The sequence below is a fragment of the Argopecten irradians genome, chromosome 15, assembly GCF_041381155.1.
Source record: "Argopecten irradians isolate NY chromosome 15, Ai_NY, whole genome shotgun sequence".
Classification (NCBI taxonomy): Eukaryota; Metazoa; Mollusca; class Bivalvia; order Pectinida; family Pectinidae; genus Argopecten; species Argopecten irradians.
This window is the reverse complement of record NC_091148.1, coordinates 2,520,926-2,593,014: the sequence shown is the minus strand read 5'-3', so window position 1 is coordinate 2,593,014 and position 72,089 is coordinate 2,520,926. Positions and strand designations below refer to the sequence as shown.

At 34.0% G+C, this 72,089-nt stretch overlaps 2 protein-coding genes across 11 annotated transcripts; one reads left to right on the top strand and one right to left on the bottom strand.

Moving 5' to 3' along the window:
- Positions 1-13,234: 13,234 nt before the first annotated feature.
- Positions 13,235-60,067, bottom strand: LOC138308885 (regulating synaptic membrane exocytosis protein 2-like). 10 transcript variants are annotated; one of them, XM_069249921.1, is made up of 25 exons: positions 59,857-60,067; positions 52,740-52,772; positions 48,886-49,556; positions 47,747-48,525; positions 40,125-40,198; positions 33,921-34,032; positions 30,659-30,766; positions 29,967-30,090; positions 29,222-29,367; positions 28,320-28,453; positions 27,423-27,553; positions 26,616-26,666; positions 23,959-24,124; positions 23,520-23,627; positions 23,033-23,153; positions 21,514-22,035; positions 19,542-19,761; positions 19,035-19,105; positions 18,384-18,632; positions 17,540-17,669; positions 16,794-17,023; positions 16,399-16,543; positions 15,365-15,600; positions 14,014-14,153; positions 13,235-13,553 (listed from the first exon to the last, which is right to left on the bottom strand). In XM_069249921.1, the coding sequence occupies exons 1-25, from the start codon at positions 60,064-60,066 to the stop codon at positions 13,323-13,325; spliced, it is 5,142 nt and encodes a 1,713-aa protein (XP_069106022.1). In that variant the 5' UTR covers position 60,067; the 3' UTR covers positions 13,235-13,322. The 10 variants fall into 10 exon arrangements, with proteins under 10 accessions (XP_069106022.1, XP_069106023.1, XP_069106025.1 ...); XM_069249922.1 differs by having other exon boundaries at positions 15,365-15,588; XM_069249924.1 differs by having other exon boundaries at positions 33,954-34,032.
- LOC138309551 (uncharacterized) lies at positions 56,219-57,598 on the top strand. The gene is made up of 2 exons (XM_069250787.1): positions 56,219-56,467; positions 56,693-57,598. Exons 1-2 carry the CDS (start codon positions 56,219-56,221, stop codon positions 57,596-57,598), a joined length of 1,155 nt encoding a protein of 384 aa, XP_069106888.1.
- Positions 60,068-72,089: the final 12,022 nt, after the last annotated feature.

Below are 72,089 nucleotides of genomic sequence, written 5' to 3'. Positions count from 1 at the left end.
TTAAAGAATTTACACGTGTAAAATCAACCTCAAATCAATTCAAATATAAAAACCAAAGAAACAAGGTTAATAACATGAAAAAGCATGCGAGGGAATTATTTTATTATAATGTTGGTGATGTAATTGATAAACTTGATACTAGTAATCCTAAATCGCATTGGAAACTCGTTCGTAAATTATTTAAACAATCTAGTTCACAGGAAGTTATTCCACCATTGATAAACCCTGAGAAATGATGAACTTGATGATATTGAAAAATCTAATATATTGAATAAATATTTTAGCTCTGTTTTAACTGTAGACGATAGGGATATTCCATTACCCACATTTAACTAAAGAACAAATTCTTACCTTGATTCTCTTGTTGTTCGATTTGATGAGATTTGTGATATCTTAAAAATTCTCAAATTAGGAAAAGCGTCTGGCCACGATATTATAAGCCACCACATGTTGAAATATACTGCAAATTCCATACGTAAGCCATTGGCAATTCTTTTTAATATGCCATTTAGCTAAAATGTTTTTCCTTCTATTTGGAAGAAATGAATTGTTCTACCCTTGTTTAAGAAAGGGGACAGACATGTGGTGTCCAATTATCGCCCTATTACTTTGTTATCATGTATCGGTAAAGTTTTTGAAAGAGTAGTGTTCAAGTATATCTATAATTACTTTCTTGATATAACTCCTTATTTTATGAAAAACAATCTGGTTTTATGTCTAGTCATTCTACAGTACAACAATTAATAGAAATGTACCATAATATATGTTGTTCTCTTGAAGAAGAAAACACCACACCTGTCTTATTTTTTGAGATACATCAAATGCATTTGACCGTGTATGGCACAAGGGTTTATTAATTAAATTAGAACCATATGGTATTAGAGGTAATCTATTACGTTGGTTGAAAAATTATATACCAGGAAAGCAACAGCAAGGTTTAGTAAAAAAAATGTGTATTCTGATCAAGGCTTCACAAATGCAGGTGTTCCGCAGGGCAGTGTTTGGGGCCACTTTTATTTTTAATTTACACAAATGATATTGTTGATGATTTGAATAGCGTTTCACGTTTATTTTCCGATGATACTTCAGTAATGTTTTCTTCATCATGTTATGTAGATATTCAACGATCTCTAAAAAGTGACCTACAGAAGCTTCATCAATGGTCAAAAGAGTGCCTCTCTAAATTCAACCCTCAAAAAACTGATATATTGTTCATAACAAATTCTAAAAATGTGCCACTTTTGCAACTTACTTCTGGTACTGAAATTTTGAATTGTGTTGAAAACCATAGACATTTAGGTGTAACTTTTAGTTCAGATGCAAAGTGGTTGACTGAAAAAAATATCGGTATTAAGAAAATTTAAATACATATTGAATAGAAAGACACTATTGCAGATATACAAAGTATATGTGTTGCCAGTATTAGGATATGCATGTGAATTATTGGATGGTTGTTGTCTGACAGATGTAAATAGGCTCGAGCTAGTCCAACTTTAAGCAGCAAGAGTTATCACAGGCCTGCCTTCTTTTTCTAGTAAACAGTCTCTATATAAAGAATTCCAACTTCAACAATTATCAGAAAAAAGGAAACTAAAAAACCTTTCACTTATGTATAAACTTCATAATAATCTAACTCTTTCTTATTTAAGATATCCACTTCCTCCAAGAGTAGGGGAGCGTAATACGTATGTCAGAAATAATCAAAATTACACCGTCCAAAATTATAGATTATCCATTTCTTATGAATCTTTTTTTCCGTCTACTGTTAGGTTATTGAATAATTTACCAATCGATGTCAGAGAGCAGCCATCTATCAATTGGTTTAAATCTAAAATTCAACATAACCTTGACGCATTACCTTTATTTTATATAGCAGGAAACAGAAAGTTAAATGTTTTACATACAAGTTGCGACATGCTTGTAGCGTTTTAAAATATGATTTTTTCGAGTTAATATAATCATCATGTGAATGCGGAAATGAATATTAAAATGTTGTGCATTTTTTGTTAGAATGTATATTATATAGAAGACAACTTTTATTTAACAACATTTCTCAATATTGTAATGTCACAATTTATGTTATTCTTTGTGGTTCTCCAAACATGTCAGACGAGCAAAACGGATATATTTTTAAATCCGTACAGACATATGTAAATGTAGTAATCGGTTATACGGTCGCTTAAGAATATTTCACTTCAACAGACTTAACCCCCCCCCCTCCCCCCCCCCCCCCCCCCCCCCCCCTTTTTTTTTTGTTATTCTGTTTTTCTTCCAGGCTTTTCAATTCTCATCTTCTAAACAAATATCTAACTCTAGAAAATCCTATTGGTTATAGTGTATATTATTGTAGTAGATCTGTATATATACAATGTAAATTTGGGAGAAGGCGTTTCTAAGTTGAGATAACTTGTGCCTTATCCCTGTTGTTATGTTGAACACAAAAAATGTTTAAATAAAAAAATTACGGTTCAGTTTAATTCGCGAAATCAATGAATCTTCTACAATTTTTGCGCGATTAATTTGAAAAGTATTTCCATTTTATTTGAAATCTGCAAAGCTTAACCTTCACGAAATTGTTTTGAAATGGAAATCACGAAATTAAGTAGCCGCGAAATAAAGTTGGAATTCGGGTTTTTTTTTCAAGAAGGATTTATATAAAATCACACACCATCTCGTTGCCATCAACGCAGAACAATACCTAACACCTGTAAACACTCGCACTAGACACACACATCCCTATGCATACAGACACATCGCAGCCACAAAGAATACATTTAAGTATTCCTTCTTCCCACACACCATCACATACTGGAATCTCCTATTGATATTGATCCTAAGCAATGACATTGAAACTAATCCCGGACCCGAGCATGAGCAAAATGAATTATCATTTTTTCACCTCAATGCAAGGAGTATACGCAATAAAATCGGAGATATTGAACAGTCGGCTAATGAATACACATGTATACTTTTAACTGAAACACACTTAGATGAAAACGTTTTAAATTCTGATATATTGATAGAGGGATATTCAGAGCCCATAAGACTTGATAGAAACTGTTTTGGGGGTGGTGTTATGGTTTACATATCAAACGACGTTCATTTTAAACGTAGACATGATTTGGAATTTGATGGGGGAGAAATTATCTGGGTTGAGTTAAATTTCACTAATTGTTCTTATCTTATATGCACTGTCTATCGTCCTGAAGGATCAAATATGCCTTTTTGGGACAACTGTCCATCATCCATCGAGAGTGCTCTTGGTATCAGTTCTAACGTTCTCATATTTGGCGACACAAATATTGACTTATTTAGAGTTCGAAATCATAGACTCAATGAGCTTCTTCTTCTTTTTAGTTTATCTAATGTGATTAATGAACCTACTCGTGTCACTGCTCATTCCAGTACACTTATCGATCCTATACTTGTCAGTGATACTGTAAATGTTATTGAATCTTCTGTAATTCCTGTCAATAATGAAATTAGCGACCATTCAGCTACCCATGCGGTTGTTAAATTGACAGAAGATATTACTAAAACATACCAGCGTAACATGTGGTTGTATAAATATGCCGACTATGATCAGTTCAATAAATTAATCAGAGAATTTCCATGGCAAGAGAGATTTGAAAATTGTTCCGTTGACGAAGCTTGTGAAATTTTCACTGACTCCTTTTTAAACTTTGCTAATATGTGTATACCCAGAAAAATCATAACTATCAGAAAAATGACAAACCATGGTTCTACTCGGAATTACGCACTGAAATTAGAAAAAGACATCGTTTGCATAAAAAAGCACGTAGCTCTAATAGTCCAGGTGATATATTGAGATTTAAACACCAACGAAACCGGGTTAACAATATGAAAAAATTTGCTAAAGTATCCTTTTTTGAAAATATTAATGGAATTATAGACAATTTTGTTATACACGATTCAAAATCATATTGGAAATTGATACATCGTCTAATTGGAAAATCTGCTTTATCAGAATCTATCCCTCCATTATATGATAGTGGTTATGGTATATTAGTGTACGATAACAAGAAAAAAACCGGATTTACTGAATTCGTTTTTTTTGTTCCATATCTGAAATTATTGATGAACCATGTAACATACCCGAATTTCCATCGAGATGTCAAAATACCATTGAAACTGTATTTTTTTCTGTTCAAGAAGTTAAAGATATTGTTTCAACTCTTAAGCTAAATAAAGCTACTGGTAAAGATACTATTAGTCACGAAATGTTAAAAAAACACAGCTGAAACCGTGTGTTTTCCTTTGCAATTACTTTTTAATCTATCCCTGAGACAGTGTAAATTTCCTAGTCAATGGAAAACTGCTGTGGTAATGCCTATATTCAAAAAGGGTGAACGTTTTCTAACCTCTAATTACAGGCCGATTTCACTTCTAAGTACTGTAAGTAAAGTTTTTTAGCGGGATATTTATAAACATCTGCATAATTTTGTCATTGATAACAATCTTCTATATAAGTATCAGTCTGGTTTTCTTCCGGGACACTCTACCGTGTCCCAACTTTTAGAGATTTATCATAATATATGTGTATCATTAGAAAATAAACAACAAACATGTATGGTATTTTTCGATATTTCAAAAGCATTTGATAGGGTATGGCATCGTGGATTACTTAAAAAAACTCTTTTCATATGGTATCAGGGGAAATATCTATAATTGGATAAAAGATTATATAAGTGATAGAAATCAAATTGTCGTTATTGGTGATTGTTACTCAAATCCTGGTTATTTAAAAGCTGGCGTTCCTCAAGGGTCGGTTCTTGGACCATTGTTATTTTTGATATTCATAAACGATATATCTGAACATTTGTTTTCCTTATCAAGAATGTTTGCTGACGACACCTCTCTCGCGTATTCTTCAAATAACATCCAAGATATTGAACAACACATAAATCATGATTTATCAATTATAGAGCGCTGGTCAAGGGAATGGAAAGTAAATTTTAATCCTAATAAAACTGAAGTAGTTTTATTTAACGGTTCTCTTGAAAAATTAGATATTAATTTGCAATTTGATAACACGATTTTGACTAACGGTGGTTTACACAAACACTTGGGTATAACTTTGAATGAAAATATGAAATGGGAAACGCATATTACTAATATCGCTAACTCCGCCTCACGGCATTTGTCGGTTTTGCGCAAGTTGAAATTTACATTAAAAGGGGAAACGCTGTCTAAATTATATACTGTGTTTATTAGACCTTTATTGGAATACGCGAGTGAGGTGTGGGATGGATGCACCAATTTAGATTCAGAAAAACTAGAAAAAATACAATTAGAAGCTGCCAGAATAGTTACAGGTTTAACCTCTTTCGCAAGTAGAAATTCATTATATATGGAAACTGGTTGGGACACATTATCGGAAAGACGGAAGCAGAAAAAATTATTATTATTTTATAAAATTCATCATAATATAGCTCCGTCTTATTTACATGATATTTTACCTGATAGGGTTAATGAAAGTACCGTTTATAACTTAAGAAATAATCATGATTATGTATCCCCTAGGTGTCGCCTAGTGCTATTTGAAAAATCGTTTCTTCCCAGTACGGTGAAGCTTTGGAATTCATTAGATTTGACAGTAAGATCTTCAGAAACTGTTACAAAATTTAAAACCCTAATCAAACGGAAAAAGACTGTAGCAAGACGGTCAGTTGGAAACAGAAAACTTGATATTATGCATACAAGACTTCGTCATGGTTGCAGTGCGTTAAATGCTGATTTATTCAAAGTTAATTTAGTTTTATCACCATCTTGTCGTTGTTTATTTCCTATAGAAAATGCATTTCATTATTTTTTCCAATGTGACCAATTCAATGACCACCGTGTCATACTTATGAGAAAATTGTCTTTGTATAATACGAATATTAATTTGAAGTTGATACTTAATGGTTCTGATACACTTAGTCCGAAAGATAATGAAAGCATACGCCTGACAATTCAAGAATATATAAGAAATACCAATCGCTTTGTTTGATCGAACAACATTCACTGATTGCTAAATGATGATTGCTGGCATTTCATTGTCAAAACTTGTTTCATGATATTTTTTTCTAAAAGAACATTAATGCCAAAATGTATTTGTAAGATATTAATTGTAAAATCATTTATATATCATTTTAGATTGTTTACAAAATTCATGTTCAATTGTATGGAATTAGTCACGTCATGAATGTCAAATGTTGAAACAATTTTACATGTAGCTATAAAACGTGGGTGCTGGTATGGCTAAACAAATCAAATGTGACCACCAATAATTATTAATGTTTGTTTGTTTCTCTTTTCTTTCTTTCTTCTACATATTATTTCATATACAATCATTAATGCTGCTATTGTATGTTTGATTATGTAACATCATATACATTTGTATGGGAGAGGGCAATTCTAAGTTGTATAACTTGTGCCTAATTCCTTTTGACTTTGTTCAAATAAAATATGTTTACATACTGGAATCTCCTCCCTGTGGCAACAGTACAAAACACTACACTGGAGGGCTTCAAGGCAAACATAAACAACGTAGCCCTTGAAGCCCCCACTCACAAATAAACACCTCATTTTTTATCATGTTTTTAACCGATCTACATTTATCTATTCCAGCACCAGAAGAGAAAATAATAATAATAATAATGCACTGTATATAACCCTTTCCCCACGCCACTGAGCCGATCACCTCACCTAAAATCGTCACTATTGACGGATGGTGATAAACCAAAGAAGAAGAAGATTTCATGAAAGTTATTTTAAGATGCTCCACCGTCGACAGAGCATAATACCAATTATTGGAGTTATAACTGATGTTTCATACGCGTCTAATTGACACATACATACATATAAACGAATTTTATTTGCTTTTACATAATGTAGTAAATACATGCACAATCAGTGTCTCATTTCTTATAGGGCATAGTGCCATGCAGTTTTTTTCGGGAGGCAATTCATTATTATTTTTTTTCTAGCTTAGAAGCTCAAACTTTTCAATAATGGTAAATGGTGACGAAAAATACTAATTCGTCTGCTTCTATTTTTGATAGAGAAATCATACCATTCGTCGGCGTTGGAACATCTTCAATGTAATATGTCAGGCAGATTTGTTAAGAAGTTTATCATGTGCCACACTGTGAACTTTAAAACGTTTCATACGTTCCATATTTCCATCGGAAATAAAATTGCATCATCAATGGAAAGAAATATAAGTTTAAAACAAAAACATTTGGGCAGATTTTTTTTATTTTACATAACTTTTGTCATTGCTGTATTTGATAAAAAGCCTTAATTAATAAATCTAACAATTATTAATGAATAATAACAAAATCAAATATCCATGACACTAAAAATTGAAGCACAACATTCAAATATGTGTTAATAGTAAAAGCATTAATGTGATAATAATAATTAATTAATAATAATAGAACTTAAACGATTCATTCTATCGATTGTAGTAAAACGATCAATTTGAATTCTTTTGAAATTTTTCTATCATGATAAAATTCCGCATGAATGACTTGTGAATGAGAACTCAATTGTCGTTTTTCCGTCATTACGTATTCCATACACACTTAGGTACAGTAGCGCCACCTGTTAGACACATGTAAACTAGGGGCAGATGATCCTAACAACAATGGCAGCCTTCAACTAAACGTTTAAATCAAAACTGTAGGTATCTATACGATATTCTACAATCGTCTTAAATATCACTGCATATCAATCAATCAAATAATAGTTTGTTACAAACTATTGAAATATCGAACAATATGTACAAGATGCAACAAATCTATTGAGTTAGCGAAATGTTAAATTAAAAAAGAAAAAATGAAATATCACAAATATGCCGGGCAAGTAATCAAATTGAACATATCATTAAAGTAATCACAATGCACAATAACAGTGAAATGACGGATGAACTACAATGAAACGGCCACATTCTGTATAAAACCAGCTATGTCCGATAAATAGTCTGAATAATTACCAATCTGGAATATATTAGATTTTCTAACATTTCGAAAATGTTTAGCTAATATTGTAGTACATTTTGCATAACAACTCTGTAAAATCAACAATGTCAATCTTTTTTTTTAATTAATCGACGTGTAATTTTAAACATTTGTTTTTTTTAATTGAAAAGTTTTTTAATGTTTAGTTTGTACCATGCAGCCTTATTGTAAAGTCTACGAGACTTCAACCCATTACCAATATCACAAGGGTTTACCAATGTATCTTAACGTAGATCTTGAATATCAATTTTGTAAACATTCGAATTTGATTTGATGTCTTCATTTCATGAAACATGTAAACATGCTTATTTTAGCGTAATTACATTTTAGCGCAAACTTGAATTTGAACTTGTCTGCGCAATGTTGAATATTCGCGGATTCACGAAAATTGCGCTATCGAAGATCTATAGAAAATGAAATTAGCACAATTTTGTTTTCGCGCAAAGTTTCTAGCGCAAATTCGCTAAAATATGATTTCCGCTAAAATATGTATGCTTACAGTATAATAATGAATAATGTTATATATTTATCTTTCAATTAAATTTTTTAACAATGAATACATACTATGTGGTAAATAATCTAGTAGAATTCAGAACAAAACATATATCAGTATTTAATTCAGTAAAACAATGAATACATACTATTTGGTAAAGTATCTAGTAGAATTCAAAACAAAACATATATCAATATTCAATTCAATAAAACTTTTATATCTCTGTACGAAAACATGGGGAAAACAAATATAACATAGATATACCCGCCATTTATGAATAAATATAAAAATATCACAATAGATATTATAACATGAAGGACACTGACTGGACAAACCTGTCACTCCTCTCGATAACACACCAGTGTTTCTACATGAACATATACTACAAGTCTTCGACATACTAAGGCATGATGGCATGGGCGATACCATGGATGTTACCACGGATTATACCATGATACTATAACATTACCATGGTGCCACGGAGTCATGCTTTGTCCACTCATTTGCATACCATAATTATGAACATGTGTTTATCTAATTTGAATATCTACAAATGTATTAAATGAATCATGGAATCTACCATTTCTACTGAAGGGTTAGACTTTGGATATACCATTTCTTCAGAAAGGGAAGACTTGGAATATACCATTTCTACTGAAGGGGTAGACTTGGAATATGCCATTTTCTACTGAAGGGGTAGACTTGGAATATGCCATTTTCTACTGAAGGGGTAGACTTGGAATATACCATTTCTATTGAAGGGGTAGACGTGGGATATACCATTTCTACTGAAGGGGTAGACATGGGATATACCATTTCTACTGAAGGGGTAGACTTGGATTATACCATTTCTATTAATAGAGTTCAGCAAGAGAAAAATATTCAAAACAAATATTGTTTGGATATCGAAGAAACAACCCTACATTACACCGCAGGGAGTATATTTTCGCAAATTAATTTCACGAGATACGAGATACATTTATGATGCCAAAATTAATTCGTAAAATATTAGATAATGTGTGAATTCCACTAACTATACTAACGATCCGACAATGATATTTTGAAAAGGTAAAATTCAATATTTTGATTTTAAGGCAAGAATCGAAAAAAACCTGACCCGTGGAATTAAACAATTACACGGTATACTATTGTGCTGTAAAGTGTACAAACGTTTTTGTTTTTTACGTTTTGAGTTTTGTAAGAACAACTAACCTTTTTTCTATATACTTAACATATTGAACAACGTAAGGGTCATTTATTGCCACCACGGCAATATAATTATGTTCAATTAAGTCTTTGCATATTTCAGAGTTAGCTCCCTTACGAGTAGGTATCGATTGTTACGTAATTATTTTGTGAGCGCAATTCATGTCGTTTTCTCCGAAAAGTATGGCGTTACGCTCGCAAGTACATGACATCACAATCAATACCTACCCGCAAAATAGATAACTCTGCAATATGCAAATACAGAATATTCAATGGCAACAACTTTGAATGAGTTAAAATAACAAAAACCTATTGTGTTTCATATATAACATAAATGAGAATATCGAATACACACCAACAAATTCATAACTAAATTCATTATTATGGCTCTCTATGCAAAAATGGTGCAGATGTATATTTAACACTTTCCATAGAACGTTCAAACATACGACCTAACTGTGGGAATGTGTATTGAAATTTAAAACATTAAATATCGATACCTGAATGTTGACCATCACTACTACTCTTTTTCTCTTTTTTTTTTAATATTCTTTTCATAACTATGTACTGTATCATCCTTAAAATGAAATGTCTATCGCGAAGAAACTTTTTTTTTTCGTGGTTGCCACGGAAACCGCGAATATAAAACAATTTTTTTTTCTGTATTATTGTCACTTATGCTCTCTATTGGCTAACCGCAAACATTTCTATCAACGAAATCAAAAGTCAAAACTACGACAGAAAGTACACACGAATATTTCTTGTATTACAGTATGCATTTTATGTCTAATTAATTAACCTAGTTTACAATCTCTTGAGCGAGTTTCAAAATTTTTCAAAATAATATTTCATATGCCTTCTACATGCTTATTGAATACTGATTATTTCGATTGAATTCAATAGTGTCAGCAACTGAAGAGTATATTGCTTATTCTTTTATCAGTTTGATTCAGCAGTTACAACATAGGATACTAGTCTACTTTGTTCTAAAATTCCTCATCCATTTCTTTCTTCAACGCGCGTCATTTAAATTTCTGTACAAAAATGCAGTTTACACACCAGTAAACAACAAACAATAAAAATCATTCCTTAAGTATACACAAGCGTAATTGAAACTTAATACAACAATTTATATTTTTCAGTTTTGCATGGTTTCGTCAAACAGTCATAAAATTTCTTTAATGTCCAACAAGAGCACAGTTCAGTAAGATATCTGTTAATCATATATGCATGTTCTCAAATGTCTCTCTAATATACATATACATTTATCATTTTATAGGCGATGTCATTTATAAACATGACAAGATGTATAATACACAACCTTGGAAAACATTCCAGATAACCATGGCAACCAACACAAAGGTCACGACCTTAAATAATCAATAAAATGTATCAACGTCCTTGACATTACACACACATAATTATTCATAAAATATTCATTACACTTTACCTTGCTAAATGCTATCTAACGTTGATTCATTGTGCAAAGAAGTAAGGTGAGAAAATCGTCACAAACTATTTCCCCATGTATACGATGTGGTACAACCCAATATCAAAAGGGAAGGTCACTCCATTCAGATAATAAGGGTGGTCAGGTAAACACGAAGACAATCATTAAAATGGTTGATTAATAGTGGTATAAAAAGTCTTAGTAAACACTATAGGATAAATATGTACTGTCTATACATAGTAATGATTCTGCTCTCAATGTGCGTGGGAGACTCTCAATAGCACGGGAGATTCAATAACATGAGAAACTCACAATATAATTAGAGAGTCAATAGCATGCGATATGATATACTCTCAATATCATGGGAGACTCTCCATGACAGGAGAGACTCTCAATATTCTGGGAGACTCACAACAGCACGAAATGCTCATAATATCATGGGAGACTCTCCATGACAGGAAAGACTCTCAATATCATGGGAGACTAACAATAACATGAGAGACTCTCAATATCATGGGAGACTCACAACAGCATGGATACTCTCAATATCATGGGAGACTCTACATGACAGGAGAGACTCTCAATATCATAGGAGACTCACAACAGCATGGGGTACTCTCTATATCATAGGAGACTAATAGCATGAGAAACTCAAAATTATGGGAAACTCTTAATGACATTCAATATCATAGGAGACTCTTAAACTTAAGGACATGGAAAACTTTCAATATCATGGGAGACTCCCAATGGCAATAACATAGGAGACTCTCAACAGCTCATGAGACTCAATAACATGGGATAATGCTACTGATGGTCTTTCAGTAAATGAGTATATTAATGAGAAACACACCTTTGAAGATTGATGTAATTATAAATATTCTAGATTATGACTAAAACCAAGACCTCACAATCTATACTAGCTAGTATTAAAGCTTGAATGTTCACATCCTTGGATGTCCATTGAACAATTGAGTAACCAACATGTTGCGTATATATCTGTATCACCGTCCAAATCATCACGCATTTTTAATAAACAGCGTTCTTAATTGATAACTTTCATGTTGCTCCATCACTAGAACTTGTAGCATATATAGCAATTATAAGGTGCTATCACGTTTCAGCACATTGGCAAGCACTGTCCGCTGTAGCCACAGGACATGGCTAGGTTTATTTCCCTTGCCACTGGTCGTCATTTATTGATTCTATCTAGATTTATACCTTAGGCATAGAGTGTTGTGACGAAAGACATTTTCCTTTAACAATTGTTATTACAAACACCACTTGGATTTAACTGTTGTGCAATTGTTAATTAGTTTTGATAACGTGCTATGTGTTTGATAAATTGTTATTGCTATGTTGTAGTCATGTGCTGTGACCTTTATTAATTGTTCTTGCTATGCCGTATCCATATATTATATCCTTGATAAATTGATTTTGCTATGCTGTAGCCGTGTGTTAGGTCCTTTATTAATTGTTCTTGCTATTCTATAACCGTTTGCTGTCTATCATTATTTGTTCTTACTATGCTATAACCGTTTGCTGTCTATCATTATTTGTTCTTGCTATGCTATAACCGTTTGCTGTCTATCATTATATGTTCTTGCTATGCTATAACCGTTTGCTGTCTTTTATTATTTATTTTTGTTATGCTGTGGCCTTGAACTTTTACCTTTATTAATTGTTTTTTCTATGCTGTAGCTGCGTACTGTATCATTTATCAATTGTTCTTGCAATGCTGTAACGTAACCATGTACTATGCCATTTATTAATTTTCTTGCTATGCTGTAATCTTGTGCTAAGTCTTATATTGATTGCTTTGGTTTTGTTGTAGCTGCGTGCTATGTCCTTTATCAATTGTTCTTGCTATGTCGTAGCTGTGTGCTATGACCTTTATTAATTGTTCTTGCCATGCGTAGCTGTGTGCATGTCTTTTCTATTGTTCTTGTATGCTAGCTGTGCTATGTCCTTTATCAATTGTTCTTGCATTATGCCGTAGCCTGTGTGCTATGTCCTTTATAATTGTTCTTGCTTGCCTATGTGTGCTATGTCCTAATTGTGTGCTATGTCCTTTATCAATTGTTCTTGCCATGATGTAACCTTGTGCTATGTCCTTTATCAATTGTTCTTGCTATGCCGTAGCCTCGTGCTATGTCCTCGGGCTACTGTTATTGTAACCACTGTCTAAGGATGTTGTTGAACCTTTACGGGAATGACCGAGTGTGGAAGTGGACGAGTGATGACCGACCAATGAGTTACTAGTAAACAACTTGTACCAGCCAATCACAATGTTCGTTAGATCAAGATGGTCCAGTAGAATCTGCGCTACACCCATGAATACTTTCCTATCCATTCGTCCATAATCTCCCCAAACTGTTACCTGGTAGAGAAAATATTATAAAAAAAATTGTTACTTGGAACATCATATATCACACTGTTGGAATAACGTTCCTGCATATTCACTACCCAAGGTAATTCTTATCTGTGAAATTACTTCTTTACTCCATACTTCCTACTAAGTAATTCGTATCCTACAGACATACATTTGTAAGGATCCAATGTAATCTAGAACTCAACCATTGATAAACTCCCTTGACCCATATAATCAATGATTATTATACTATAACATACCTATTAACTTAGGTAACAATAATTGTAAATATTACAAATTTATTTAATCAATTTACTATTTATAAAATGAAATATACCAGATGTTTTACGTTCTTGACCTAAGGTATTGGTTTGATCTGACTGAACTGTTATGATTTTATGAGATAAAGAAAGCATCAGGATTCCCCTCTACATTGTGCCTGTAAAACGTGAGGTGACATTTCCATTACCTGTAGAATTTTGCCTCCGTATTGCTCCATGAAGACAAGCTGTTGTTGGTAAAGAGGATCAAGGGTCCGTCGTGCCACTACTGTCTTCTGTTTCTCTACACAGGTCTTGCCGTCAATCAGGTATACCTTCACATACGGGGCTAGTAAACAAATACCAAATATAAGGACACCAGCTCTAAAACATCAGTACCAAATATAAGGGCGACAACTATAAGACATCAGTACCAAATATAAGGACGACAACTATAAAACATCAGTACCAAATATAAGGACGACAACTCTAAAACATCAGTACCAAATATAAGGACGACAACTCTAAAACATCAGTAAAAAATGTAAGGGCGACAACTATAAAACATCAGTATAAAATGTAAGGGCGACAACTATAAAACATCAGTACCAAATATAAGGACGACAACTCTAAAACATCAGTACCAAATATAAGGGCGACAACTATAAAGCATCAGTACAAAATATAAAGGCGACAGCTCTAAAACATCAGTACAAAATATAAGGACGACAACTCTAAAACATCAGTACAAAATATAAGGACGACAACTCTAAAACATCAGTACCAAATATAAAGGCGACAACTCTAAAACATCAGTACAAAATATAAGGACGACAACTCTAAAACATCAGTACAAAATGTAAGGGCGACAACTCTAAAACATCAGTACCTAATATAAAGGCGACAACTCTAAAACATCAGTACCAAATATAAAGGACGACAACTCTAAAACATCAATGATCAATATCAAATATAAAGGCGACAACTCTAAAACATCAGTACCAAATATAAGGATGACAACTCTAAAACATCAGTATCAAATATAAGGACAACTCTAAAACATCAATGATCAGTACCAAATATAAAGGCGACAACTCTAATACATCAGTACAAAATGTAAGGGCGACAAATATAAAACATCAGTACCAAATATAAGGACGACAACTCTAAAACATCAATGATCAGTATCAAATATAAAGGCGACAACTCTAAAGCATCAGTACCAAATATAAGGACGACAACTCTAAAACATCAGTACAAAATGTAAGGGCGACAACTATAAAACATCAGTACCTAATATAAAGCCGACAACTCTAAAACATCAGTACCAATTGTAAGGGCGACAACGCTAATCATCCAGTAATAGACACTTACAATTTAGCGCAAAATCGCTTGTGAAAAAGTTAGTATAAATATGATTTTGCACAACCACAATGACTATTCTTTCAATGATATTTAGTAAGTACAATTTGCACAATCGATTTTAAGCGCGAATGGTCAACTTAATTAGATGTATGTTTTCAGTAATTCGAAAGTTTCTATTACATATTCATCACATACCAGGTAATATCTTGGCTCCGGATTTGGCCATCAAGCCACGTGCGCGTATGACCTCGACCTCCAAGTGACCTTTCCTGTCGTATAGCCCAAGCTGGATTTCACCTAGACATGGTGAACCTAGCACCTGTCGACCCACCAGCTGTGCGGGACCTAGGCCCTCGATGAATTCGCCAAATTGGCCCTCCGGTCCTAAGGCGGGGTTACCGCCGGGCGGTAGCCAGACCCTGTAATACATCCTACAATGTAGCAGAATCATTTCTGCATCGTTCCTCACTGTGATTCGTGATATTCAACTTATTCATGATATTCAAATTGATAATTGCAAATTATATGTTATATTCGCGTTAAAAATATCAAATTATTCATGATACTAACATTCGTAATTTCAAATTATTCATGATGTTCACATTGATAATTTCAAAGATTTCATTAAGTTCACGTTGATAATTTGAAGTTATTCATTATATTCAAGTTGACAATTTTAAGTAAATGATTACATTTACATGCACACTACGTCAAATATCTGATATTATTCACCACTGAAATGGAACATAGATTATTCCGTATTTGCATATTACAGAGTTTACTGTGTAACTATATAGTACATACTATGTAATGGGTAATGGAATGTAGTGATGACTTCTCCAAAAAGAGTTATAATGTTCATGTGATATTTGAAATGATATTTCAAACTTGGTTTGGTACTCTTGCACTGCCCGAGTCACTATTGATGTTAGACTATTTCTATGAAAGGAAACTTAGTCTCATACTCACACACTGCCCGAGTCACTACTGATGTTAAACTATTTCTATGAAAGGAAACTTAGTCTCATACTCACACACTGCCCGAGTCACTACTGATGTTAGACTATTTCCATGAAAGGAAACTTAGTCTGATACTCACACACTGCCCGAGTCACTACTGATGTTAGACTATTTCTATGAAAGGAAACTTAGTCTGACACTCACACACTGCCCGAGTCACTACTGATGTTAGACTATTTCTATGAAAGGAAACTTAGTCTTATACTCACACACTGCCCGAGTCACTACTGATGCTGCCGATGCTGCCGTCCGTAGAATCCTTGCTCGCTTGCTTTACCATTCTCCCATACTTTGGCTCCAGACCGTGCCCAACCTCTACACTTCTTTGGAATGAGTTTTTCTTCTTACCAGCCTCTGCATAAAGCAAGCAATTGCATAAAATCAACACCGCGACACTTATTGGTAAGGGAACAGACAATATTGAAGGCGTCAGAGATTTTGTTTCATTATTTATAAGCTGTTAAGTTGGTGATTGGACTAAACATCTTATACAACTAAAATAATTTTACTCATTCTCCCCTGAAGACACATTTAGGCTCTTCTATATCAAAGACTAGACCAATCCATTATGGAATTTCAGGGTTTAATTGATGGATGGACTAACCTGCTAACTGCGAGGCACTGTTACTTTTCCATGGTAACCCTACAAACGTCGCCATTTTGTGGCCTAGACTTGGTCTCCGTTTCCGGCCTTCCGTTACGCTGGCGCTGAGAGCTGAGTCGGACATACTCCCATCGGTCTTCTCATAACTATCGCGACTGTCACTGCTAGAGCTGGGAGTCACCTGGCGACGGGGGATTGTAGTTCGAATCCCCATTCTCTGTGAAAACTCACTACAATAACAACATACAAAAAGTGACGTTATAATTACTGACAAAATTACATTGTTTAACAAAGTCAAAGACATTGCTTAGATTTACAACCCGTGTCTGTAAAGTTTTAGTTAACCTTAGTTGTCAGTCGAAATAAATTCAATGCATTGCCCAAATAATTTCATAAAATTTTAGTGTAACAAGCAATTTACCGTAATAGATCAACCAGCGGTGTCAGCCACAGGAATATAATTGTCATCTAATGCTTACAAAGTTAATACCTGGGGGTTCATTTAGTACATGCTAAAAGAGATTGAGTGGCCTTATCAGAACGTGCTTGAGTTTGCGTGGTCTTACCTGAACGTGCATGAGTTTGCGTGGTCTTACCTGAACGTGCACGGGCATGAGTGACATAACCTGAACGTTCGTGAGTTTGAGTGGCCTTACCTAAACGTTCGTGAGTTTGAGTGGCCTTACCTGAACGTGCGTGAGTTTGAGTGGCCTTAACTGCACGTGCGTGAGTTTGAGTGGCCTTACCTGAACGTACGTCGTGGATGATCTGACTGAGTAGATCTAACACTGAGTGTGCTGACTTTGGACACTTCTGACATATCACTGGTCTCGGAAGCGTCACTACCAATATCATCAGCTATCTCCGGGTTAAACTCTGTAACAAAGCAGACAAGATACAGTCTAAAGTTTTTTTTCCTTTCGAGGCTTAAATTAACACAGTATAATTTGTTCTTTCCTTTCGAGGCTTCACACAGTAGAAAGGTTTCTTTCCTTTCGAGGCTTACCACAGTATAAAATTTTCTTTCCAAGCAACTGCAGTGTCGAATGGGAACATGGATAGAAAACAATCCTTATTTTATTGGTTTTACACCAGGTAAAGTTAAAATTTCATATTATGAAGCGATGGCAAAGTGACACCTAAAAAGTAAAATTTGATTTGGTCCTAAGTTTGATCTGGTCCTTTTGAACAGTTATTGGCAGTCACGAAAACACAGTCTGGTTTGTGTTGTATATGCCTATGCAGAGAGTGGATATTGATATGGAGAAATCTTTGTAATGTTTTTCTTTATTATATCATATTCTTTTGTCAAGTCAATATTATTGCGGTGAAAATGACATTGCGTTCCACTATCTTCTACGTGGTTGGCCACAATTGACTTTAATGATTTAATCGATTACATATATTTTTGCAATTGTGTAAAATACTTACACAAACTCATTATATAGCTTTGGATGTTTTTCTCCAACATCTATCCTCAAGCATGCACTATTATTTATGTATGGAATTGATGAAATGATTTTTTGCCATATTGAACTTCTTTTAAAGGGGATCATATTATTTATCGTGGAGATTAATAAGTGTAATCACCTGGATTTCGCCGCGATCGACGATGATGATGCACTCGTTCAAAATCGTGTCCACCATGACCACCTCTTTCATACATCATCTCTCCTCGGTCACCTGACATCCCCCGATCACGTGATCTTTCCCGGAAGTCGCCGCGGTGATAGTCCCGCCTACTGCGATAACTCTCGCTGTCTGACACATTTGCACCACTAGACGACATCTTCATTTTCATCGTCAACTTCTGCGCTCGCTTCTCCAGGTCCTGTGTCACTGTTTAAAATATTTAAATTAAGTCATTCGCCCCTGATATGTCATAATGGACTGATCTAAACTTTGATTTATAAGAGCCTAAACGTGTCTTCAGGGGTGAATGTTTAAGGTATCGAAGACATTAAAGCTCAGGTTACCGTTCACATGTAAATGGTGGACGCTCAATCAAGCCACCAAAGTTTGTGTCGAAGTCATATTTGGATATCGGCTCTTCAAAGTAAGTAAAGACAATCAAACAAAGCCCATTTACTATTAAAGATACTTATAGTCAAACGCTTTTGACGAATTGTACATTATGATATAATTATACATTTCTTTTGTCATTTTTATTGTTGATATTCTAAGAACAAAATAATATCACAACATTATTTTATGAGAGAACAACAGTTTATACATATGTACCTTTATCGCGACCTGCCATTTGAGCTTCGAGTGGAATTGCTGGTAGTTTTCTTCGCTTTGGAGAGGATTTACTACAAAAGAAATACCGAAAAGATAAACAACTATATATATTTGCGTATAAAATACTTCGATTCATAGTTATTTTCAATATATTTGCGACAGTATGATTTTGCGATCAAAGTTCCTTACATACATTTGCGCATTCATATATAGTTGTAAACGCTTTACAATTATTTGCGAAAAACACTTGAATTCGCGTTCAAGCTCTCTTGTAAAAGTACGCGAAATTGTTATCCTGCGAAAATAAAAGTGACTTACAAATGGCAATGGCAAGAATCAAGCAAAACACTTAACTACATTAGTCATGGTTTTTCACAACCTAACCTAAAGAAGTCTGATAGCATGCAGTTATCAAACAAGAAAATATTTGGTTATATTACGTACGGTTCATTACAACTGAACTTAACAAAATCTTATGAATTGACAAAAAATAAAATGAAAACGTACCTTAATTCGGGGGGTGAAAGCGATCGAGATACAGACTCAGGCACACGATGGTAGGAGGAAGGCGACCTTGACCTTGTTCTGCTAGAGTGACCTTTCTCTGAAGGATGGGGTGACCTTGAACTTTGATGGGTTGAGGGCACTTGATCTCTGGGCACTGACAGCATCTCATTGTTTTTGTTGGCCAATCGGCGACGTTCGTTTCGGTCGTCTCGTACACAATCTGAAAAAAGACCATCTGCCCTGAGATGATCTGTTTTATTGTATATCTCAATACGTATTCTGTGGTATCCGTGCAATAGACACAAGATACATGCAAAGGACATTAACAGTACAACAGTCAATACCGGAGTAGTGGTATTAATGTTTTAGAAACAAATTCACCGGCATATAAGTCGATATTCGTCAGCGCCCATATAAAGCGTATCTTTTCCGGTTGATTTCATATCATGATTTGATAAAAGCAAAGTAACATACATAGCAAGAATACGTCGAGGGGTGACAGGTTGCGTGTGGCCAACAAAATACTCTTCGTATTGTGATAAAAACAAAACAACGTCTATCGTTTTCAGTATTTTTCAAAAGAAATGTTTTAAAGTTAAATCAACATTTTTTGTAAACATTACGAAACAGAACATCACAAAAACAGAAGATTCAAGACCTGTATAAAAACAAGCATGCGAGGTCAAAGGTCAAAGCTGAAATGAAATAAATAGTTAATAATTATATCTGCAGTTTCTATGTCGATTCAACGTAAATATTTATTTCAATGAATTTTTCATGTTTCATTTGTTGCATGCGCCTCAGAGTGTGCCTTGTGGACGCAAGCGTGACGTCATAAAATAGAGATGCGAAACAACATGACAGAGATACAGCTGGTTTGAACAGACGTAGGGAAGAGGACAGCACCAATGTAGAAACCTTGATACAAACAAAAGGTAAGTCTGCCTCCTTATGGCTAAAGTAAAGCCAAGAAAAAACTCGCGATATAAAATTAATATAAAACTTTCAATACATCATCTGATTTGTAGGTTTGGGGTCTAGCTCGCTCGAATAGTGTGTATCTCTTACTTATAGAGTTCCAAAACCTCATCGCTTCCTCCGCATTGAAAAACAATGTCAATTACCAATTGGATCATCGTCTTATTTCCAGAATTACACGGGAAAAACCAACTTGATATTTTCAGTTCTGAAAGACGTTTATCAGTTCTGAAACACGGTATATCTGTGAATAGTCCTGAAAAGAATACTACATGTGTATCTAATCGTCCGAAAAGACGTTAAGGAGAAATGAAATGGAACGCAGATTGTCTGTTTCTTGGCGTTGCTCTTAACGCACAGTAGTTAAATATCGTTACGTCACGTGACATGTATTATTAACATGGGTAAACAAAGGGAATCTAGAATTTGTTTGGTGTTGTAACATTCTCGTAGACCTCTCTTATAGATTTTCTTTTCTGAGATTATAAATGTTTTACATAAACAATACTTTAGAGTCAGAAACGCAGTATGTCTTTAAAACGAGCGAGTTCTGTTTGTCCCATAAAACACTGCACGAACAAACACCAATCTCTCAAAATACATGTTACCGTCACACATCGCATGCAGGGGAGCCTGTCCTGAAAATACCTTAGATATTAAAAAACAACCCTTACGTTGAAGTAAGTTAACCTCTTATCTCTATCTCGACGTTCACTGATTTGACCAGTTTTTGCCTCTCAGCATTTGAGATACTAAAAGTAACAAACACGAGGAAACAGATTGACTGACAGAGTGAACATTGCATTGTTAACGTCGACAAGAGCAACATGTATCACCACAAGACGCTATTCATTACGAATGTAACGAAAGACCGACAGAGAAAGCACATAAGCCAGTTTGGGAGGATAAGCACCACCGAAATTATATGAAACATCCCATAAGCGAATACTCGGAGACAAAGGACAAGGATTTAGCACTGACAAAGTCTGTGTACCTGACTCCGAGCTCAGCACATCTCGCAAATCGGCATGTGGAGAACCTCTTCTTCTCACATTGCAATCCGCAACTGGACTGTTTCTCCCATTCAAATCGGGACTTCTTGGTTGTATTTGATCACTAACGTCTTGGTCTCCCATCGGAGACGCTGTATCAACCACGCCAAAATCAGTCTTTGAGGAACTCCTAACATGTTTGTCCGAGTGAGACGAATCCCATTCTACTTTGTCTAGGTTAGACTGTGATGACCGTGTATCTCGGTGGTCTATATTCCCCTGCTCAGAGTTAGGATTTACTTGTTGAGGGGCCGGACTTCTGATGTTCCAATCGTTCCTATGGTCCCTTTGAAGGGAACTTCGTCGCCTTTTATTATCTGACTGTGGTGAGTTTCTGCCCTTTACTGATAGGGCTCGTTTGTCACTTGCATCAGAAAGATCTTCACTGCCGGGAGGGGGACTACAAGAACTTCCCAACGAACTCAGACTCATCCTATCCCCACGAATGTATGCTGATGACAAACCTAACAAAAATTTAACTCATTCATGAATGGTGTACAAACCTCATCAATGTTTGATTAGCATACTCCACGTATGGACCGATTGTCTATGTATTCCCGCGTATATCATTAAATATCTCTGCTCAACCTGATGTGTCATATCTTTAAACTTATAAAAAATTCTTGATTGTTTTCTCAGGACTAAACTACCGCTTGTCTCATATGCCTTATCAGAAATGTACCTATAGTTTTACAACCTGTCTCAACCAAGACCATTTAAACAAAAACGGGGAAAACACACGAGACAATTTGGAAAAGGCAGATATGACTTTTCATAATGCTAGCACTAACGGCTGTAATGTAAAAAACAAATGATGTTTTACTCTATAAATATGTATGCTATTATCACAAGCGCTACTCTCTATGCCAGTCTATGCGAGAAACAAAATTGAGAAATCAACCCTTATTTATTTGTAATTCAGTGAACTTGGTAGAACATTACTGGCCAAAGGTGAAAACGTTCTTTCAGTTATCGTACATGTATGTACATTTGCGTATGCACATCATTCGCGTTCTGTATGCAACATAATAGTTAAATACAATACAGTACAGAAAAATGTTTTTAAAAAAATTTGACCAGCTTATTTATACACGAAGAGTTTCATTTACATTATCTACATTGTTTCTACTACTATTTTTGTTTTACTTTTACATGTGTTGTATTCCTTCTTCAACAAAACGGTCTGCTCTTAATTACAGTGGAACCTGGTTATATTGAAATCTATGGGGAATGAATAATCTCTTATCAATGAATAATCTCTTATCAATATTACTATGGAAAAAGTATAAATATGCGTGAACAGGTATTATATTTCATTTCATATTAAGCAATACTTCAATATAACCGATTTCAAATGAAAGAGGTCCTACTGTATTTTAATTTCTTTTTCACAATTTTAACTTTGTTTAAGTCACAGAACATTTGCATATTTTTATAACTTTCGTTTTCTATATATCTTACCTGGAATGACTCCTACACTGTCGTCGAAATCCAGTTCGGACATATCGCTGTCACTGAGACCACGTAAACTGACTGGTGGAGACAGGGCTTTCCTCAGGTCGTGGGGATCCTGACTATACTTCTGCAAGAGATCGGTATTAAAATGAAAAAAAATTACCTGACACTACCCCCTAATATAGAATGAAGAACTCATTATGCATGCACCAAAAGGAAAATAAATTATTTTATATAATTATACACATATGTACACTATTAAATATCAGTTATTTTTCAAATGATGAGTATCGTTTATGCACTGTCGGCAATGGAGCAACTTTATAAAGTATATATAAAATCTTAACACTCGTAATATTTCTCAAAATGTTATGGAAAATCGCAACAACTGAAGGAAAATACAAATTCGTCTGCTGCTGTTTTTGATAGTTGAAAAAATACCATTCTTCAGCGGTGTAGCTAGCATCTTTAAAAATATGGTTTCAGTACTTACCGATCGAGGGGAAGATTGAGGCAGTGGGATGCTTGTTTCATCATGATGACCCAACTGATACCATAGTGGATCATCATTTAGATTGGAAGAATGTATATCTATCAAAACCTGCAAACCGACAAAATTAAAATGCTGAACTTTATACATTCCCTCCCGTTACAGGAAAATAATAAAAGCAATATCTCAAATCAACTTTTTAACCAATTTTAGGCAGCAGCAAATATATTTGTAGTAATTATCATTTGTTATATATCTAAAATACAAATAAACAATAATATCTAAAATACAAATAAACAATAAGATGATTTACAGGATTATTTAAATGCAGTTATTATTATGGTTTTGTTTCTCCAATTAAATTTGGACAGAACAACAATTTGCCAGTGTTCGGTGAAAAAAAGAAACATTTAAAGTACATGTTAATACAAACTAGAGTTACCTCCCCTAAGAATTCACTGGCTCCTATTCTATCGTAATCCCATACGGTAATCTCGAGGACACGAGACCGGAAGTCCGACTCCTGAACCGGATAGAACATAAATGTCTGGTTCCATGTTGGATCATTAGTGTTAGAAAGGGTCTTGGTCCGTCGCTTACTTTTGTCACTGAAAGGATAGCAAATAAAGAAATTATATTCTGACAATCTCAATTGATTTATGGTTGGGAAACTTATATGGCGAGGATTAAAATTTATGGAGTTTATAACATGGACAGTGCATCAGGTCCAGTAAAACGTTTTGATACAAGATATATAAGGATAAATATTTTGATATAAATCTGTGTTTTTTGTAACAGTAGTATTTTCTTCAAATATCAGAGAGTTTATCAATCAAGATATTACTTGTTACATCTGTATACATAAATTGAAGTCAAAATTTTGGTTTTATTGGTATTATTGATATGATATAAATCTAATATGGACATCTTGAACTTAAAAAGAGATTGTCTCTCAAATCCTTAAAACCTGTCAAAATATATATTTTGTTGTATTACTGTACTACATTGTGCTAGAAAGTAAAATCCCCTTATTGGTCATTCATGTAAAGAATGTCCTTGAATCAATCCAAACACAAACGTTCAGTTGTTCATAGTTGTAATATTAAACTTCGAAATCGAGATGAAATGCGACAGATAAGGGCGACACGTAAAGGTCCAAGTCATGGTGGGGTGTACGCTGTATTGTTTGATATCTCCATGGTAATGGTCGTGATAAGCCACAGTGTAAACGATGAAGAAATATAATATATATTCTTATAAACTTAGAGAAAGATTTGACCGAACTACGTCTTTCTCAGTGTCGTGTCATCATTTGTCAACGTCATCAATAATCGAGTGACTCATGCTATGCTGTGATCGCCGCTTGACGCCAAAACTGCTGTTGGATAGCGTACTTATCCTCGTCGTATTTCTATCGGCTAAAGCAATAATATAATTGTGGTAGAAACAGGTCAATATGGAATTTATTCTTTAAAAATAACTCAGAGAAAATACTACTCTATTAAAGATGTGTAAAAAAACGATGTTACTGAAAAATAGTATGCATGGATAGCCGGTTATACTGAAGTCATTACGGACGCTATTCAAATTATCGAGAAATAAAACATTAAAATTACATTAATTCAGGCAGAGGTTTCAAGAAAATATCTAAGCTGTGAATATTCTTAGCTGAAAATAATCGGCGAGGTTCTCTTTCTTTCATTATTCAAAGATCATTTTTCGCAGATTGTAAGCTACAACTGAAATTATATGGAAAGTCTATAACTGCACGCTTCATATTCCCAACGTATCAATTATTTTATCCTTAATTTATTTAAATCAGACACTTAAAGGGAAACTTCTTCTTATACCTGACTACTTTAAGCAACGCTGTGATTTTTTCTCTCGATAATTTTATTTAAACGATGCTTTGTTTCGTTCATTCTAATTTCACAGAAGCGAGCAATCTTCATGAAACAATCCTTATAATAAGAATAATGAAGAAAAAGACTACAGAGAGCAACGAAAAATAATGCCATTTACAAAATCAGTTTGGAAAAGAAGCAAATAATTGGAAAACATACGTATCAAGTTAGTGATATTAAATAGAATAGATTGTTTGGTTGGTGGTGTACAGATACTGCCAATATTTGTAATAAAACAGACTGTGTTTCAAATTACCACAGAATAGAATTAATTTTTATATATGATAATAAAATGATATCATTCAACAAATGGATACTTTATTTACAAATGTATAGCAAACATTTTTTAATCAGCTGAATATCATTAACTTACACTGAATCTTATATCTATTTTAATACACTACAATATAATTTTATTTATTTCAGGAACATTGATATCTTGAATTGACATTTAGAAATATATCGACTTGGAACTGAAGCACAGATATAAGGAAACAAAATTTAATGTATATGCAAATGTCCAAAGAAGCTATCATTATTTACCATATTTCGTCTTTGCATATTACATATTTACCTCCCTTGCGGGTAGGTTTCCATGGTGACGTTTTTATTTTGTGAGTAAAATTCACGTCGCTTTCTCCAAAACGTATGACGTGACGCTCGCAAACACATGACTTCACAATGAAAATCTACCCACCATAAGGGCAGATAACTCTGTAATATGCAAACAGAATATGCAATATGTGAACGTAATTTAATTACTTTAGTATCATAACAATTTCTTGACATATGCTATATAAACATTATCTTCTCTATATTGCGTTTCAACATATCAAAAAAAATGTTTACACCGAAATTGAAGATTTACGAATAACTTTCACGATTGTATGGAAATTGAACATAAATTGAGCATGAATGTTAACTCTTCTTTATTTCTAAACAAATTTTATAATTGTTTCTATAAACTTTTTTCTGTAAAATTAGTCTATAAAAATGTGTCATGAGAATTAAGATTCGTGTTTTGAGAAATAACATTGGATATACAAATAGTTTCTCTCGTCATATAATGAACTCCTCTACTGAATAATGCAAACATTAAGACAAAAGTAGCTAAGAAATTCTACAAAAGTTTGTTATCTGATGGATATGACTAAGCAATGCCTTAAAGGCTGTGCATAAACTCGTGCAGTTTTACCAGGGTTCAAAGGCCACTTCACGGTGACGCTCGGCGAAGTTCCCTAGGCACCTGTGGTGTGGTGGGAATAGATAATCCTAGTCTAATCATTACCGTCAATAACATTCGAGGTCCATCTCGATTGGAAAACTATTTACCTTAAACATTTAACTTGCTAATATCTGTGTAAAGTATATAGTAATTACTTTTCAATAAGACTTATCTGAGTAACATGTAATTTTATTAGGTGTCTAGATTTCGAACTGAAAATCACTATGGTTCTAAAAACTATGCATAAATGAGAAAATGATAGAAGACAAAATTAAGTATACAAAACAACACCAATATTATGACTTGAAACATAACTTCAACAAGCCGTGAAATGAAACAAAACTTATTCAAAACACCTCTGCACCATTGAAAATTAAACAAAACCAAACATCCAGAGGCATATTAGCAATGGAGAACTTATAAACAATGAACACTGGTCAAAACGTTTTTAAAGACAAATGTACATAACAAAGGATGAAAATGTAACAAAAACATCGTACGAACTCGATAAAGTTATTTCATCTATAATTGGAGTCTTAATCTGGAGGCTCCAGGAAAGGAAATATTCGAGAGAATAATAAGGTAATTATTCAGAATTACAATATTAACTGTCTCTGCGCCAATAGACGCCATAGATAGTGAGTGTAGCATGATGATGTCTGTGATTCAACGCAGCCGAAAATTTGGAGACAATTAATAATATGAATATTGTGAATTATGTTCCCTTTGGAGCACTTATGAGAAGTTACATAATCAGAAATAGATAAAGGACTTTACCTGCGATCTGGTAAAAGGTATAGTTTGCAATAGGGGTTCCTGAATTTGCCTTGGTCTGTAAGTGGAAGGTCTAAAGCGCTGATGACTGTAATAATCAACTCATGGCCTTTCGAGTTGTACCATATTTTAACCTGCAAAGAAAGTAAAAATTCATGTTGAATTAGAATCGTGAAATATCCTAATCTTCAAAGTCAAGTTAGGTAAAATATGTTCTTATCCCAAGAAAATAGTCTATTGATACAACAAGTAAATGCAGAAAAAGAACATTATTCATTTTGTTATTCTTATGCATGTAGAACAGCGCTTTGAGCTCACCTATTAAACGTTTAAATTCTATATTCAAAAGTCATAAAAATGCTGAGATGTATGTGTATAACTGCAAACGAATGAAAATAAATCAATTGTGTAAGGATTTAGCCTACTTTAGACGAAATTTTAGACACGAAGCAACTTCATTCATTGACGTAATAAAAGTATTATACCATAAGCAGCGGTAAGTCATGTCGACTGTCTTCCATCGACAAAGATGGTCGAAGTGTACAATAGATGTTACATAGGTAACAGAAAAAATGACAAAAACATCAACAACGTTCCTCAATCATGTACATATGCACTATCAAAATAAAATAGGTTAAGGCATAGCCGATTATTTTCGCGGCAGATATCTATGATCGCGACAATTTTATCCGCAAAATAATGATAAATGGTTGAACGATATCTACCCTTAAATCCATATCGTGAAAATTCAAAACCGCCAAAATTGGATTTTCTCGTTTTTAGATCAAATCGCGAAAATTTTGGTCCGCTAAAATAACCGGCTATATGGTATGTATTAAATAACATTTAATGTTCATAACTTATGAGACTTTACCAAGTAAGGATAGTAAAGAAACGAACCTGTATTTTCCCTGAAATCGGAGGTGAACTGGCCCGTGACCGGGGCTCGACTGATGAACTGGGTGAGGTGACCATTACGCTTGGTCGACTTGAATGGTGACCAGCACTTAACGTATCCTTGCTATGTCGGTAGTCTGAAATGAAATCATGTTAAGGTCTTCACCACTGAAAGGACTAGGTATGGTAAGAGTTTTTAATGGCCCCCAAATCCGCTATTTTTCAAAGTCTGTTATTTTGATGTTAATCTTGCATTTCAAATATTAACTACATACTTGACATTTTTGATAGAGCTATTAGGTCATATAGCAGTTCTAGTTGCCATGGCAACAGTTTTTATTATACATAAATTATGCAAAATGTGAAAATTTCATCAAAATTGGCCTTTTTCATGCAGTTTTTCATCTGGTTAACATAGAGCGCATTCTAGAACAAACTTTATATTTCTCAAAATGATGTATTCTTTGTGTCTGCTAATTCCCTTAAAATATAAAGTTTGTTCTAGGTTGTGCTCTATTGCTTTTTAAAGAAAAACTATCAAAAATATGCCAAAAACGACTAAATTTTCACATTTGCATAATTTATGCAAAGTTACCATGGTTGTATAGCAAAAACATACTTTCTGTCAACAAAAATATCATTAAGTTTTTTTCAGGGGCATATTCAAAATTTCAAATGAAGCAACTTAATTTCTAAATACTTAATTTGAAATTTGGTAGATTTAGGGGCCAAAAAGAGCTATTACCATATATAGTCCTTTCATATTAAAATGTTCAAGCTTGTAAAACAGAAGAATCGCACACTTTCTTCGATGTATATAGTGAGAAAATGCAATTTTATAGCAATTTTATAAAAGACAATTATATTGTGACGGTGTACATTTGACCTTGACCTCAATACTTTACCTCGGTCTCTATGGTCACGGTCCCTGTCACGCTCTCTGTGATCCCTGTGGTCTCGGTCACGACTGTGAGCATAGTCCCGACTACTGTGACTTTCACGGCCATGGGAGTGCTCAGACGGTTGTACGCCGGGCGGAATTTCGCCCGTACTACAAAAACACGAGTGATAACACATTCTATATACTAAATCATTAGATATTAGATATGATATGTACATGTATCTGATAAACTTTATTCAAGACAATAAGCGCCAATGTCCCTTATAACAGCCCCCTGCCCTTTAAAGCCACAATATCACTCTACTCGATTCAAATGCAGACTGAATTTATGAAACCAGGGAAGTTTCTCTAATCGATATCTTCTGCAAATTAATTAAGTACTTTCTATTTAAAATAACTTTGTAAAAGGTTGGTCTATACTTGGTCCTATAAAGCGTCCATATTTTTTTCTTCTCTCCTTTAATCTCCCTGTGCGATTATTGGATCGAATGAGATATATTCTCCTGCAATCATAGGGATTTTTTAGTTGAAAGTCATATCGACATCATAAATTATCATATCATATCATTATCATATATTTACAACGATTGATATTTTAGACGAATGTAGTATTCTGATAAGTATTTTTTTCGAATGCATTATTTTTATATGATATTTAATTTGAGAGGATGATGAATATTTATAAGTATGTCTTCCGAATGGATCCTTTTTATGTCTTATCACATTATTGTGTAGGGAACACCACTCACCTAACGCTTCTATGTACAATAAGTTCCACTTGTGGTTCTTGTTTTGATTCTAGAATTATATCTTTGACCTCTTCAAAGGTTGCCCTCTGAAGGCCACGCCCATTCCATTCAATCACCTCATCACCTGGTAAAGGTCATAAGTCAAAGGTCAAATTCCAAACGAAGAGTTTCTTTGAAGATCTTTCAAAACTTGATTTGATTGCAATTACAAAGGCAATTTGGAAATCTTTTCTTATAAAGACTTCACTCAATATCTCATGTTGGTATTCCCATCCAATTAGTAAATTACAGATCAGTTCTGAGATATTTCTATCTAATTTTTGTATTCTATTGCAAGCTTAATTTGCTACGTTCTGGGTATTGAAATCTTTGGCGTTATAATTATTATATAAACATATCTCCTAAACTAAAATGGCATCGTTGTTTGTAAAGTCGTACCTGACTGGCTAATATAACTTAGAGTTACCCACATAGAAAAAAGTCCCGCAACTAATTTGGAATTTTATGAAAATAGTGGTTTGTTTAAATTGGATTCAATTCGTGAGCAGAGAAGGATACTACAGCGCTATACCATAAACAATTGTTTTATTTGTTATTACTTGTTTAAATATATTCTTTAAAGATTTGGCAGTTACAGTGGATGAAGCATAAAATTGATTTTGGGTTCATTTGTTAATATCCTCGATTCTAACCTGGACGCAGGTGACCCACTGTATCAGCTATGCTACCCTTTTTGACTTTTGTAATGAAAGCACCAAATTGCCCCTGTTCTGTCCCCTGTCCTCCGACTATCTTTAAACCTGTAAAAACAAAAGAGATGTCATTCTGATCAAGTTAATCATTATGCTTCATTTCGTCGCATAGATACAGTTTATGTAAGTATGCTTATGCGTTTGCTTTGTAACTTTTGGCGGCCAGTCAACAGTTTTCTTTCGAAAACAAACAACGTGGTAGAAATAGTGTTGATAACAGAGTATCTGGAAAACAAAGACCTAAAGTTAGCTACTTACAACAACAACCTAAACCATTCCAAAAATGTATAATCCGTCTTGTCTCCAATAAAGAGGTATCATTGTAATGCAGAGTTTGTGAATACACACACTTTTGGTCCATGGATACACGAATAGATAAACAGCATCTCACCACCCACAATTGATTAGTAAAGTCACGGGAAGATGAATTTAAAAAAGTTTTCGTAACGCCGTTCTTCAATACAGGACTTGCACTGACAATATCATGACTTAACACAAAATTATCAATATACACTTACTGAAAATCACCATTTTTGCCTATATATATACTTTCAATATTTAATCATTTGTGGATTTTATCAAACATTTGGTTTATTCCTCATCACAAACACAGAAACAATTCAATAGCAACACTGGAATGCAAAATCGTCGTGAAAAACGGAAATGTGATATGTTCTACCATACATTTAATATCCAAATATAAATATTAGAAAATAATTTAAGATAATATGTTATGAACATTTGACATAATTTAACCAAATTCGCTTTTCTTTATCTATTTATTACAATCAACTCATTACAATTATAAATTGATATAGATATCAGATGAAGAAGAAAACTTGAATCAATGCAATTCATAATATGAAACTGGCAACGTTGCATATCATATGATATGTATATTCAGACACTTTTGGGTATTTATCGACTGTGATGTCATTTGTTCGCGAGCGTGACGACATTTTTAAGAGAAAATAACGTTTATTTCGTTCACAAAACAATGTCGCCACAAGAGATAACTTCCTGCAAGGGAGATAACTTTAAAATGTACAAAGACGTGACAGAAATCTACAAGCAGTGTACTACCATCCTTTCAATACACAAAACACACAATTAGATAATTTTCATTATCATGAGTACATGTCGTTATCAATTTAAAAACAAAACAAATGTTTAGAAGCCAAACCATGACTGAAGTTGAAAACATAAAAACGGAAGGATTTTTATTCTTTGACAACAAACTGAATTAATAAGCAAAAGAGTTTTAAATTATGCACATCACAATATCTGTTTGAAGTTTGTCTTTTAAGTCTGCATTAACATAATTTACAGGCATTGATTGTTTTCGTTGCATTTAGAAAATAAAATGTATTGTCTTTTCAAACTAAATATTATATGTTAAAAAATCAGCTAAAATAAGATTTTGTTTTAATGTTAATGCAGAAATTATTTTGAAAGTGTTGCCAGCAAGCACGAAGCGTAAGTGTATTCAGACATTTCCAAGTAATTAATAGTGAATAATGAATAAATTTCGCGGGTGTACAATTTAGCGGTTTCCTGATTTTGATTTATACGCGAGGGTTTACTTTCACGAATTATCTTTCTAGCCTTAAGCTTTTAAACTGAGTCATTCTTATGACAGGCTACAATACGTAAAACCATGATTTTGATAACTTCCGTGAGTTATTAAATTTTGCGATTTTGGATGGACCCGCAAGTTTAGCGAAATTAAAACCTCCGCAAATATCAGCAACTATACAGTATTAATGAGAAAAACAAAGTTCTAGTGTTGTAAAACAGTATATCGATATTATAGGAAATATTCCGTCATTTTGCTTAAAGATGCTCCACCGCTGACAAATGGTGTTTTTTCACTATAAAAAACAAGAGCAGACGATTTAGTATTTTTCTTCAGTTACAAAAGTTACTTACTTTACACCATTACCACCATTGAAAAGATTGAGCTTCTAATTTTACTTCAAGTTAAAAATATTAAAAATAATTAATTGCATCCCGAAAAAAATTTCGTGACACTATATCCTACATGTATATGGAATGAAGTACTGATTGCGCATGAACCAAAGGCGAAATTAATTATTTTATATTATTTTTTGTGTTAATTAGACGTATATATACACGATTAAACACCAATTATTGTTCAAATGATTAATATCATTTATGCTCTGTCGGCGGTGTAGCATCTTTAATTGAAAAGTCTCAAAGAATCATCACTCGTTGACATATGCACAAAGAAGCCCTTTACAACGAACTGCGTATACAACAGGAAATATTCATGAATCAAATATCTCTCATGAGTTATTAGAGGCAAGAAAACGAATAGCATTCAAATGGAGTATGTGAAATAAATAGCATGCAAATCGATATATATATAGTTGTAACATGATCACAGTATGAATATAGTTTGTGCATTACGTCATCAAATTATGTGCTACTGATAAACTACTGAAGTGCATTACGTCATCAAATTATGTGCAATTTCACCACATGGATATTTAGACGACCCTGTAGCTTTCAATGATTCACCAATATTTTCCTTTTGCTTTTTTAACTTTATAGACTTTTGCTACCTTGTACGCACCCAAGCATTAATTCAGAAATCCTTAATAAGAAATAGGTTTCGTGTTAAAATAAATAGTTTTGCATGCCAAATCAATAGAAATGAATTGATAATTAAAACTGCCCACACAATCCTTAATTTCATTTATGATTTTTTTCTTCAACAAGCATTTTTATAGAATGTTGAATGTACAATATAAGCTTATAGTAAAAGCATTTTCATGAGCACACAATTTAAGAAAGTCAAGTCATCATGCAAAAAGAACAGATAGATTTAGTCATGCTTTCTCAACCACGAATCTTACACCCACACCAAATTTAGGCGAAAAAAAATAATATCAGGTTGAAACTGACAAACGAATTTGGTACTTTAACTCCTACCATTATGAACTAATTCTTTTCATGTAACCCCTTTTTTTCCAAGTATCAAACAAAATTACGATTTTCTTGTATATCTTAGTTATTCTTCTCTCTTTCACTTAAATTAACTCCATTGCAGTTTGATTACCTCCCTTTAAGCAATAGAACAATGAGTGGTTGAGTACAAGTCGCTGTGTCTATATATAGTAGAATATGAGGAGATGATCCCAACCAATAATTCCCCCATCCCCGGGGGCTGTCTACTCACCCAAGATTGCACCAGAGTCGTCTTTTCCCGTACCTTCCAAAACTGTTTTCTTCAATATCATATGACCAATCCTTTTTGCTCCATCCGCAGATGTCTGCCACGTGACCGGATGCTGAGAAAATTAAACGTAAAACATGCACCAAGGGAAGTCACTGTAAACTGGCATATTTAAGTGGTAATTTTATTTTAGCGCTTTTCGTGTCTACTTTGCGTTAAATCATGTACTAATTGTACTTCATTTATGTTGTTTATTGAGGCGTTAATGCAAATGCGAGAATTCAGCACCACGTTAATTTTGGAAATCGAAATTGATATTGATCTTAAATATCTTTGCTCTAATATAAGTACCATAACAGTATGTTCAAATATGTTACAGATTTTATAATTTGATTTCTTTTTTCTTTTTAACAAGTGATGAGTGTTATGTGATAACATTTTGAAAAGCCCATTCCCAGGATTCTTCGTTTTAGAAAACAAGTTATATTTCTTAAGTAGTACAAGTAAGAAATGTTAGTTCTTTATTTGTAGATACAGTAAATATGTTTATAATGAACACGCTTACAACAAATTCATGGATATAACATAGAAATAATCATTCAATGTCAAGGATTGATAATGGATTATACCTATATTGAAGACATTACGTTTGTCACCAGAAGTTCGATGTAATTTAATGTATGTTAAAAAGGGCGCTATGATTTCATGAATACATAAATTTACTAATCATTACTATATGTTCAACCAATGTCGTAGATGGAATTAAAATAGTTGGAAAAGTTCATGATTACGTAGATAGGCAGACGTAGTGCCATGGAGAGAATCGAAACAGAATTCATGGCAAAGTTTTCTGATGGAGCATGACAGGATAGTCGTTAACACTGAAAGTAATGAACGGTGAACAGAAATGTTAGCAGTGAATGAACTTTTAGTGGTCCAGATATGCTTTGGAGGGGTGGGTTATTGCACTCGCCTTTTTCAAGGAGAGAGGCACAATTCTAACTTATGTGCGAACCCAAAACATAATAGAGATATTTGGATAATTGTGTGGTTTTATCGTACGTCATATGTGCTACACATTTAGTGTAAATATTATAGTATTTGAAAAGTACTTTAATTAAATTCAAATTTCATGTTATTTTCATTCTAATACGTGGTAAGAATACTTTTGCAAAAGTCGGTAAGGATGGAAAGTTTAAAAATTACGAGAGAATGTACATTTTTTATATTAAAGTTATATTTTATGTAATTTCACTCTAATAAAACAGCACGAATACGCATTTTACAAAAGTCTGTTAATATGGAAAGTTTAAAATATCAAGATTTCAATACAAACAAGGAGAAAGACAATGAACATATGTAAACATGGGTTATGATTCATTTCAAATTAAGCAGTATTTTCGAAAATTTCAATTGAAATTTTATAACATTCTAGAGACAGGTGGCAAGCCTAGATTATCAGACAAGAGAATGGAAATTCATAACCATAAGACAGCATTGAAAAGTCAAAATGATTAATGCTACAGAGATATGACCAGAAAGACAAGTACAGAGACAACGCAAGAAATTAAACACACACTTAGTACATACTGTAAATATACATATTTTAGGAAGTTTTGGTTGCGTATTTTAAACACAATATTTCTTCAATGTAAAATATCCTGTAAACATAAGATTGCTGAGTGAATTTTCGACCCACATTTTGGTCCTATTTTTACTGCAAATTGCACTGAATATCTTCTCCTTATGTATTAGATATTCAGAAAAATGTTCAGCAAGAATAAGACCAAAATTCAGGTCACAAATCCACTCAGCAATTTTAATTTGACAAGGTAATTAATATTGAAAAATAGTGTGTTTTTACTATTCGTACTTTATAAAATTTGCATTGAGTATATTTCAAATATCATGGAGGCCAAATATATATAGCACTGTTTGCAAGTGTGCAAATTCACTATGGCGTAACTTTGCTCTAAATCTGGTTGAGCCGAAAAGTTTTTACAGTATGTTCTAAGAATAACATCCATATATTGATTATATATAACAAAATAATTCATATTGCGAAAAAATGCTTTTTAAGACGAACAAAGACAAACTGTAAGTGCGCATGCACTAACCATGCTAGATCAACACTTATGAGTCGAATGCACTTGAAGGCAGCTGAATTTAGGCAGGCAACAGAAATGACCTTTGACCCCTAATGTTAAGGAATTTTGTCCTGTTCCAACTCCCGTCTTAAGTTATTTTTTTCTTTCATTTTTGTTTTTTCTTTTTTTTTGTATTTTTGTTCCTCATTGTTTAAATTTGTAAGTTTCAAATTTCTAATCCCACTTTTCGGTAATTGTAGATGTATTCTAGAATTTAGTTTTCAAAGAACACTTATTTATTGAGATTCTTTAAGAATGTTTATGATTTTTATCGATCTTTATCATTTTTAATGATTTTGTAGTGATCTACCCTTGTGATCGATTTTCAGATGTCTTTTCATGTTACGTCGTGTTTTAAAGATCAATGACTTTTTATCACAAATAATACCCTATAATAAAAGAGGAATTTCGAATATTGGCATTATCCTTCTTGCTATTGGGTTGAAGCTGCAGAATCCATCCAAAATATTCAAAATGCAAGCGTCATTTTGGCAATTTTTTGGTTCAAAGATAAAATCATCATGTCAGCAGAGGTTTGTATTTATAGACGTTAGTACTAGTATTTCAATTATATCCTAGAATAAACAATAAGTCAGCTTTTTTGCTGAGTAACTATTTTTTTAAATCATATATAAAATAATGGTGTCATCCCAATGGCCGTCCTCACATCTCTATTACCAAAACTTATTTTAAAGAGATTATGCATTGAGCAAACAAGCCTTGCGTTATGAAAACAACAGTACCAATTAATTTCAAATTGCTTATTGTGAACTTTTCGTTTTTGAATAGGACAAATAGTCAAACCTACTGGCTGAGAAGAATTTAATAGTAGTACAAAAACAATAGATATTTTTTTTTATTACTTAATTTTTATCTTTGTTGAACTAAATGAAACTAATTGATAGAGTGGGAACACTCACTACAAGAATATGAACCCATAATCTATAAAGAGATGACTGAAAACCATTGCAAATCCGTGTATCTAAATAGAAATAACATTAAACTAGGTTATGAAAATAAATTTAAAATAATAAGTTGCAATAAACAGAATACATGAAGTGATATATAGAGAGTGGTACAAATATGCAATAAAAAATTTGAAATGGTTAAACAATATCCCGGTTATCCAATAGTGATTCTATCACAAATATAGATGGTTTTCCTAACAGAGGACAATTAATGTTAAAATTATTAAAATAAACATTTTTGTCTAAATTGTGTTTTTATTTCGTCGTAGAAGGAACTAATTGTTTGTATGAAAACCTTTATTAGAATAATTATTCTGAGACTATTGAACGAATTCAATATATTTTAATGTACGATTCTATTGATTGATCATCGATTCTTTTAAAACTATATATGCCACGACTTTGTCTTTATTTTGACGTTTGTTATCATACCGTCACATTTCTTGTTACCCTTTTATAATAATGGTATGAAAAAACATTCAATCAAAATACTGCATTATACACAAGAACAGCAAAAAAAGTATTATATGATGAAAACATCAATTTTCAAAAGAATGATATCAGGAATATAAACCTATCACTTTTCATCATTCCAGAACTTGTGCAAATTATGTTACAGTAAAAAAATGATAACCCAAGTTGCATTCCTTCACTTTCATTCATTATGCTAAATTTATATAGCTTATAGACTCAAAGTTGAATAAATAAAACGTGCCGTAGGATTTACAAAAAAAATCATGACAAAAATGAGTGCAAAAATTATTTTTGGGATGAAAAGAAAGAAAATCGTTCCATTAAAGGTTATTTTTTCTATAGCTACAATAGCATTCCCAAGATATATGAAATAACCGAACCTTGTGGTTAGTTTTTGTCAATTCTCTTAAAGCACTATTGGTTCTCTGGAAACATTAAGATAGAAAGGTGCAAGTAGTTAATACTTGTTTCAATATACATATATATCAATTCATTATAACTAGATATTAATTGAATTTTGATTTTAAACTTGACATTTTATAAAGTTTAGAACATTAAGAAAAGGATGAGAACAAATAATATACGTAACTAAGTATCCGCTTTAATTCATATTTTAGCAATTAGACAACTGCTTTCAAATTTCATTAAAGAAGTCTCATTTTATTTTACTTTTTTTGTTTATTGAATATATTGTTTTCTTTTAATTCCCCTCTTTTTCTAATTCAAACTTCGCTTCCAATGTGGGAAGAAATGAGACCATTAAAAGGATATATTTGAGAGGAACGGAAAGTACAGGGACTACTTGTGATAAAGCCATTGATGTAAGTATATATGTATGTGTGTTATAAAAGCCATAGATGTAAGTATCTATGTATGTACCTTGCATTTGTATATATCCTCATTTATAGTTTGGCTACTACTCGACTGACCCGTATCGATACCCGAGTCCTTAACCTGATGCTCAGCCCAGCTAGATTCCTGATCAACTGTTTTGCCCTTCCCTTTGCTTTCTGAGCGTTTCGATTTAGCCATTGAGATCTGGCTCGTTGTGCCCTGACGATTTAGCCATTGAGATCTGGCTCGTTGTGCCCTGACGATAGTTAAATGCTTGATGCCTATAGCTGCCTTCAAGGGCAGACCCTGCAAACGAAAAATCAAAGCCGTACTCAATCCTGCACCTCCAAACAAACAGTAGCAAAATAGATCAGAAAATTGTTATGGTAAATGTGCATATCTTTTGATGGTTGTCATTATGGCAAAGAAAAACGCCATGTTATTGTTTTGTTTAGATCTTTCTTTTTTTCAAGTGGACTCTTTATAGTTTGTATCTAATTCTCCTTAATATATCTATATGTTTTAATTTTTTGAGAACCTTTTTGTTTTTTTATCAAATGTATTTTTAGAATTCAATTGAATAACAGAATTAATGCTCCAGAAGTTACTCTAATCTTGTTACCGTCTATTTCCATCAAATGTTTGGGCATCTACCACATTTTTTCTGTAAACGCTGAATTCCTGGATGTCTTTTGGGTTTTTTCAATTTACTTTTCTTGCTTGTTTTAATATCATTATTTGTTAAAATATCGTCCCATTTTGAGACATTCATTTCCAAAATTATATTCATCAAAATATTACGTAAACACGAAAGACAACTAGGAAAATTTCTACTAAAAACTAAAGTGACTCAATATCGAATAATGATTCCTGAATAAAACCCATTCAACCCTGAAGACACATTTAAACTCTTCAGATTTAAAGTTTGGAAGAGTTCATTTAAAGTTTGGAAGAGTTCAGTACACATTATGTCTGGTTCCAATAATATATAACCTTTAATTCTATAATATGAAAAATACTAATTTCTATGACAACCATGTGAAAGCATTGACTTTATTCAGATACCACTTTACTTTATTTTAAATATTTCGAATTTTGTATCAGTGAATACAGAAACAATACAAAGTCAAAAGTGACTTTGAATACGATTGTATGTTAAGCATAGATATCTAATACTAACACATACATGGATGGCTGTCATTTTGTTAGACCTTTCATCACCACATCGATCCAGTAATAAGCCCATGCAAATAAATCTATGGTGGGTTATATATTCTTGAACACTGTTTCACTGCTCTGCAACTTTGTCTTTTGTCGTAATTCAAAATGATATGTTCTTTGCTGGTCTAGTTTTTGGTTCCGATAGTAATAAGCTTAACCTTGTGTGAGAAATACTTCATCATGGTTTTAAATATTCATGATGATGCATTCATAATGTAATGCTAAAATAGGCAAGTCTTACTTACAAGGGCAGACAACTCCACCTGGTCAATACGGCTGATAATAAACCGTACTAAACAAAAAGACCAATTATTATGTTGTTTCTTTTTAGCATTTTTTTTTTTTGAAAATAACACAATATTGTAAGTCAAATATAATCACTGTTTCTTGTTAATCCAAGATTTGATTTTGCTGTCTGGGCTTAAAGGTGGATCGATGTAGTTATTGATTTTTATATATCAACAACAGTATACCACTAAATAGCAAGCACCTGCCACATATGTTACAACAAAAACACCTTCATCTGCTCCAGTTGTGTTGCATGCAATGGGCAGAGAACTCACCGATAAAAACTTTTTGATTTTTGCTGCTAGTATTTCATCTTTTCTCCAGCGTTCCTCTCCCATTTCAAATTCGCCTATATTCAACATCAACATATTCTATCAACACCTATCCCTGCATGCATAGTACGACAATTTGACTGATATCACATTTGATAAAACATTTTTTTGAAATCTGTAATAATGGTATTAAATCTATAAGGAAGATACACCATATTGACCTCAATAAATTGGGTCAAAATTGTATAAAGTTTAAAATACAATAATACAGAACGAAATGTAGCATGACATCACAGGCTTACTAATTTCTCCTGAAAAAATAAACATCTGGTTGACTTTGTTCTAGCCAATGAAACAGTGGTAACATGTATTCCTAAACACCATACTGCTCTGTTGTGCAATACATATTGTTTCAGTTTACAGACAAATACCACATGTTGCACGCCATGAATATTCACATTATCTTGCACAATAGTGCAATATGATGTTTGATCAAATGATTCTATGATTACTCATACATATTATTCATTTACGTTTACAGTAAATATTGAATAAATCAGTTTCCAATGTGGTGAAGATGTGCTCAATGAATTTCACACAAATGTGTGAGACATCTTTTCAGTTTGGTGTTACATCTGTGATATTATAGCAGCTTCCATTTATACGATAACTGGTATATGATAATGGTAAGTGGATCGGGATGAGAGACAATTCTGCTGATCTGACTATGAAGAACCATTGCTTTAATTATGATATATCTTGTAACCATTTTAGTGCAGTCAACACAGCACTGACGTGAAGGGCTAGTGAACGAATGCTACCTCGATCATTCGGACATGGTCCAGAGGTGGAGTGCGACAGGAGGAACTATCGAATACCTTTACCAATCGAACAACATGGCCCAGAGGTGGAGGGCGAGTGGACCAATGTTACGTTCATTATTCGGACAACATGGTGGAGTGTTAGAGAACGAATGGTACTTTTACCATTCAGTCAACACAGCTGTAGGTGAAAGGGTATTGGATGAATGCCATACCTTCAACATTCACCCATTCATTGAGGCAGAGGGCTATTAGACGAATGTGTTATACATTCATCATTTACCCAACATGGCCCATAGGTGGATGGTTAGTGAACGAATGCTATTCTCACTATTCAGTCAACACAGCCAAGATTTGGAGGGCTAGTTGAGGAATACAGTAATACCTCCATCATTCATCCAATACAGCCAAGAATTGGTACAAGTTGTGGAATAGTTTAACACATAGACTAGAAGACATCCAAACCAAATGACTGCTATACCACAGGTGGAGAATCAGTTGTGGAATGCCAAGTTTGCTATTGGTAAAGTTCCAGTTGGTCACCATGACCAAAACGGGAGGACATATTTGTAGAAAATCAGACATTTGATTCAGCAATGTCAACAAGGAGATAGCATGGCATTGAATGTTATCAGAAACCATGGAATTTTCGCCACCAAAAATGCAGGGTATGGAGAAAAGTGTGGTGATGGGGAGGGGGTAGGAAGTTGATTGGGGGATGATTGGGAAGGTCAAATAGATGTCCCGGGCCTTACAACATTGATACAGCTGGTTAAATCTCTACACATTTTACAGGTAAAATATTCAATGATTTTCAAAGTAATGTTTAAGTTGAAACCTGCGTTTTTCAAACATACTATCTGATGATGGTGAGCTAAAAATCTGAAGAGAAGAGCATATGTATTACTTAGTAATATAAAATAAATGATATATATATCATCATGTATTTCCTTTTGTGTTTTCTCTTCTCAAATAATTTGATAAGTTTGAAAATATCTAAATGAAGCACAAATCAACTTGTATACATCTTTCTTGAGTAAATTTAGCTACATTAATTTTAAGGAACTGTTAAAATCAATATTAAAGTGTTATTTTAATAACCTGCATGCATGATTTATTCCAATAAAACTCAAGACAAATCAAAATTTGGTTTCAATAAAACTCATTACTTCAATACTTTATTCAACGCAGGTACATATAAATCTCCCATATATTTATGAGTTTTCTTTTATCTTTTATACATAGTTGTAGACATTGAAATACCGTATTCACCGTAATCAGCACCCCTCCCCTTTTCTGGAGAAGGCCGTGTTGAAAATGTATAAACACCCCCATCCCATTGATTTAACAATGTTTTACAATAGTTGATGCCTCTAACATCAGCATTGCATCCCCTATTACATGAACTTGCAAGTCTTTTCAGAGCTTAAAGCCTTTTTCTCACTCCTTTGAGAATGGGGCCTCAGCCTGTGGCTTTGAATTTGGGAAAATGTGCGACAAAACCAAGATTTGGGAAAAATTATGAATTATGAAACGAAGCATTACAAATTAAATAAGACTTTTTATTTCCAGTGTAGTTTATGTACTTTTCTGAAGCCAATTCACAAATATTTAAAGCCTTAGCCAACTAAGTTTATGCAATGTTTTTGGATAGTCATCAATAAACTTTGTTTTGGGGAAATTTAAGGCTTGAATTGGGGAAAAATTAAGAGGATTGGCCATGGGGAATGGGGCTGAAATTCGGCCTCAAATCAGGCTGAGAGAAAGCCCTGCTTTTACATGTGAATCACAATATAGTTATGCGTTTCAAAGGATAAAAGGCATTAAGTGTTTACTTCAACAGATTAATATGTCATGAGTACAGAAAGATTTAAAATACAGCTGATTTGTTTAGTCCATGACTTACATTTTGGCTTATTGATAAGCGCCCCCTGTGTTACAATTATTTTAGCGCTCATTAAAGGCCCACTACCTTTCCGAAACGGCTTTTAATTTTTGAAATGGGAATGTAAAACGAGATCGATAATTTTGTAGAGTCGCAAAAGTTATTAACTTACCGTTAATACTACACGTATCATCACCTTCTGAACAATTTGATTGAAATAAATAAAACGTTAATTTTCATAACGCGGGTCGTCTTATGTTTCCCACCGTCGTCCTAAATACCACGCGGTAGTTGACTATCACTGCGCCAGACGGCAAAACAGCGAAATGAATCTCCACAGTTATCATATATTACGCAGGAAATCTTGCATATATGTTTAGTGTTGTAACCTCATCTTAGGCCATCGGCATGTATTTTCTGATGTTATTAATGTTTTTAATAAACCTTTATATTTTGCTTCGGAAATTTAAGCGCTCATTAAGACATTAAATTATTTGTGAATATAAAACAATATGTTTCTAGCCTGTAAAATAATACGAATCCATTTTAAATTCAAAATTTGTAAGAATATATATATATATACTTTGTCTAACTTAAAGAATTATGGATTGTATACCAGGAATGTATATGTATCCGGTATTGGTTTTATCAGTCCCTTAACTGGGGTTTATATACCTTTGAAAACCTAAACTTACTTTGATGTTACATCACCTTTACAGAAATCTCCTATTACAATATAATTGCATGTCCATCCCACTGAAATGTTCTACATATTGAACCATCGATTATATATAGGATCTTAAATGAGTGTTCATTCCATGTAAGATTTTATGAAACGAGTCTTAGAAGTTTTTTTTGCAAGCTTTGGTGGGCAAAAATTAAAACTTTGAGATGAGTTTTATTAAATCTCATATGAAATGAACACAAATTTATATATTTTTATTTTTTATCACATAACTACCACAAGCTTCAGGTCAAAGAAAATGTAATGAGAAAAGCCAGCGGTGGCTGCCATTTAGTTCCGCCGTCCTTGAAATCAGTACGTCATGTCATTTTCGAGACATCATTTAATTATTTCTGTCAAAGACAAATGAATTTTTAACCAATGAAAATTGCTCCAGATCATATTACACTAGTAATATATACAAAATTTTCTAATACCTACATGTGTAATACTGGCTGATTTACGGCAATATACTCATGTCGCCTGAGGCTGTATTGCATGGCTACCCATACAATAAAGCCTCGTGACGTCATAGCGTTAACAAAATTACTATTTTCTCGGTACAATATTAACATTTTTTTCCTAAACTAGGCTGGATTGGATTTAAAACATACAACTAACAGGATTTGCGTTGAAAATATCACGCAATTTTCATATATGGAGAATTGACCTGCAGTCATGTTTTTTGGGATCACAAATGTTGTAAAACCTTTGGCAAGCCTCAGGTTTTACAACGATTTGTGACCCTCAGGTAAAATAATCCCTATCCTTGATATCCACGTATGAAAGGTCTTATAATATTACACATGCTAAATCACTGGAGATTAGGTGGATTATGTGATAAATAATATAATATATACTAAAGTCCTGTTGTGTTTCCCTCAGAGGAATTTTCCTTCTTACACGTATGTGTACTTTGCTAACCTTTATATTACATAAACGATGTAATGGAGAAATGGACTATACATCTGTCCAGATACTGTGACAGCATAAATATTTTATCTGATATTATTATTGATTTGTATAAAATTGACTAATGTTAGTCATCAGGTCACATGACAAATCTATTTATAGAGCTATGCAGCACAAATCCACACGATTTCACGATGGCGACAGGTGGTCTGTTTCTGCATTTTTCTTGCCTACATAATTGCATTTCATCTGTTTAAATGAATCAGATTTCTATACCTTTGAACATTTAATACAGAAACATTGAAATATTTTACAATAAGAATTGTTAAGCTTAATTTGATTTTTTTAAGGAAAATAATTTGTATGCAAATGTTTAAACTGCATTGATAGTATAAGGCTTCGAGCTATATTTTTCTCATTAAACCAGAATTTCATCCATTCCTAACAACAGACTCTGAATTTCATCCATTCCTAACACCAGACTTGGAAATTCTGACAAATCGGTGTATGTAATTTTCTGAATTTCTTCCAGTCCTGACACCAGACTTAGACATTTGAACACATATCTCAAATACGCCCATGTGTCCTTTTAAAATTGTCAGTTTAACTCATTCACCCCTGAAGACACATTTAGACCATTCTAAATCAAAGACTAGACCAGTCTATTACAAAATCTGAGGGGTGGCCAGCATGGTCCTAGCTGAAATTGAATTGCTTTCAACGAGAAAGTATTTCATAATATGTAATTCCTTTGAAATCAAAACAATATTCATTATTTGGCCATCATATGAAATTGTGATCAGTTGAAGTGAAATTATACCTATGTTTGTCTTACATAGATATAAGGTATGACTTATAACTATATGTGTTACTAACCCCTGAAACTTCATAATGGACTGGCCTAGTCTTTGATTTAGAAGAGCCTAAATGTGTCTTTAGGGGTGAATTAGGTAGAACATCACTATATTAATGGATTTTAATCAATACAATATACTCTTTCTGTACTGTGTTGAATCCTATCTAACCTGCCCTTGAGTTATCACTGATCGATTTGTATGGCCATATATGACAACTCCTGTAAAAATTTCCAATTAAATCAATACAACTCTATTATCACATAACACACTGACCTAATGGCCAGGTGGTCAGGTGGCAAGGAATCTATAAGTGGCAGGGTGGTCAGGTGGCAGGGAGTCTATAGGTGGCCAGGTGGCAGGGTGGTTAGGTGGCAGGGACTCTATAGGTGACCAGGTGGCAGCTAGGGTGGTCAGGTGGCATATCGCCAGGTTTTTGAGTGGCCAGGTGGTCTATAGGTTATCAAGTGGTACATAAGTCTCTAAGAATGGCAAGCTCGTCAGGACTGACAGGGGCTGATGGGTAACGGGTGACATTATATGTGGTCATAATTTGGTGGTACATTTGTAAGATGTCAAAGTGATCATGGCCAGATGGTTAGATGGTATGGTGGCCATATGGCTGGGTAGTTAAATGGCTGGCTGACCAGGTTTTTGGTGGGAATTTATTAAGGTTGGTGGGATGGTAGGTGGTTGATTCCTAGTTGTAGGTATTAGGAAAGCAATACCTGCAGTGTGGCCGCCATGTGTGGCAGAGTGGCACTATTGTCAGGACTGCCACAGTGTTAGTTTGGCAGAGTGGCACTACTGTCAGAACTGTCAAAGTTTTAGTGTGGCAGAGTGGCACTAGGGTCAGGACTGTCACAGTTTTAGTTTGGTCAGGACTGCCACAGTGTTAGTTTGGCAGAGTGGCACTTTGGTCATGACTGCCACAGTGTTAGTTTGGCAGAGTGGCACTACGGTCAGGATTGCCACAGTGTTAGTTTGGCAGAGTGGCACTTTGGTCATGACTGCCACAGTGTTAGTTTGGCAGAGTGGCACTACGGTCAGGATTGCCACAGTGTTAGTTTAGCAGAGTGGCACTATGGTCAGGACTGCCACAGTGTTATTTGGCAGAGTGGCACTACGGTCAGGACTGCCACAGTGTTAGTTTGGCAGAGTGGCACTACGGTCAGGACTGCCACAGTGTTAGTTTGGCAGAGTGGCACTACGGTCAGGACTGCCACAGTGTTAGTTTGGCAGAGTGGCACTATGGTCAGGACTGCCACAATGTTAGTTTGGCAGAGTGGCACTTTGGTCATGACTGCCACAGTGTTAGTTTGGCAGAGTGGCACTACGGTCAGGACTGCCACAGTGTTAGTTTGGCAGAGTGGCACTTTGGTCATGACTGTCACATTGTTAGTTTGGCAGAGTGGCACTTTGGTCATGACTGTCACATTGTTAGTTTGGCAGAGTGGCACTACGGTCAGGACTGCCACAGTGTTAGTTTGGCAGAGTGGCACTATGGTCAGGACTGTCACATTGTTAGTTTGGCAGAGTGGCACTACGGTCAGGACTGCCACAGTGTTAGTTTGGCAGAGTGGCACTACGGTCAGGACTGCCACAGTGTTAGTTTGGCAGAGTGGCACTTTGGTCATGACTGCCACATTGTTAGTTTGGCAGAGTGGCACTACGGTCAGGACTGCCACAGTGTTAGTTTGGCAGAGTGGCACTTTGGTCATGACTGTCACATTGTTAGTTTGGCAGAGTGGCACTTTGGTCATGACTGTCACATTGTTAGTTTGGCAGAGTGGCACTACGGTCAGGACTGCCACAGTGTTAGTTTGGCAGAGTGGCACTACGGTCAGGATTGCCACAGTGTTAGTTTAGCAGAGTGGCACTATGGTCAGGACTGCCACAGTGTTAGTTTGGCAGATTGGCACTGTGGTCATGACTGTCACAGTTTTAGTGTGGCAAATCTAGAGTGGCCCATTGGTAAATGGCAACAAACTGTACTGGTTTGCTTCTGATCTGATGATATATGAATTGAAAGACACTGGATCACCAACAGTTATTATTTCATAGTGGTGTGGTATATGGTTTTTTTTTAAACTATCTTTAACATGTTGAGCCATTAGGAGGTCAATATATTGTTTTATTAACCTATGGTTAATTTTATCAATGTAAACTAAGTTGTCATAAGCATCAATAATTAAGGCAGAGATGCTTCTCATGCAAAACCATCATCATTCTGAAAAAAAAAATCCATAATTTATATATAAACATAAAAACACACTTACCTTTTCTCAAACCATAGATCCGGTATTGTAGAAATCAACTTATAGATATCCATTTTGTTTGAATAAAGAAATTTAAAAAATGGCCAACAAAATGGCTTTGACCTTGTAACAAACACACAAAACAAACTGAGAATATATAAAACTCATCACCTTTCTCACTAATGACGCTTTCAATTTCCAAATCAGGTTCCTCGCAGCTAGAACACTCCGGGGTTGAGCGAATTTCATCGTCCGAGCTACTTATAGAATGCTGTTGAAGCTTTTTGCCCCTGCGATGCTTGTGAGGTTTCGGCGGTGGTGGTCTGGCACAATCTGAAGGATCCGAACTTAACGAATCGTTTCTAGACATAGAGATATCTAACTTACGACTACGAGAGTTACGTCCAGTTGCAGCAGTACTTGGATCGAGATGTTGCTTTTTATCGTGATATTTATCCACTTGGTCTTCCATCACCGTAGGGGAATCCCCTACACGTTCTATACGTATATTATGTCGGTTTAAACTTGGTGAACGTACATGGGAATTATAAATCTCCGGTTCCTTCCGTCGTTCCCGCGTATCACCCACCGTTGGAGATCGCCGGTCCTTGCTCCCACTTCCTAACCGATCCCTGGGATGCCGATTGTTTAAATGTCTAGAGTTTTGTTGACTGTCCCGGGAGTGTGTTGACCCGCCCGGTTTCCCATGAGGGTCGCGAACTCTTCGCTTGTCATTTTCTAGAGAGTCCAACTTTTCTCTGGATCCCTTGATATCTTTGTCTGCATAGTCGTAGATGTTGAGATTTTCTACTTGTCCTGATTGTCGGTCCTTACGTTTATCACCGGCTCCGTCTCGTCGTCTCGATCCCTCGTCCCATTCCCGAGGGTCGCGATTAGACCGATCGTCACGTCCATCCCTGCTTCGGCCTGTTATTTCTTCTCTAGATCCTCTGAAAATTATAAATGACAACTGAATTTCTTCATCATAATGCCTCCATTATGAATTGTATTAAAGTAGATGATTTCATTGAAAGTTTCAAGATTCTTTTATTAGATATTTGTAGTTAAGACAGACACGTAAGTAATAATAACTTTAAACCTGAAAAATTCTGCCAATTCTCTATCTGTTATCTCTCTGAAGCACGACTTTTAAACAGCTAGCAACCACATAACATTAAAGTAATTATTTACGAAACTAAGAAGATAAATATTTTTGAAGAGATAATTATGCAAATTACACCTTTCTGATTGGTCCATATTGTGAAAGTGGTCGGAAAAAACGACATCACGAAAAAACATATTTTACTGACCTTGACCTTTCTCTGGATATTTCCCGTTTTCTATCACGGTCGTCCATTAATCTATCTACATGTGGATCACGTTGATCTCGTCGTTTGTCATCTGAGTATTTCCCCTTGTCTATATGGTCAAGGTCTCTCGACTGATCTCGAGACCGAGGCTCCCGGCCTGCGTCCCCTCGACGATATCGTGATTCCTGCTCGATATTCCTCCATTCTTGAGCATTATAACGACGGTCCGTCTCTGACAAACGCGATTCACTGTGGTGTCGATTTGCCGCCGGAGAACGATCCCGAGTTCGACCTCTCTCTGACGGTAGATGACCCCTGTCACGTGACCCTTTATCTTTATCGGCCATGTCAGGGGTCAGATTCTGACCACCGGATCTATCACTATGATTTTTTTGAGCATCCAAGGAAAATTGTCTTTTGAGTTCTCTCCCTTGCAAACTTCCTGTTCGTATAATTTTGTGACCCTTATCATCCCTGTTTTCTTTATCTGCCCCGTCTCCGTGAATCTTGGGCCGTTTCTCATTTGGAGGACTAATGTTCTGACCAGCCGGACTTTCTCCCTGTGGTAGAGCGTCCAGTTGAACGGGTTTGGCCATTCCACCGTGATACCACTGACCTGTCTTGGCCAAAATGTCCTGCTTCTTCTTACACATATTGCATGCCCACACCATCTGTTAAAAAGAAATTACACATTTTAGAGATAATGTTACTATTATGACATAATTCCACTTTTGCATATAAGAAAATTATCTCCCTTAAAAATATTTCATGCCGACACCATCTGTTAAAAAGAAACTACACATTTCAGATATTATGTAATTATTATGACATATTTCCGTCTTTGCATATTACAAAGTTTGGAGTTATCCCCCTTACATATTGGTACCAATTGTTTGTGAGCAAAAATTACATAGATCATTTTTTTTCTGAAAATGTGATGTTTATACACAACAATGTGTAAAGTCGAGATCAGCATCTGTAACCTACCACTAAGAGCAGATAACTCTATTCAGTCTTTGCATATTACAGAGTTGTCTCCCTTGCAGATTATAAGGTAATTAATATAATGATTGTGATGTCATTGCTTTGTGAGCAAAACTTATATCATTTTCTCTGAAGAGTATGGAATTATACGCTCGAAAACACATGACATCACGGCCAATACCTACTGGTAAGGGCAAATAACTCTGTAAACAGGCAAAGGTGTAATAGGGCTAGCCTACTGCCTGATCCTTTTGATTTTTCGATATATAAAACTTTGAATTGAAAGTATAAATAACTCTGTTATATACAGAACACGAACATCACTATTTAGTGGGATATGCCACTCAAATATCATGCGTAATTTAATGATCTTCTAAAATCCCAAATGTAAATGAATGAAACTGAAAGGTTAAATTAGCTCTGAAATTGAGGTTACACAAATTAAGCCTTACTCCACCGAAATAATATATCCACTAAACTAATTAAAGCTTCCACTAAAATAAAGTATCCACAAAATAGAGTCACCACTGAAATAAAAAGATACTCGCTAAAAGCATTAGGTCACCAGTAAAAAAACAGATAATTAAATACATCATCATCAAAACTAAAAACAAAATTATTTCAGTAACTGGTAGATAAGCGAAAGGTTTTTTACAGGCATTGTTTGAATATGTTTTTTCCTATTTGTCTTAAATCAAATTTAAACAAATATCACTGAAAATTACTAAATTTTCTATCCTAAAAAATTAAAAGAAATAAACAGTGTGAATTCAGTTTGTATATCTGTAATTCTAAGATGCATTAAGCAGATCGTTCCCTGATATAATGTAACAAGTACTTAATTATGCGTCTCCAAGGTTATTCATTGGATGTACACCTGCCAATCAAAATATAACTTTTCATTGGACGTACACCTGCCAATCAAAATATAACTTTTCATTGGACGTACACCTGCCAATCAAAATATAACTTTTCATTGGACGTACACCTGCCAATCAAAATATAACTTTTCATGTATAAGTCGAGACGTTGTGTAACATACGTCTAAGTGATATATCATTCATATTACTAATTAATTTAACATCCCCTTGACCATCTGTCATAATGGACATTCCACAAGATACCCATGCATACATCTGTTGTCTGAGTTAAGTGACATTATATTTGAAGTATTATTACAAAAGACTTTCAGTAAATCATTTGAATTTTTAATTACCAAAATTAATTACTGCCAATTAAAATGTCTACAGCAGATACAATAGAAGTCTAAATCAAGAAATTGTGTATAAACCACCGTGTGGTTATAGCATCAAACACAAAATATCTATAGATACATTTTATCACCTTAAATATTTTTATAATACCTATCAATATATTCTTTTACCTTAAATATTTCATTATGATGATTTTGGCTATAAAACATCAACTTTAAATAAAACATATCACAATCTTGTAAACATTTGATTTTTACATCAAACCAATTTTAATGACATTGTCATAAAATCATTTAGTTTAGGCATGCAAGAAGGACAGAAAATGAAGAACAAAATTAGTGTTGCTTTTGAAGTTTTGATATAAATTGGTGCTTGTGGCCTTGATTTTTGACCTTTGATTAGCTGCAACTGTGAATATGTATTTTTGAACTTGACCTACATTTGTATGAACTTCAGTTTGTTGTAAGCTATGAATGTGTATCGCAATTTAACTTAAAACTTGTACCTTATTTGACATCAAGTCACACATATAACGTTAACCTTTGATTGTAAGTGACCTTTAGTGTAGTTTCTGTGACCTTGACCTTTAGTCTAGTGTCTGTGACCTTGACCTTTAGTCTAGTGTCTGTGACCTTGACCTTGTGTCTCATATCACAGGTTTCATTAATTTTTGCATATAATTTTATAAATATTATATTTAGAAATTGACTTTATTTTAATTAAAATAGTCCCTTGAATTGACAAATCTGTTTTAATGTTAACTTGTAACAACTAAAACAGCATCCTTAATTAAATAAATCTCCCAATGTCCCTGGTAATGAAAATTTCTGGCTATGGTTACTTGAATAATTATTCCATTAACAAATTAATTTCGTTAACATGACTGTCTGATATGCTGTGAGATAATTATGTACAAAGCACTATTTCCCTTAATCACTCTTGCTAACAATAATTGTGTACTCCTCAAAATAATCAATATCATTGTGTACCAAATCTGCTATATAAGTAATTAATTCTGAAACTGGAACAAAGATAAGATCAGGTGGAAATTTATTGTAAATGAAACATATCCTCTGGAAATAGATTTAGACCAAATAATGCCAAATTCACTGACATTGATTGAATGATAGGTGAAATGGAACATGCATTAATTAAATTTCAAAAATTCATAGACAAAAATGAAACTAAAATTCAGAGTCAGAAGAAAGTTTGGTAGAGATATACATTTATACAGATAAGAAGTCAAGCAGACACAGAATGAGAGAACATTAAAAACCTGGTAAAAATTCACAAAATGATTCATATGAGGCAAGATGCGACAAAAAAAATCCTAAGAATCTGTTATTAAATTGGTATCTTTTCCATACATTTCTGAGAACATTTTTTATCAAAATTGAAAAAAAAGATATTAAGTTTTGATAAAAGTGTATGGAGATTCCAGTTATTACTTGGATAAATCAGAAATATAACAAAGTACAAATTATCTCGTTATGATAATCTGACATGAGTAATACTTAAACTCAACAAGGCTTTTCATTTATCTTTATATCTGAACTAATTGTTATAATATATGTTACTTATTGGTTTTTTCTCCTGTAAATTCGGTTCATTTTGTTTCTTTTTCAGTTTTGTGCCAAATTTATGATATATACTTACCACTGCTTCTGATTTCTGCCCTGACGGGGGTTTCTACAAATTTAGGAATGAGGAAAATTGAGGACATATATCGTCTACAGAAAAGCAGATATTCTAAAACTACAGCAGCTAGCCTAGGAGGGTTTATATAGCATATTTGCAAGACTAAATATTTTAAAAGCTTTTCGCACAAAAATCAATAGGTGATACAAGAACAAATGCTATATATATGTGCAGAATGTGAGTTTGGGCTTTCACCATCAGCAGCAAAATGTTCAGTTCAGCTAAGGATCATATATTGATGCACACGGCAGCACTCTACAGAGTACAGACATCAGTTTATCCCTTTTTGACCAACTTACTTGTGTCAGGAAATTCAAATATATTTCATAAAACTTTAATGCATTTGATCATGGGACCAGTTCGGAGGCTATATTATGCAGGCACTGTATGATACCCATATCATTGGTGGATTTCTCAACCAATTAAATTATTGCCAATAAATAATTCAGAATTTATGAAGTTGAAACTCAGCATTAAAATTACTGAAAATGTTTGTTTGTTTCACCTCATGTATGCATATATAGAGACAGTACATGTACCAATTTCCAAAATATATATATGCAGTCAAACCTGTTTATACTGATGGACAAAGGGACAAGTGTCTTTATAAACAGTAAAATTTGTGTTATTAATGACAATTTGAGACTTTGAAAAGTGGTCTAAGTTTAAACATTATTATATTGATATATTGATATAATTATATATATATACATAAAACACATAAGCATATTTCAGAATTTGAAAACAAACTCATGTATGCAGAGCTTATATAAATTCCTTTCCACAGATCATAAATGAAGTCTGTATACAGATGTGGTCTTTATATAGAGGTGATAATAGTATATGGAGATTGTCTTTATACAGAGGTGGTCTTTGTACAGAAATTGTCTAAGTACAGAGGTGGTGTTTGTGCAGAGGTGGTTTTTATACAGAGGTCGTCTTTATACAGAGGTGCATGGTCTTTATACAGAGGTGGGCTTTATTCCAAAATGCTAAGGTTAGTTTTACTGTATAGTATATAGACAAGTAGAATTTACTGTGTAGTAAATAGCCAAGTGGGTTTTACTGTATAGTATATAGACAGGCAGGTTTTTTACTGTATAGTATATAGACAGGCAGGTTTTTTACTGTATAGTATATAGACAGGCAGGTTTTTTACTGTATAGTTTATAAACAGGTGGTTTTTACTGTATAGTATATAGACAGGTGGGTTTTTACTGTATAGAATATAGACAGGCAGGTTTTTTACTGTATAGTTATAACAGTATAAGTTTTTACTGTTAATATAGACAGCAGGTTTTTTACTGTATAGTATAGCAGGCAGGTTTTTCTGTATATTATGACAGGTTTTTTACTGTATAGTATATAGACAGGTTTTTACTGTATAGTATATAGAAAGACAGGGTTTTTACTGTATAGTATATAGACAGGTGGTTTTTATGTATAGTATATAGACAGGTGGTTTTTACTGTATAGTATATAGACAGGTGGTTTTTTACTGTATAGTATATAGATTACAGACTGTATAGTATATAGACAGGTGGTTTTTACTGTATAGTATATAGACAGGTGTTTTTACTGTATAGTATATAGACAGGTGGTTTTTACTGTATAGTATATAGACAGGTGGTTTTTTACTGTATAGTATATAGACAGGTGGTTTTTTACTGTATAGTATAAGGACAGGTGGTTTTTACTGTATAGTATATAGACAGGTGGTTTTTACTGTATAGTATATAGACAGGTGGTTTTTACTGTATAGTATATAGACAGGTTTTTTACTGTATAGTATATAGACAGGTGGTTTTTACTGTATAGTATATAGACAGGTGGTTTTTACTGTATAGTATATAGACAGGTGGTTTTTACTGTATAGTATATAGACAGGTGGTTTTTACTGTATAGTATATAGACAGGTGGTTTTTTACTGTATAGTATATAGACAGGTTTTTACTGTATAGTATATAGACAGGTGGTTTTTACTGTATAGTATATAGACAGGTGGTTTTTACTGTATAGTATATAGACAGGTGGTTTTTACTGTATAGTATATAGACAGGCAGGTTTTTTACTGTATAGTATATAGACAGGTTTTTACTGTATAGTATATAGACAGGTTTTTACTGTATAGTATATAGACAGGTTTTTTACTGTATAGTATATAGACAGGTTTTTACTGTATAGTATATAGACAGGCAGGTTTTTACTGTATAGTTTATTACTGTATAGTATATAGACAGGTTTTTACTGTATAGTATATAGACAGGTTTTTACTGTATAGTATATAGACAGGTTTTTACTGTATAGTATATAGACAGGTTTTTACTGTATAGTATATAGACAGGTTTTTACTGTATAGTATATAGACAGGTTTTTACTGTATAGTATATAGACAGGTTTTTACTGTATAGTATATAGACAGGTTTTTACTGTATAGTATATAGACAGGTTTTTTACTGTATAGTATATAGACAGGTTTTTTACTGTATAGTATATAGACAGGTTTTTACTGTATAGTATATAGACAGGTTTTTACTGTATAGTATATAGACAGGTTTTTACTGTATAGTATATAGACAGGTTTTTACTGTATAGTATATAGACAGGTTTTTACTGTATAGTATATAGACAGGTTTTTACTGTATAGTATATAGACAAGAGAGTTTTAAATATTAGTTGTAATATATATAATTGGTCATTATGTGACGTCGTTCACTGATCAGTTAACACTAGTGATGGGTCATTGTGAACCACGGACAGTTATATACACACACGATATCCCGATAGCATACATTGATTCTCTGATCACCGCCAACCATCATACCGATTATTCTGAAGTATAAAAACGCTGTTTACCAGATAGATCAATGGATCATATGCATGTTGAAAGCTTTGTTATCAAACAGCCTACAGCTCTATCCCATATACCAACCCTGCCTGATCCTCATCCTTAAACATTTTGTTGGTAACGTACTACGGTATATTTTTAACAATACGTTAACCTGTTATTTTGGATTTGATGATTTGTTTGTGTATGCCCTATAACCATTATGTGTTTAAGTGTGACTAGGGCTAAGCTGATTATACACAGTACAGATGTTGTTGGAGAAGCTGGACGGTTTGTTGTGGGAGGCTGTCCCGGATCAATAGCACAGCTATAGGAAGAACGTTACACGGCATCAACTGCTGTATACCGGACTTATACTTATGTATACTGGACTTATACTGATGTATACCTGACTTATACTGATGTATACTGGGCTTATACTGATGTATACCTGACTTATACTGATGTATACTGGGCTTATACTGATGTATACTGGACTTATACTGATGTATACTGGACTTATACTGATGTATACTGGACTTATACTGATGTATACCAGACTTATACTTATGTATACTGGACTTATACTGATGTATACTGACTTATACTGATGTATACTACCACTGGTACTTATACTGATGTATACCTGACTTATACTGATGTATACTGGACTTATACTGATGTATACCAGACTTATACTGATGTATACTGGACTTATACTGATGTATACTGGGCTTATACTGATGTATACTGGACTTATACTGATGTATACTGGACTTATACTGATGTATACTGGACTTATACTGATGTATACTGGGCTTATACTGATGTATACTGGACTTATACTGATGTATACTGGGCTTATACTGATGTATACTGACTTATACTGATGTATACTGGACTTATACTGATGTATACTGGGCTTATACTGATGTATGCTTATCTGATGTATACCGGACTTATACTGATGTATACCTGGACTTATACTGATGTATACTGGGCTTATACTGATGTATACTGGGCTTATACTGATGTATACCAGACTTATACTGATGTATACTGGACTTATACTGATGTATACTAGACTTATACTGATGTATACTGGACTTATACTGATGTATACTGGGCTTATACTGATGTATACTGGGCTTATACTGATGTATACTGGACTTATACTGATGTATACTGGGCTTATACTGATGTATACTGGACTTATACTGATGTATACTGGACTTATACTGATGTATACCAGACTTATACTGATGTATACTGGACTTATACTGATGTATACTGGACTTATACTGATGTATACTGGGCTTATACTGATGTATACTGGACTTATACTGATGTATACTGGGCTTATACTGATGTATACCAGACTTATACTGATGTATACCAGACTTATACTGATGTATACCAGACTTATACTGATGTATACTGGACTTATACTGATGTATACTGGACTTATACTGATGTATACTGGGCTTATACTGATGTATACTGGGCTTATACTGATGTATACCAGACTTATACTGATGTATACTGGACTTATACTGATGTATACCAGACTTATACTGATGTATACTGGACTTATACTGATGTATACCAGACTTATACTGATGTATACTGGACTTATATACTGATGTATTCCAGACTATATATGTATAACTGGGATGTATTCCAGACTTATACTGATGTATTCCAGACTTATACTGATGTATACTGGACTTATACTGATGTATACTGGACTTATACTGATGTATACCAGACTTATACTGATGTATACTGGGCTTATACTGATGTATACTGGACTTATACTGATGTATACTGGGCTTATACTGATGTATACTGGACTTATACTGATGTATACTGGGCTTATACTGATGTATACTGGGCTTATACTGATGTATACTGGACTTATACTGATGTATACTGGGCTTTTACTGGACTTTATACTGATGTATACTGGGCTTATACTGATGTATACTGATGTATATGATATTCTGATTATCTGGCTTATACTGATGGCTACCAGCTTATACTGATGCTATACCAGACTTATACTGATGTATACTGGGCTTATACTGATGTATACCAGACTTATACTGATGTATACCATACTGATGATATTACTGGATACTTATACTGATGTATACTGATGTATATGGGCTTATATTGATGTATACTGGACTTTTACTGATGTATACTGGATGATTATACTGGGTGTATACTGATGTCTACTGGACTTATATACTGGTTATTCACAGCTTATGATGTTACTGATGATATACTATTATTACTGTGATACTGGCTTATACTGATGTATACTGGGCTTATACTGATGTATACCTGGACTCACCTTACTGGCTATATACTGATGTATAGATGGTAACTGGGCTTATACTGATGTATACTGGGCTTATACTGATTTACCAGACTACTGGCTTATACTGATGTATACTGGGCTTTTATGATGTATTCTGGGCTTATTACTAAGGTATACTGGGGGTTTTTATTGTTTATTGTTTCTGGACTTATAAATTCATCTGAAGGAGCAATATTATTACTGGTTTTCAATTCCGTTTTTGCACATAACAGAATTATCTGCCCTTGCAGATTATAGATTTTGATTGTGACTTCATGTGTTTGCAAGCGTAATGTCACATTTTTCATTCGAGTGAAAACAATGTGACATTATATGAATACCTACCCGCAAGGGAAGTAACTCTGTCATATGCAAACAAGGAATTTGACCAACCACAGAAGAAAGAAAATGTTCTGTTCCCAAAGATGTCCCTGTACTCAACCTATTTTCCAACTTTTTAAAAAGCTCTCATTCTTAAGTATGAAATGCATAAAAACATAAACCACAAGTTAATTCTGCCCTTCATAGTACCAGATCAATATTGGTGTGTTTGGTGTACATATTTACGAAACAATAGCGGAGATAATTAGCTGGGGACCATTGATAGGCGAGTTCGGATGGATTAGAGTTATGGAGAGTGTTCTAATATTCATAATCAATACTGTATAATATGACTCAGCTATTACAGAGGGGACGATATTTTCGCTATCTCGTGGAGCACTGACATCAGCTCACAAAAATTTATCAGTGAAATAATTAGAAAAGAATAAAAAAGATATTGTCCTCAAGCCCGATAGCAAAATTTGAATGTATTTGAATTTAAGTGAAAATATTAAAAACAAAATGATCTGTTTAATCAACCAGCTGTACATAGTATTATTCAATCAATAAATAAATAAATTAATTAATGATCAATCAATTTATCATCTTTATTCAGCTTTGTTCAGCAATAAAGGCATTCAGCCCACAGTATATGTATATCTAAAAAGAAATATGATGAGCTGTACACTGAGTAATCATAATTTAATTTCTCAAGAAATTATTTAGTTAGAACTATATTTATAAATACAGTATGTAGCATGTCCCAAATTGATTTTATACATTTCGTTATTGTCTATAGAAGATTTCAAACGTTTACTGGTAAACTGGTACATTATAATCTTTATTTAATAAATACTCATTTGACTGTTTACTTGCATTGTTCATTAAAAATTATTAGCCAGATACATGGAAACTAAAACACTTTGATGCTGTAAAGTAACTTTCTTTCACGGTTATTAAACTTCACGATTTCCATATCAAAACAAGTTTTAATTTAAATTCTGATGAATTCCATGTCATGCACATTAATAACTCAGAATCTGCATCAACAGTGCTCTTGTTTCATCAATTACTACCTATATATATAGCATATGGTCTCTTAAGATTAATTTAACTCATTTCTTCCCTGAAACTTCATAATGGACTAGTCTAATCTTTGATTTAGAAGAGTCTAAATGTGTCTTCAGTGGTGAATGATTTAGATGCTTCTGAAAAATTCATGGAACACATCATAAAGGCTTCATGTATATTGCAGGATTTTTAAATTGATCTTGTTACAAAAGGTTTGTTCCATTCTAAAATTTTAGGGATAACCATCGACCAGTCTGTCTTAATCTATATAGGGGAGGGCAGGTTGTAGGGGTAACAGGCGGCGCTCACCACAACAAAGCATCATATGATAGTTTTTGTAAATTCATAATACACATGTACGTAAATAACAAAGAAATTTACGTCGATAGTAATTCCATCACAGTACCTGCCCTTAAACAACTCATAATGCAAAACTTTAAAATGACCTACAACTTAATAGATGATTAACACATGACCTAATTAATGCTCACCTTATTTGGTTTCAAGGTCATCCGTCCTCCGCACCTTGCACACGAGCGTAAATGACAATAGTTGCATCGATGACCAACTCCATCGGCAAACTTTGTTTTGTGACAAATCTGACATATTGCACCGGTATCTTGATTTGGGGGCCCAACCTTCTTGGCTTCTTCATTAACTTTTTCCACCGTGGTTTTAAATGTATCAAGATCACTTTGCATCTGCCTGTGAATTGTACGATAAAAAACAAGCATTCAATTATGTTATAAGGCAATAATACTTTCTTATTTGGGCGTATTAATTGTATGTTTATATTAAATTTTATTGGCCTATTATATATAATGCATCTTAAAGATGCTCCACCGCTGACAAATGGTATGTTTTCACAATCAAAAACAGGAGTAGACAATTTAATATTTTTCTTTAGTTACAAAAGCTACTTACTTTACACTATTACCTCCATTGAAAAGTTTGAGCTTCTAATTTTACTTTAAGTTAAAAATGTAAAAAAATGATTAAGTGCACCCCAAAAAAAATCCGCTGCACTATATCCTATATGGAATGAAGTACTGATTACGCATGCACCAAAGGCAAAATAAATTACTTTATGTGTTAATTAGACATATACACACACGATAAACCACCAATTATTGTTCAAGTGATGAATATCATTTATGCTTTGTCGGCAGTGAAGCATCTTTAAATGGTTGTTTATTTTATTTGAGATTTCATGAAACAGGTCTTTATAACAAGATTTTATTTTTGTGGACTTTGGCGAGTAAATTTAAGCAAAAATTTCAAAATGAGGACATGGACAAAAAATAGACAAGACAATGACAATACACATGTAATAATATATATGATCAAACAAGCTATGTTAACTGGGAATTTGTTTTCATATGTAAGAAATTTTACAGAATACTGTATGGAAAGAAATTTTTCAACATCACACAAATCCATCAGATGACTGCCTGAATATATTCTAATAAGATAAAAATATTTTAGCCAAATCTCTAAGGAATGGACCAAAAATTGTGCAGTATGAACTATGAACATTTTCTAAGAAATTTTGACATGTAAAGAAGTAAAGTACACCAAAAACCACAGCATCAAGAATGCTGATTTTTAGTACCAGATGAAGGACAAATGATATACCGGTTGCTATACACCCTGACTGAAGGATGGAATACATTCCGGTTGACTCTCGACTTGTGTATGAGCGTGCCAAGTCCAGTCTACAGTAACTCCCAGGGGTCATGCTGCAGAATATCATGGAGGATCTGGCATCGTCATTATGTCTAACCATGACACCAAATTATCATTTTAATGACGGACATATAACATATACGGTGAAAATATAGAATGTTTGCCAATATCCTTGGTATATCTTCAATACAGGAACGTTAAACAGAGTCAGCAAATTATAATTAACTATGTTAGGGTTATCAAGTGTAGTAAAACCTGCCTAAGCATCCACCTCTGTATTGAGACCACCTCTGTATATAGACCACCTTTGTATGTAGACCAGCTCTGTATATAAACCACCTCTGTATATAGACCACCTCTGTATATAGACCATCCCTGTATAATGACCACCTCTGTATATAGACCACCTCTGTATATAGACCACCTCTGTATATAAACCACCTCTGTATATAGACCACCTCTGTATATAGACCATCCCTGTATAATGACCACCTCTGTATATAGACACCTCTGTATATAGACAACCTCTGTATAAAGACCACCTCTGTATATAGACCACCTCTGTATATAGACCACCTCTGTATATAACCATCTCTGTATATAGACAACCTCTGTATATACCACTCTTTGTACATAGTACTCTGTATATAAACCAACCTCTGTATATAGACCACCTCTGTATATAGACCACCTCTGTATATAGACCACCTCTGTATATAGACCACCTACCTCTGTATAAAGACCACCTCTGTATATAGACCACCCTGTATATATGACCACCTCTCTGTATATAGACAACCTCTGTATATAGACCACCTCTGTAATAAAGACCACCTCTGTATATAGACCACCTCTGTATATAGACCACCTCTGTATATAGACCACCTCTGTATAAATAGACTACCTCTGTATAAAGACCACCTCTGTATATAGAGTAAAAAGACCACTCTTGTATAAACACCACTTCTGTATAAAGACCACCTCTGTTATAAGACTACCTGCCTTGGTATAAAGTTCACCTCTGTATAAATAAAGACCACATCTGCAGCCTTATAATGACCACCCCTGTATATTGACCACCTTTGTATAAAAACCACTTATGTATAAATACTACCTCTGTATAAAGACCACCTTTGTATAAAGACCATTTCTGTATAATGACAACCTCTGTAATAAGACTACCTCTTATAAAGCCGACCTATATTATAAGACTATGCCTGTATAAAGACCATCTCTGTATAAAGACCATCTCTGTATAAACACCACCTTTGTATAAAACATCACCTACTTGCATAAAGACTACCTCTGTATTAAGTTCACCTCTGTACATTAGAACACCTCTGTATATAGGCTACCTCTGTATAAAGACCACCTCTTTACATAGAACACCTCTGTATAAAGACAACCTGTCTGTCATAAGACTACCTTTTATAAAGATATAAAGACACCTATATAATAAGACTATGCCTGTACATAGAACACCTCTGTATAAAGACCACCTCTGTCATAAGACTACCTTTTATAAAGATCACCTATATATAATAAGACTATGCCTGTCTATAGACCACATCATACATAGACCACATGTGTATATTGACCACATCATATATCTATAGACCACCTCTGTATAAAGACCACCTCAGTATATAGACCACCTGTGTATATAGACCACCTCAGTGATAGACCACTGTGTATATAGACCACCTGTGTATATAGACCACCTGTGTATATTGTAATATATTATTGACCACCTGAAAATGTTATTAAGTAAGGACCACTGTTGAATAACAGAATAGTCAACTTTCTGTGAAAGGCAAGTGTTCCATCTAAAAGTAGTAAATGAAGAATACTGGTAAAAATACATTTAAAACTGCTTCATAAACTAGAATTGCCCTAATCCGAATTAGGTTGCTCCTGAGAGTTATGAATTGCCCCTAATTAAACAATTAAGGTTGCTCCTAAGAGTTATGAATTGCCAACTAAATAATTTAAGGTTGCTTCCTAAGCGTCTATGAATTGCCACCTATTAATAAAGGTTGCATCTAAGAGTTATGAATTGCCCTCTAATTAATTAAGGTTGCTTCCTAAGAGTTATGAATTGCCCTTAATTAATTAAGGTTGCTCCTAAGAGTTATGAATTGCCCCTAATTAATTAAGGTTGATCCTAAGAGTTATATTTTAACTCATGGGTAAGACCGAAACTATTGGCTAAAGTAAACACATAATGTTGGAATATTTAAATATTCATAATTTCTACTATCTACTATTGCATGGATATTAGAGTTCTTTTAATCACTATTGAATGTAATATTTCATCCTTTCCAATATTCCTAAGATCTATATTAATTGCAATCAAATGTAAGATTTCCCCCTTTATGTACAGTATGGTTCTGACACACTGGTGTATCCTAGTTATAGCCTATAGTAGCTGGGACAGGAGGCTGAAACCATCACAGATATAGCTCCAGTAATCAATATGCTGCTTGTTTAAACTGTCTTCAGCCTGGCCACTGGTAATGTGCTACTTCAGCAATATTGTACACTGTAATGGCATCAAACATCAACATCAGTGCCATCATCATCATCATCATCATCATCATCATCATCATCATCAACATCAGTGACATCATCATTTTTATCTAATATCATCATCATCACCATCATCATTTTATCTGAAATTTTCGACATCATCACCATAATGAACTCATCATCATCATCATCATCATCATCATCATCATCATCATCATCATCATCATCATCATCATCATCATCATCATCATCATCATCATCATCATCATCATCATCATCATCATCATCATCATCATCATATTACCACCACCACCATCATCACCATTCATCATCATCATCATCATCATCATCAGATCATCATCATTACCATCACCACCAACACCATCATCATCACATCATCATCCATCATCATCATCATCATCATCATCATCATCATCATCATCATCAACATCATCATCATCATCATATTACCACCAACACCATCATCACCATCATCATCATCATCATCATCATCATCATCATCATCATCACCATCATCATCATCATATTACCACCACCACCATCATCACCATCATCACCATCATCATCCATCATCATCATCATCATCATCATCATCATCATTCATATTACCATCATCCATCATCATCACATCATCACATCATCATCATCACTCATCATCATCATCATCATCATCATCATCATCATCATCATCATCATCATCATCATCATCATCATCATCATCATCATCATCATCATCATCATCATCATCATCATCATCACCACCACCATCATCATCATCATCATATTACCACCACCACCATCATCATCATCATAATCTCATAATCTTCTTACTGGCGGTTGGTTACAGATTTTCCTCCAAGTACTCTGACTTTTCTTCACAACCTAAACCTAAATTACACATCCATACACTGTTAACGCTCCTGACTGTAAATAGGACATTAAACTAATCGCACTAAACAGATGTCTGAACCACAGAACGATAACATTTGTTGTTTCAAGCACTAAACAGATGTCTGAACCACAGAACGATAACATTTGTTGTTTCAAGCACTAAACAGATGTCTGAACCACAGAACGATAACATTTGTTGTTTCAATAACTTTTCCCCATAAAATGAAGTTTAATGCCTTATTTAAATTCATTTGAAATATGAAATATAAACAGCATGTACAATCTGTGACTGTAGCTGATTAAAAACTGCCTCCATGATAATTTGAGACATCAATACAATATGGTTAGCTGTGTAGCTTTAAAGCGATACAATTTATTGACTAGGGTTGACACGATCATGAAATAATAATGCTGTGTCTGACATCCAACAACAAGTTGCCTAGAATCCAGAATATCCATTATAAAATTCATACCGGAGAACTCACTGACTGTAGGAGCATGTATGTAGAGATTTGGCCCTGATTTCTCGAAAAAAACTTAGTCAAAAATGAAATAAATCAAAGATTATTCACATAGCTTACATAATAGAAATAACTTAAGTTTTGAATTTAGTTGTTAATTTTGTTTCGAGAAATTGGGACCTGAGATGTGGGACAGATTAAGAGGTTAAAAGAGAAACATTATAGCAAGTGGTTTTTATCAGGGTACTCTGGATTTTCTGCTTCTACTAAACCAGCTGGTACCATGTACCGGTGTATTATGATATTTTGACAGAAAATCCAGAGTACCCTGATAAAAACCACTTTTTACAATGTTTCTCTTTTAACATCTTAATCTGTCCCACATCTCAGGTCCCATTTTTATTTTTTTTTATTTTTGCTTTTTAAATGCCCTGGGCACTTATTGGGTCATATACGGTATTGATAATTCCCCATACCACTTCCATTTGAAAGACCATTATTCCTTGTATTCAATGTCCATGTTCAGTGTACACTGTAGCTCTGAGCTACCACCATGTTATAGTGAGACATAAATCGACCGTAAGTAGCTCTTGTATTCCTTAACTATTATTAGTATTAATAAATCCCCATACCACTTCCATTTCAAAGAACATTATTCTCCATATATGCATATTCTATATATGTGTACAATACTATTGTAGCTCAATCAAGTATCTGATCAAGTTATACTGAGACATTATATCATTGTAAGTAGCCCTTGTATGCCTTAGTGTAACTGACTGGTCCCCTGAATCTGCATAAACACATACTGCATTCCTTTTTGCATAATAATTTCCTTTCTTACAGCAGAAACATGATAGCCCAGTCTCCTACATGAATATAGAAGCACTAGGTGTCACATGACCTGTGAAGAGTGTATTGATTGGTGGGGAAAAGTCACTGGCAGTAGTCCATTGATGCTTGTACACTTATTGATTACATGAGAGGTAAAAATCATTCTGAAATTACATAAACACACTCATCTCTCCAAGATCGCATGTGTATAAGATTGCTTCAAGCTCCTCTGTTCACGCTGCAATTGTAATCTTTCCACAATCTCCTGTTTACAAGGATCTCTCAGCCATCTCCTGTTCACAACCATCTCTCAACATTCTTATGATCTTTCCACAATCTACCAACAATTTGGCTCTTTTTTACCATGATCTCTCAATAATCTCCTATTTACAATGATCTCTCAACAATCTCCTGATCTCTCAACAATTTCCTCTTTAAATTAATCTTAACAATTTCATGATTTCTCAAAAATCTCCTGTTCACAACCATCTCTAAGCAATCTCCTGTTTAAATTATCTCTATCTCTCCAATAATCTCTTGTTTACAATGATCTCTCAGCCATCTCCTGTTAACAATGATAACTCAAACATTCTTCTGATGCTCAACAATCTCAACATGATCTCAACAATCTCCTGATCTTTCCACAATCTACCAACAATTTGGCTCAACAATTTTTTTACCATGATCTCTCAACAATCTCCTGAATCTCTCAACAATTTCCTATTTAAATTAATCTCAACAATTCAATCTCCTGTTTTACAATGATCTCTCAACAATCTCCTGTTTACAATGATCTCTCAACAATTTCCTGTTTACAAGGATCTCTCAACAATCTCCTGTTTACAAGGATCTCTCAACAATCCTCCCTGTTTACAATGATCTCTCAACAATCTCCTGTTTACAATGATCTCTCAACAATCTCCTGTTTACAATGATCTCTCAACAATCTCCTGTTTACAAGGATCTCTCAACAATCTCCTGTTTACAAGGATCTCTCAACAATCTCCTGTTTACAATGATCTCTCAACAATCTCCTGTTTACAATGATCTCTCAACAATCTCCTGTTTACAATGATCTCTCAACAATCTCCTGTTTACAATGATCTCTCAACAATCTCCTGTTTACAATGATCTCTCAACAATCTCCTGTTTACAATGATCTCTCAACAATCTCCTGTTTACAATGATCTCTCAACAATCTCCTGTTTACAATGATCTCTCAACAATCTCCTGTTTACAATGATCTCTCAACAATCTCCTGTTTACAATGATCTCTCAACAATCTCCTGTTTACAATGATCTCTCAACAATCTCCTGTTTACAATGATCTCTCAACAATCTCCTGTTTACAATGATCTCTCAACAATCTCCTGTTTACAATGATCTCTCAACAATCTCCTGTTTACAATGATCTCTCAACAATCTCCTTGTTTACAATGATCTCTCAACAATCTCCTGTTTACAATGATCTCTCAACAATCTCCTGTTTACAATGATCTCTCAACAATCTCCTGTTTACAATGGATCTCTCAACAATCTCCTGTTTACAATGATCTCTCAACAATCTCCTGTTTACAATGATCTCTCAACAACACATTGATCTCTCAACAATCTCCTGTTTACAATGATCTCTCAACAATCTCCTGTTTACAATGATCTCTCAACAATCTCCTGTTTACAATGATCTCTCAACAATCTCCTGTTTACAATGATCTCTCAAACAATCTCCTGTTTACAAGGATCTCTCAACAATCTCCTGTTTACAACAATGATCTCTCAACAATCTCCTGTTTACAATGGATCTCTCAACAATCTCCTGTTTACAAGGATCTCTCAACAATCTCCTGTTTACAAGGATCTCTCAACAATCTCCTGTTTACAATGGATCTCTCAACAATCTCCTGTTTACAATCTCTCAACAATCTCCTGTTTTACAATCACTCTCAACAATCTCCTGTTTACAATGATCTCTCAACAATCTCCTGTTTTACAATGATCTCTCAAATCAATCTCCTGTTTACAATGATCTCTCAACAATCTCCTGTTTACAATGATCTCCTCAACAATCTCCTCCTTTACAATGATCTCTCAACAATCTCCTGTTTACAATGATCTCTCAACAATCTCCTGTTTACAATGATCTCTCAACAAATCTCCTCCTTTTGCAATGATCTCTCAACAATCTCCTGTTTACAATTGATCTCTCAACAATCTCCTGTTTACAAGGATCTCTCAACAATCTCCTGTTTACAATGATCTCTCAACAATCTCCTGTTTACAATGATTACATCTCAACAATCTCCTGTTTACAATGATCTCTCAACAATCTCCTGTTTACAATGATCTCTCAACAATCTCCTGTTTACAATGATCTCTCAACAATCTCTCCTGTTTACAATGATCTCTCAACAATCTCCTGTTTACAATGATCTCTCAACAATCTCCTGTTTACAATGATCTCTCAACAATCTCCTGTTTACAATGATCTCTCAACAATCTCCTGTTTACAATGATCTCTCAACAATCTCCTGTTTACAAGGATCTCTCAACAATCTCCTGTTTACAATGATCTCTCAACAATCTCCTGTTTTACTAATGATCTCTCAATAATCTCCTGTTTACAATGATCTCTCAACAATCTCCTGTTTACAATGATCTCTCAACAATCTCCTGTTTACAATGATCTCTCAACAATCTCCTGTTTACAAGGATCTCTCAACAATCTCCTGTTTACAATGATCTCTCAACAATCTCCTGTTTACAAGGATCTCTCAACAATCTCCTGTTTACAATGATCTCTCAACAATCTCCTGTTTACATGGATCTCTCAACAATCTCCTGTTTATAATGATCACTCAATAATCTCTCGTTTACAATTAACTCTCAACAATCTCATGTTTACAAAGAATCTCTCTAACAATCTCACTGTTTACAGGATCTCTCTCTTCAATCTCGTGTTTACACATGATCTCTCAACAATCTCCTGTTTACAAAGATCTCTCAACAATCTCCTGTTTACATGGATCTCTCAACAATCTCCTGTTTGCAATGATCTCTCAACAATCTCCTGTTTGCAATGATCTCTCAACAATCTCCTGTTTACTATGATCTCTCAACAATCTCCTGTTTACAAGGATCTCTCAACAATCTCCTGTTTCTAATGATCTCTCAACAATCTCCTGTTTACTATGATCTCTTAATAATCTCCTGTTTACAATGATCTCTCAACAATCTCCTGTTTATAATGATCTCTCAACCATCTCCTGTTTACATGGATCTCTAAATAATCTCCTGTTTACAATGATCTCTCAATAATCTCCTGTTTACAAGGATCTCTCAACAATCTCCTGTTTATAATGATCTCTCAACAATCTCCTGTTTATAATGATCTCTCAACAATCTCCTGTTTACAATGATCTCTCTTTTTTTTTAAAGTACTGATATTCTTATCAATATTTGAAAAAATAAACACATGATTTACTAAGGAAATCTGCATGTAAAAAGTGACTAAACGAAGGAAACAGACAGTGTTTGTAAGAACATCATCCTTAAAAATTCATGTTTTGTTCATGATGAAAAATACATTGTTTGCACAACAACTTGAGTATTTTCTTACCATGTTGTAGCAAAAGACAACCAGTGTCTTCACAAGTATCCATGCATATTGGTTTTGCTAAAATACCGAGTATCATTTCATTGATACCATATATGGTATTAATACTTAGTTCCTTCTTAACAGTATATATCCTACACTTTAAGTCCTGACCAACAAAATTTTTATCAGTACTGGCCCCCGGGGCAGCCAGCTTTAATCAAGTATGTGATACAGCTTACAATAGATCCTACAATGTGCCTTGTAGCTATACAGTACCATTTCAAAGTTGAACAATATCGTATTAGGGCTTATAACCATGAACAGTACCAGGACTGATTACAGAGGGCCAAAGTTGCGGGGAAAACCTCAGAAAATTCATTATCAATTCATGTCAGCTTCAATTAGGCCTGTTATGACAGCAAATGAATAAATCATAAGGTATGTTTACCTGGATACATGTCTCACCTGTACAACACTCATGATAATATACCTAGCACACCTGTGTAACCTGTAATATTAGATACCTGTATACAATATACCTAGTGTACCTGTAATTATACAGGTAATACAACACACCTGTATACAATATACCTAGTGTACCTGTAATTATACAGGTAATACAACACACCTGTATACAATATACCTAGTGTACCTGTAATTATACAGGTAATACAACACACCTGTATACAATATACCTAGTGTACCTGTAATCCTGTAATTATACAGGTAATACAACACACCTGTATACAATATACCTAGTGTACCTGTAATTATACAGGTAATACAACACACCTGTATACAATATACCTAGTGTACCTGTAATTATACAGGTAATACAACACACCTGTATACAATATACCTAGTGTACCTGTAATTATACAGGTAATACAACACACCTGTATACAATATACCTAGTGTACCTGTAATTATACAGGTAATACAACACACCTGTATACAATATACCTAGTGTACCTGTAATTATACAGGTAATACAACACACCTGTATACAATATACTTAGTGTACCTGTAATTATACAGGTAATACAACACACCTGTATACAATATACCTAGTGTCTGTTATTATACAGGTAATACAACACACCTGTTTACAATATACATAGTGTACCTGTAATTATACAGGTAATACAACACACCTGTATACTATATACTTAGTGTACCTGTAATTATACAGGTAATACAACACACCTGTATACAATATACATAGTGTACCTGTAATATACAGGTAATACAATTATTACAACACCTCACCTGTATACAATATACATAGTGTACCTGTAATTATACAGGTAAATACACCACATTACCTGGTATACTACCTGTATACTTACCTAGTGTACTTGTAATTATACAGGTAATACAAACACACAATAATACCTGTATACAATATACAATCAGTGTACAATATACCTGTAATTATACAGGTAATACAACACACCTGTATACAATATACCTAGTGTACCTGTAATTATACAGGTAATACAACACACCTGTATACCAATATACTTAGTGTACCTGTAATTATACAGGTAATACAACACACCTGTATACAATATACCTAGTGTACCTGTAATAGCAACACACCTATAACAAATACAGGTAATTAATTATACAACACACCACTGTATACATATGACATTAGTGTACCTGTAATTATACAGGTAATACAACACACCTGTATACAATATACCTAGGGTCTGTTATTATACAGGTAATACCTGTATACTATTATACAGGTAATATACAAATACAACACCTGTATACTATATACCTAGTGTACCTGTAAATTATATACAGGTAATACAACACACCTGTATACAATATACCTAGTGTACCTGTAATTATACAATATTACAGGTAAATATACAACAACACCTGTATACAATATATACCTAGTGTACCTGTAATTAATAACACACCTATACAATATACATAGTAATACAATACAACACACCCTGTATACAATATACCTAGTGTACTGTAATTATACAGGTATACAACACACCTGTATACAATATACATAGTGTACCTGTAATTATACAGGTAATACAACAACACCAGTATACAATATGTAATTATACGTGTATACCTTATACCTAGTCAATTATACAGGTAATACAACAAACACTGTATAATATATACCTATGTACAACACACTGTATATATACCTAGTGTACCTGTAATTATACAGGAAATACAACACACCTGTATACAGTATATACACACCTGTAATTACAGGTAATACAACAACACCTGTATACAATATACCTAGTGTACCTAGTTATACAGGTAATGACAACTGTATACAATATACCTAGGTAATTATACAGGTACAACACTGTATACTGTATACAATTATACAGTAGTGTACCTGTAATTATACAGGTAATACAACACACCTGTATACAATATACCTAGTGTACCTGTAATTATACAGGTAATACAACACACCTGTATACAATATACCTAGTGTACCTGTAATTATACAGTGTACCTATCTATTTAATATAGTATACTGTAATTATACAGGTAATACAACACACCTGTATACAATAATACCTAGTGTACCTGTAATTATACAGGTAATACAACACACCTGTACACCTAGTATATAAAGACTACCTGTGGTATTGAATATACCTAGGGGATCTGTAATTATAACAAATACAACACACCTGTATACAATATA

What these genes read in the sequence shown, in the direction of transcription:
- LOC138308885 (XM_069249921.1), bottom strand. Translation starts at nt 60,066, where the DNA reads ATGCAAAGTGATCTTGATACATTTAAAACCACGGTGGAAAAAGTTAAT. An exon ending in CGACTCTGGTGCAATCTTGG is followed by an intron (nt 30,767 to 33,920) that starts GTGAGTAGACAG and finishes TTGTTTTTACAG; the next exon opens with GTTTAAAGATAGTCGGAGGA. An exon ending in CAGTGCCTCGCAGTTAGCAG is followed by an intron (nt 16,544 to 16,793) that starts GTTAGTCCATCC and finishes TGCTTTATGCAG; the next exon opens with AGGCTGGTAAGAAGAAAAAC.
- LOC138309551 (XM_069250787.1), top strand. Translation starts at nt 56,219, where the DNA reads ATGTATACTACCACTGGTACTTATACTGATGTATACCTGACTTATACT. An exon ending in CTTATACTGATGTATACTGG is followed by an intron (nt 56,468 to 56,692) that starts GCTTATACTGAT and finishes GATGTATACTAG; the next exon opens with ACTTATACTGATGTATACTG.